We start from the raw sequence: 60,948 nt of genomic DNA on the forward strand, positions 1-60,948 counted from the left end.
TATTACTTTGTTTATATTTTATATGCTAATGATAAGATTATTATTTTAACGCTAATTATGAAATTCATTATTATTGTTATTATTATTATTACTACATAATATATTTGATTTAATTTAGAAACCCAAGATATTAATTCAGTCCATAATTACTCCTAAAAAACATTTGGGCTAAGGCCTAATTCGGCCAGCCCAACTCAAACCACCAGTCCAATTCGTGACCAGCCCATACCCGTCAAATGTACCCGACTCGGCCCATTTCTTCATTTGACACCCTAATCCCCTAAACCTATTTTTTCATTCAAAAGACCTTAAAAACATCAGCAGCGCCACACCTCTTTGTTTTCTTTCTGATCTCTCTCCTTCTCCCCTTCATTTTTGGCTAACCTCAGTTTCTCTTTAAGCTGTGGACAAAAATTGTCTTTCCATTCCCATGAAAATCTGCACTGCTCAGTGCCTTGTCCATTTCTGGACGAATGTGGACACGAAAATGCTCAAAGACCAGAGAAGATCTGTCTTTTTTTGAGCAAAGATCTGAGGCAAACCACGCGGAAAACCTCAACGTTCAGATTCGTACGAGTTTGGACTCGACTTTGAATTTTGTTTCAAATTCCCGCCCAAACGAAACCCTAGATTTTCAATTTATACATATAAATAGCGTCTTAGGAGTTCAACCGTGGGGAGAGGACTGGGTCTCAATCCAAAAGAAAAACAACGGAGATACAGCCACAGATCATCCTAAACTACCCTATTTTTCTGTTTGAACTTTGTCTAATCTAAGTGATTTCGGGTTCGTTCATGTTCGAGCGTAGAATCCGTGTTATATCCCGTATTTTTGAACCTCGGAGTATCTGCTGGGGTGGGGCCCACACACCGAGATTTTTTTTGGAACATCTGAAAAGTCATATGAAACACATATGTAAAGTTAAACACAACTCATGAAGTACCCTTGGACCAAATCAAAGTGGAAACCCTCCAAACGAATATTTTTAAGAAAACGTTTTCGGGTGACCTGACTTTGGGGGGCAAAAACTGTATTATAAGTTTGGAATTTCGAAAATATCTTGAAATAGAAGTTGTAGATAATTGAATTAGCTTTCAATCCATAGGTCATGGGTTCCCAGGTGACGTCGGTACAAGGAGTTATGAACGTTTTAAGGTCGAAAGGTCAGTGGGCTAGGCCCAACTCGGGACCAACCGAGTTGGCCCAAAAAAATAAAATAAAAATTTAGGCCCAATGTTTAAGGGGTGGCCGGCCAAGTGAGGCCCAACCCATGGCTTTAATGAATATTTCCATGTGCTAATTAATTATAAAGGGATCACTATCCCTTAGAAGGTTCAAGAGACTTAGAAGAGAAAGAAGAGCAAAACAAGAGCAAAGAAAAGAAGGCATTTCGGGTTTGGTGTGGAAAATTCACCACCAAAAATCTTGTGTTAAAAATTTATATTTTGTGGTTTCCTTACTAAGTTGAGTCCCCTCTTCAACTTGGTGTAGTTGGTTTGGAGAAAGGAGGCCTTGGTTCACCAAAGTGATCACAAATTCAAGTAAAGAAGACTAGAGGAAAAGGTAAGAATTTATCCTTTATTCTTGTGTTATGGAGTTTTGTTTGGGTTGTAGTATATAGAAATGTGTTGATTGTATGGAGAAATGGAAGTTTGCAAAGTGGGTGTGTGGTATATATGTGTAGCCATGTGTATTTGTATATTGTATAGCCAAAAATGTATAGAATTCATGTTGTATTCTAGTTGTGAATGTGATGGAATTTATGTTGAGAATGAAAGTGGAATAAATTTGATTGAATGGAGAAAAATAGCATATGGCCGTGTGGTATATTTGACTTGGGAATAAAATGGATTAAGTTTGTTTAGAGTATTGGAGTGTTGTTGTAATGCTTGATATGTAAATGAAGTTAGAATGATATAAGTTTGTATTAAATTGGAATGTAGAAACTTATGTCGTTTTAGTATGGTTTTTCCGACATTAAGGAAATGAAGTTGTTTGGTTGTTAGTTGTGATGACCATTGATGAATTTGGAAGTTGGAAACTTGTTATGAAGTTGTATGCCAAAGATTTGATGTTTTGCATAAGTTATGATTTTGGCGGAAGATTGTATATCATGTATATCGAGTGTATATCTTAAGGAAAACGATATGAAATGTTTCTAGAACTATATGGTGATGATCATGATGGTTGCTGAATATGAAATTATTGATCTTAGTCGAAAGTTGGGTTGAATTGAAGATTATGTCAACTTGTGAGAAAAATGACTAGTTGAAGGATATTTGTGTTTTTAATGTTCATTGTTGATATTGTTGTTGACGTTTGGGTTGTTGTTGATGATTTATAGCCGAGTTGAATTCTCGGGGTGTCATATGTATAGGGTAAGTGCTGCCGAAATTTCGGTAGCCAAATATGCTTAAAGTTGAAATAATGGCATTAATAATTCACAATTGGTAAACTTGACCAATTGCAGTTTTTCGACGAAACGGGAAGTGAGTTTGGAAAGGCTTAAGGAGCGCGAAAGGTATGTAAAGCAACCCCAATTCTTCCCTTGGCATGCCCCTAGTGTGTTAGGGTCGGATCCGGGCCTCGAAGGACCTCTTGGCCCTCGGAATCCGCAAGACAAAATTTCAGTTTTTCCTTCAGTAGAATTGAACCATTTTGATACGCTTTTTCTGAAATTATGCAATTTTGCTCTAAATTATTCAGAAAGTCATAGAATGTTTGTATAACCTATTTAGGTGATACTATATGCTTAGAGGGCACAATTTGAGCCCGCCGCCTTGTTTGTCCCAAGGCGGGCCCGCTATTTACGGTTTTGCCCCTAATATGCTAAAGCTTCCTTTTTAAGCGATTTTTGAAAGAAATGTTTTAATTACCCTACTAATTGCTTAACGAATATTATTTTAAATATTCTGTTAAATATTATAAATTATTTTGACACTCGGAATGACTTCGGGAAAGTTATACTTCTGTAATTTATTATGATATCCGAAATACATTTATTATGATTCCGTCCGACCCCATTGGATTTGTTTGTCTTTGATACGCTTCATCGAGTCTTTGAAAACATTTATTATATTTTTAAATTGCATTAGTCTCTCACTACTCCATTCGTGGATGTCCCAATGTTTCCCACACTGAGCCCGGGCCAGGATATGTTGCCAAGCGTAATTCTCTGCATTGTTCGCCGCGTCCCGATGTGAGGGGGCAGGTATACGCGTACATGGGTCTGTGGAGTATGATGTGCCATGTCCGCCTATTCTGATCTGATCTGTATGGCCATTTTGATATGACATTATATGATACGGGGCCACGCCCCTTTTTCTGATTCCTCTGTATAGTGGCACCAGCGTCGGGAGGGTGGCCACATTCTGTCTGCCGAGTCCCGTGTCAGGGACCGGAGATGATATGATATGACATATGTTTCTGTACGCATTCTGTCTGTTTTGGAAATATGCATTTGACACTCTGGATTCTGTACTCATTTTCTGTAACCATTATGATTTGACTTCTGTGATTCCGCTTTACATATTCAGTACATATTTCGTACTGACCCCCTTTCTTCGGGGGCTGCGTTTTCATGCCGCGCAGGTACTGACGACAGGTTCGCTGATCCACACGTTTAGGATCCTATTTCTGCTATTTGGGGCGCTCTCTTCTACAGAGCCCATCTTTTGGTACAGTCTGTCACTGCTATCTGGATATGTACTTTGTTCAGGGTATGACGGGGCCCTGTCCCGTCTTATGATTATGATATGTTCTGTAGAGGTCTGTGGATACATCTGTGTGGGTTCTGTACATATGTTTGGGATATTCTGTTCTGTGATGGCCTTATCGGCCTATGTGTGCCAAGTTTGCTTTTCTGCTAAATTCTGTAGCGACCACTAATATTATTATTATATTATTATTCTGTTAATATGCTAATTTGGGGTATCGGGTACGTATAGGTGCCCAGCTCGGGCACTGGTCGCGGCCCACGGGGTTGGGTCGTGACAATCCGGGCCTGACAGCTCTGTTCACTGCACCAACAAAAGGTCAGTGTGTTCTTTTTCTATTTCGAATCTAAAGTTCTGATGTATTCGTGTCCTATTGTGCTTTGAGGCTGTTGGATGTTTTTTCAGAATTTTTGTGTGTTAAGTATCATGAAATTTTGAATGTTTGTTTTCTGATTAGTGATGATGTTTGAATATAAATTATAAATTTGTACCTAGTGGATTGATTTATGCAGTCGACGTTATTTAGGTTATGATGTCTGGTCTGCGTATGGTTAAATTTGTTTATCGACTTCATTACTCTCTTCTCTCATCGAGTCCCTGAAAGTGTGGCTTTACATGTGGAAATGATCAATCATGCCCTGTTTTGCCAAAAATCAGTTCGTATGTGCCATCACGTGCCAATATTCGATTTAGACTATTCTATTTTCAAAGGGAAATAAATCTGTGGTTTGAGTACCTGCTTGAAAGACCCAAAATGGTATGGCCTTTCTTTGTAAATTGAACATGGCATGTTTGTTTAAATGATTTCAATCCCTTGACAAATGATTTAGCTCAAACATGATGCTTAATTTAAATATCGAATCTGGTCCATACAGAAAGACGAAAGAATATGCAAATAGATTTCACGAACTTGTAGTCAGAAATGTTGTATGTAAGTAACATTGTCCATCTTGTTGTTAGAACGCACTAAAGTAGGACAAAGGGAATATTATTTATCTGCTGCGAGCTTCCCTCTGTGATTAGATTCCTACCTTATTCGAGTTTGGGAATCAGTTAGCACTTGATAATCTTTTAATGGCTAGACTAACTATATGTGTCTGATATGTCTTCTAAAACTATCTCATTTAGTTTGAGATTCCTCTTGTTTGATTCCAATTCGAAAGAGAATCTTGTTTTGATTCAGATTTAGGTTACTCTCTATAAATAATTAGCTACGCCAAGTAATCACTAAATGTTCCTTTAAACAAATAGGTTTCCAGATTCTTGTGTTTAAAGTTACTACCTGTCTTCCTTGGACTTACATGCTGCTGTGAATTGAATGATAATTTTGCTCTACTTCGTTTATTAGTTTTTTTTGGTGTTATAAAAGACTCATATCACTGTACTAATCCCTTTCTTTTCATTTTTATGCATGATCATATCGCATACGAGTCCAAGGGACTCGTCATATTCCGTATTCGGTGTTGGGCTAAGGCCTAATGAAACTCTCTTCTCGAGTCTGCCCATCCTCAGCAATCTATATGAAATTACCGGGCCGAGGCCCATAACAGTGTCAGAACAGCAGCAGTCCAAAATGGGCTGAGCCCATTTAAATCATTTAATTCCTCTATTTTATTTTATTTTATTTTGTGCATTTAATTTGTAATTACACGACTAACACTTTACTTGTTCTATTTGCTTAGACAGGGTGAACCTTAGCAGAATTAGTAGGTTAGTATGATGGGTAGTTAATTTAAAAGAGAAACCGACAATTAGCCTCATAGATTTCATTCCTCTTTTTATGTTAAAATGATTTATAGTCTATTGTATTTATTTTTAGAATAATAGATTTTCAAAATAGCATGATTATATTTTGAGTTAAAAGAATCATGATTCACTCTTACTATCTCAGAAGATTTAAGACGTCACTAATACGCAAATATGGACTCAAGTGTACTCTATAAACAATTTTCAAGATTTACCCAATTATACATATTTTTAGCCGAAATTAGTTAAATAAAGTTAATAAAGAAAGAGAAAGAAAACTCACTTCTTTGCATCCTACTTATAAAGATAAGTTTAGATTTTCTACATCACCATATCCATATGACATAGTTTTATCCAAAGGTTCAGATTTGCTAAGTCTTCTCTTAAAAGCTGTTACTTATATGCAAACTATTATATTTTCTACGAGTCCTATATTAAATAGCGTTCTTATATATTTATCTATAACTTTGGCAATACTTATAAATTATTTCTTAAATGATACATTTATATTTTAGCCTTAATTAATTAACTCTAAGTCCGGTCTTAACCATTATTAATGGATCTTAGAGGATGCCTAATACCTTCCCTCTAGATTAGTTGAACTCTTACCTAGAATCTTAAGTTTCGTCTTAACTTTAGAAAATAACTTTAATGAAATTTAGGTGTCCTAATTCACCATAAATAATTAGGTGGCGACTCCCTAACTTTAATTAACGCCGGAATTACCGGAATGTTATGAACTATTTTGACTTAGGTTAAAATAGGGTATAACAAGGGTAATATTAAACTAGTAATAATGAAGTAACGATACTTTAAATAATTGCAGTAATAGTAATAATGTAGTGGTGAATAGAAAGTATTTAGTTTATCAATAAAATTAGAAGCCAAAAAAAAAAAAATTAGAATGAAGGAGGGACAAAATTGGGTGTCAACATATTCTATAGAAAATAATTTGAAGTATAACATAATTTGAAGCATCCTGAAAGCTTCAAATTCGAATGATGTTCAAAGTATACTTGATGGGTGAGGTTAAAGTTGATTAAACAAGTATTAAGAGTTACTTCGACAAAAATATATTGCATAAAAAAATGAATTAACTTGTATTCTACTGTACTAATTCTGTCATAAGAAAAATTCCGAAAGCCACACTAAAATATTAGCTCCACATTGTGCTAAACAGCAAGAGGATTTAACAGAGTCCCCATGAACAAAACAACGCCAGTAACATCATCTTTCACAAGGAACAAGAAGGGATGATCGGCGATAAAGTCTATCCGCTTGCCATTTACAGGAAAAGCAGTAACAGCTGCAGCTTCCGTACCCTCCTCATTCACTTCGATAAACGACTTGTGAAAAACTTCTGCAACTGGCAGAGGGTAATTTTCGTCCACCATCTCAGTGAGACCGCCTTTAAAAGGTAATGTGAGGCCGAGTCCTTTTAGAACCCCAGAAGCTTCAATCCCGAAAGATATTTTTAACTTAGGGATAAGAAACTTGCGCACTTCAACTTTATGAAAGAGAACGTGTTGATCTAAGAATCCAGGTTCCGAAGTAATTTTCTCTAGTAAAGCTGGTAATCCGTCACGGGCATTTGGGAGAAACATATACATGCTGAGAGATCGCTTCTCCTCGCCCTGTTTATAAGGAAGCCTTAACACTTTGAAACCATCAAAGGCCTTCACGAATTGCCATTCTTTGCTGGTCATTAAGGGTGCTTGAACAGATCCTCCATTGAGGAGATAGAACTCATGTTCTTTTGTATCTGAAGCATTCAACTTCTCAGTCCATGCTCCTTTGAAATATAGTGCATTCGCCAAGATCAAACTTGTCCCGCTATTGACTGCACCAGGAGGAAGAATCAGTTTGATGAGACCATTCGTTTTCTCTTCAGCCCACTTATTGACTTCAGCAGGAACCTCAGCAGTCTTAATTAAAAGGAAAAAAAAAAACGGAGAACATAACATCAGCAGGCTACTAACAGAAAATAGTTGAAATTAAAAGAAACAAAAAAAGATGTCCTATATGCACATTAGATTCGCCTGCTCAATTGACCTTAGTCTGTCTAGATCAGTACCTGCATTTATTCGTATCCTTTTGGAAAAGCATAATAAAAGTTTATACTTTGTGCTTGTTACTTCAATTTTATTGTATCGTTTAAATCCATTGTTTCATAAGAATGAAAACTGTCAATTTATGTAAGGAGCAATTACGTTTTATCAAAATAATACAGTAATGCAATACAATTGAAATGGTATGCAAAGACCATCCAAAACTGTGAATATTATAATGTGCTTACTAACTTGAAAAATTCTGTATACCAACATGCTCATAATATTTTTTAGCATATATGCAAAATGGTTTATCAAAGTTAGAAAATCTGTGCGATTTTTGTCCAACTGTCAGTTTTTTATTTATTTGCTGTACATAATTTCTCACTTGGTAATAAAAATTCTTTATTTATCAGAAAAATGGTTTTATACATTATATCACGTAACATGTATGAATTTTTTTCTAATGACTGAAGGATTATAACTAACTTTGTGCCTGAAATCAACAGAAGCCGCAGCAGCCTTATAAACATTGTCCATAATTTGTTTGAAAGAATGCTTAAAAGACAGAGATTGGTCAATCCAAGCTCCATTAGCAACGGACAGACGAGGACCTCCCATGGGACTACCATCGGCTAAGACGTCGGCGACGACTCGAGTATAAACAGAGTTAAGTTCTTCAACAGAGCTGAATTTGAGAAAAGACAAGAGTTGGTCCAATGTGGAACCACTAGAGCCAGAGCGGGGAAAACACCATGTTTTTGTTGTTGGACTCATTGCTGCAGAATAGATGCTTTGCAAGAATCAACGAAACATCACTCTGCTTTTGAAGCGATTCCTGAAGTTCAATATTGTCAAAATAAGAAAAATCTGGGGAATTGTAATTGGGATTGAAGATCGAAGAGAAGGAACTCGTCATTTTTGGGTTTAGAGAGTGGTATTTAGGATGGTTGATGCATGGGAATCGAGAAGAAGAAGAGGAATAATGGGAGGATTTCGTGGAAAATCTACGAGCAAGAAGCCGAAAAGCCATTGCTGCTCAAGATTGAACGTTATTTTCTTGCTCGTAGGTTTTCCACAGCAATGGCTTTATATTTGAAAATCTACGGTTGCGATAGGCTGCAAATTTATATTTCTTGTTAAACCAAAAGGAGAAAAAAAGTAGGAAATAAAGGGGAGAAAAAATTAGGGTTAACTACTATTTCTTGTTAAACAAGAAAGTGAAAAAAAAAGGAGGAAAAAACCAGGGGGTAACTAAACCAAACACTCATGTACGATGACTCAAATATGGATAAAATCCTATATTTTAAAATCAAATACTTACACCTCTTTACTATAACAATTTGCACTTACACCCCTATGATGTACATTTGTAACTAAATATATGTGTATATATATATATATATATATATATATATATATATATATATATATATATATATAAAAGCATGAATATAAATGTTCGTTGATCAAAATATTTTTTAAATATTGAACGACTTTTATACCCTTATTATTACTCCTAACATTACTATTTACTAATCCTATTCCAATTGAATTAACTCTCTTATTATTATTACTAACTTTAATATGTATCCAATTTATATGATACTAACTAATCCTACTTATACTATATCCCTTACTATTACTCCTATTCTATCGTACTAACTAGCTTTTCTAAACATTAATAATAATGACCAAAAATGTAAAACTTTTATATAGAGAGTATGTCACGACCCAACCCCGTAGGCCGTGACTAGTGCCCGAGGTGGACACTCGAACATATTTACTAACCAAACTCTACTGGCGTTTAGCATATTAAGGACTTTCATGCATACCAGACAACATATCACGTAAATCGTTACTTATAATATCACATACAAACCGGTCAGATTATCATAGTGTAGGGAAATGCCGGATGTAAACCATATTAACATAATTGGACAAAAACGACCCATGACCCACAAACATGTCTACAGGCCTCTAAGAATGACAACAACATCATATGGCGGGACAGGGCCCCGCCGTACCCTGAAATAGTCATCTATATATGTATGTACAATAGAAGGATCTGTACCAAAAATATGGGCTCCGGGACAAGGGAGCACTCCAAAGTAGCAGGATAGATGTCCTAAGCTGGCGGGTCACCGCAACGAACGTCTGTACCTGCGGGCATGAAATGCAGCCCCCGAAGAAAGGGGGTCAGTACGGAATATGTACTGAGTATGTAAGGCATGAAATGTAATTAGTTAGATCACAACTGCAACAGAGATTACAGGAAACAAGTATGATAATCAAGAAATCGTTGTACCTGAGCATTACGAAACCAAAAACATGCGTACCACTATCATATACCGTACCCAGCCCATTATGGGACGCGGTGGATAAAATCATGTCATCATATCAGCATACTATCATGTCATCATGCATATATACATATATATGTACCGTACCCGGCCCTCTAGTGAGGGACTCGGTGAATGAAGTCATACCGTACCCGGCCCATCATGGGACTCGGTGTCATAATCATGTCATCATATACATATACCGTACCCGGCCCATCATGGGACTCGGTGCCATAATCATGTCATCATATACATATACCGTACCTGGCCCTCTAGTGAGGGGCTCGGTGAACAATGCAGTGAACTAGGCACGAATACATACTCGGCCCGGGACTCGGTGAAAACACAGTGAGGCATGCACGAGCAGAGTAGTGAGGAACTATATGCACATATGTCAATTTCTTTTAAGACTCGGGAGGTACGTACACAAATCGACACTTGAGGGTCATGAACGCGTTTCAAGTCAATCCGGGTTAGTATGAGAAAGTTATGGACACTCTTACTATAGAACCTCTACGAACGTTTCAAAGCAATCTGAGACTGTATACAAAAGTTAGAGACATTAATACTTACAGAACCCTTTTAGGGACATGAACTCTTTATGCTTTACTCGTTATTCAAACATACAATAAGCTCAACTATGCTGGGTATGCTCATGTCAAAAAGTGAATAAGAATCGTAAACAAGCTCGGAATCAAGAATAGAGTTACCCCAAGATACGTATCATACCTTACTTAGCTCTAGGACATGCCAAAAGAAAGAAAGGGTAAGCCTTAATTACATACCTCGCCCGCTTCCTAAGTTAGCCCGAACTTAAGTCCCGACTTTTGCAAGATCTACAACAATATTAGTAGATATCCAACATTAGCCATAGGCACTTGGAAATCCAGTCCTAAACTAACACTTCATTTACAGAAATTTCGGCAGCATTTCCCCTGTAATTACAACCAACCCCGAGAATTCAACTCGGCCAAATCATCAACAACAATCCCAACAATCATGCCAACAACATCAATAATCAATTCAAAGCGCATTCTAACGCTAGTAACTCTTTTCTACATAATTCGACGGCATTCCATTTACATTCACTTCAACTACATACAATCAAGCTAATACTAATGCTCGCACACTCAAACACTAATCCGAAACCATTCAAACAAGACTCAAGAACACTTCAAACAATTCGCACAATATTCAAAATAATCTAACCAATATGCCATCCTACCCGAAAACTTCCAAGTCCACTAGGAACAACCACAACACATTTCCTTCTTCCAAATTCATGAACTACGCCAACAATTCACACACTAACAACATTATTTTCCATAAATACAAGAAGACTACATTCAAATCACATTGGCTTCTAAAACAGCCCACAACAATTTCAACTTCAATTTGAATCATTAAACTCTCATTTTTATCATAAAATCCATGACGACAACAACCAAAATACTAGAAAAATTAGTTCATTCCTTGCCATACAAAGAAGCCCACATTCGGCCACCACCCCAACACACAAGTTTCATGGTTTTCATCCATTTCCATACACTACAACATGTACAAAACATTCATAACATATGAAAAAGAGGATTAAACCTTACCTTTCTTCACTACACTTCTCAACTTGGCTAGGGTGGTAATAGTGCACAAATAAGTGTTTTGCTTGCTCCAACAACTATCCCACGTTAAAGAGGACCTTCCAATTGATTGAATTGCTAGAAAAAAATATTTTTTTGTGATCAATTTTTCCAAGGTGTTGCTCGGCTACACCATGGCCGAATGGCTCTCTTTGCTTTTCTCCAAGTTTCTTGAATTTTCTAAGTGTGGAAGATGAAGAATATGACTTAATAAGTCATCTATTATACACATATATAATTCATCTATGTGGGCCAAGGCCCACACCACCTTACACGGCCACTTGGGCTCTTTTTTTTTTTTTGTTCAAGAATTTTAAGTTTCCATAATTCACTTTTAACCCCAAACTTTCCTTAATATTTCCATGAGCCACCTTGTGAATTTCCCTTTTTACCCCTAGCCTTTCTTAATATTTCCACATCAATAATTTTCATAAACAACTTGTGTATTAAACAAGATCAAAATATAGCCTTGCCCTTAACTTCTCGCACTTATCTTGAAATGTCCGACTGTACGAAATGTGGGATATAGCAGAGTATTATTTGTTTTTCTTCTTTGCTTTTAATGATTTTGAGTTTAGTGAATTTATAAACTATAGAGGTTAATAATCTATGTCTATTATTATAAAAGCATAAATATAAATGTTGGTTGACCAAAATATCTTTCAAATATTGAACGACTTCTATACCCTTAATGAGCCTTAATCCTATTTCTTTTGGACATAATTCTTATTAAACCTAAAACTATAAAATCCATTCTTTTGGGACAATCTTATTAATTACTACTAGGGAGTAGGAATTACTACTAGGAAGTAGGAACTAAGTATTTCATTAAGTAGATAATTAGGAACTTATCTTATTCTATTTAACCACATCTATTAAAATGTATATATACTCCTTTGCTAATTCTAAAGTCGGGCCTAAACGAATTTACATATTCTTCTAATTGCTAGGCCAAATATGAATTTGCGTAAATTGCTAACTTCATTCAAGTTTAAACTTTGGAGTACTTAACATATCGTATACTGCCAGCTGCCTATTTTTAAAGTTCAAATACATAAAGAATTCTAGATGGACAAGAACTTTGAAGTACCCATTATATCTATAGTTACGTGTGTTTCAAATTGATGCCTATTTTTAAAGTTCAAATACATAAAGAATTCTAGATGGACAAGAACTTTGAAGTACCCCTTGTATCTATAGTTACGTGTGTTTCAAATTGATGATTATTGCAGTTCTTTATTTTATTGAAGTAACCTATATCTTTTTTCATTCTTTTAAATTATCCTCCTGCTTTGCTCTTTCTTGCTCTGAATTCCTCTTTCCTAATAATTCTCTCACATTATGTTTATGTTAACTCTTAGATATCATTGTAATTAAATTATAGTTGTACGCAAGATTGAAAGAGAATTGTATATGTACTGTCTTGAAATTAATGGGTGCATATAAAGTAGGTATCAATTAATTTTCACTTTAATAGTTTTGCTGGAATGCTCAAGAGTCGGACGATTTTGTTATTCAGGATTAAAAAGTTCCACAAGATTATTAATAAGTTTTAATTTGAAATTGGGATGTATTGACTACACCCAAAATCGGAAGCGCAGTACCCATAAATGAGATTTTTCTCTTCAAAAGTGAAGAAGAGTTGATAAGCTCAGATAACCATGTTGAGAACATATTGAGTGAAAAAACAAAAGCTCAATAATTACTTCGCAATTAATAGTTTGCAGAGTGCCTAGACCACTCTTTTCTTGAAGAAATTGATTTATAAAGTATAGAGATTTTTTTTTTTCACTCGGTATTTGTTGACACCCAATTTTGTCTCTCCTTTATTCCAATTCATTTTCTTAAGCTTCTAATATTTATTAATAAACTAAATATCTTATTTTTACTATCACTACATTATTATTATTATTATTATTATTATTATTATTATTATTATTATTATTATTACGGAAAAGGGCCAAAATTACCCCTGAACTTTGAGAAATAGTTTATTCATACCCTTCGCTATACTATTGGGCCAATTATACCCTTACCGTTATACTATGGTTCAAATTTACCCCTAATCTAAACGACTGCCACATGTCCTAATCCTAGACGCCCAACCCATTCCCCCCCCCCCCCCCCCCCCCCAATAATTTTTTACCCTGGAGGAAATTATTTCATCCAACCCGTTAACAATGAACATGAGTTGAAGTTTACTACTTCCTCTGGCTCATATTTTAGAGTTTTTGCACACTTTATAGAATTGACTTTGATAAATTCCTATACACAATCAGATATGGTTGCAACAAGTATTCATGATGCGAATAAGTTCTATCAAGGAACTTTTATGTACTTGTGATCTCAAATTACCTGGAGTTTGTGCCTTGGCTTCAAAGTTTTCAGCATCTGACGGAACTAGAAAAACCAAAACCAAAAGCAGGGATTAATCTTGAAAAGGCATGGATATAACGGGTTGGATGAAATAATTTCATCCGGGTCGAGTTGGATTTATTTGGGTGGGGTAAAAAATTATTGGGAGGGAAATGGGTTGGGGGTCTAGGATTAGGACACGTGGCAGTCCATTTAGATTAGGGGTAAATTTGGCCCATAGTATAACGATAAGGGCATAATTGACCCAATAGTATAACGGTAAAGACATAATTGGCCCAATAGTATAACGAAGGGTATGAATAAACTATTTTTCAAAGTTCAGGGGTAATTTTGGCCCTTTTCCGTTATTATTATTATTATTATTATTATTATTATTATTATTATTATTATTATTATTATTATTATTGAAGTATTATTATTTATTAATGCCTCGTACATCGCTACTTACTAATTACATATTAATCAAAAGATATGACCTGGATAATATATTTACTATCTTATTACCTTACTTATATTGTATCTACTAATAATAAGATTATCATGTTAAATCACACCTTATTAATGTTAATTGCTAAATTATTATTATTATCACACACACACACAGAGCAATATGTTCCTCCGGTATATGCAGTGGAAACACAAGCCTTTACCAACCCAGTAACGGTCAGGTTCCAACCCGAGGTGGATCAATATGAGGAAATGGAAAAGGATGCAAAAGCAAGGGCGGATGATATATTGTTAAAAGAGATCCACAGTCTCAAAGAAGCAATGAGAAACCTTCAAGTTGCTAGGGGAAGCAAGAGTGTAGAATATGAAGATCTGTGTGTTCAGCCTGACGTTGATTTGCCCGTAGGCTACAAGCCGTAGAAATTTGATACATTTAATGGAATAGGCGACCCTCATACGCATTTAAGGGCTTATTGTGACAAACTGGTTGGAGTAGGTAGAGATCAGAATATAAGGATGAAGCTATTCATAAGAAGCTTATTCGGTGAGGCTCTTACTTGGTATACGCAACAAGATGTCCGTAAATGGCGTGGTTGGAGTGATATGACACAAGACTTTATGGACCAGTTCAGTTTCAACACCGATATCACACAAGATAGAGTCTACATGACCAAGGTAACCAAGAAGTCAACGGAGTCGTTCCGTGAGTATGCGCTACGTTGGAGGTCAGAAGCAGCCAGGGTTCAACCCCCGATGAGTGATAGAGAAATGACTGCCACCTTCATTGAATGCCAAGCTGGTATATACTATGAGAAAATGATAGGCATGATGGGACAAAAGTTCACAGAAGTTGTCAGAATGGGAGAAGCCTTAGAAGAAGCAATCAAATCGGGAAAAATTCAGGATCTCACTGCCTTGCAAGCTGCAAACAAAGCTATTCAATTTGGTTCTATCAGCGGGACCAAAAAGAAAAAAGAAGATGTAGCTGCAGTCATGAATATACAAGGACGTAAGCCAAGCCAAGCCATTACATACCTTAACCATCCACAACAACCTTTCTATCCTTACCAATATGCTGAACCCTACCAAGCTCCAATGACTCCTTACCCTGTCTACAACGCCCAAGCAAACTACTACCAACCCCGAGCACCTCCCTATCCAAACCCACGTCCATATCAATCTGTTCAAGCTCCAACTTACCAAAATCGACCACATGCTACACCTAAAGCCCGTTCAAACCCTAAAATAAAAAATACTCGTTGTTATACCCCATTTTAACCGGAGTCAAAATAGTTTACAACATCCCGGTAATTCCGGGGTTGATTAAAGTTAGAGAGTCATCACCTAATTATTTATGGTGAATTAGGGCACCTAAGGTTAATTAAAGTAATTATCTAAAGTAGATTTTATTTTAAAGTCTACGAAACCAAAAAGATCTAGGTAAGGGTTCAATTAGTCTAAAGGGAAGGTATTAGGCATCCTTTAAGACCCATTAACAATGGTTAACCGACCGGACTTATGTTGATTAATTAAGGCTAAAATGCAAATACAATATTTTAAATATTTAAGAAAATATCTTGTAAGTGTTGCTAAGGTTTTAAAGAAAAATATAATAATGTTATTAAAAAATAAGACTTGTAGAAATATATAATAATTTGCATGAAAGAAGGCTCTAAATGCTATTCAAAAGTGAGGCTTATGAAAGACTATTAGTTCAATATAGACTATGCAAAGGTTGTTTTAGCAAGTACATGTTTCAAGTGTTGAAAAAGAGCTAAAGTGAAGAAGTTATCCACTGAATTAGTTTGCCTTTTTATCTCTCAAAATAAACTAACGTTAGTGTAAAATTTGTGATGTTTTGAAGAAAACTTATGTTATGTTAATGGTTTTGAAGTTGGACTTAATTCTTTAGCAAACTCGATTGGTTCAATTCTACATTTAAAAGTTAGTCGCATGCTAATCTTAAGTCATTATATCAAGCATCAAGAATATCAAACACACATCCAAAGAAATCATTCAAAACACACATTCAAACGAAATAATAAACAGAGTAAAGAGTTGAGAATTTAAAGAAAAAAGGAAAGAGAAAAGGGAATCGCCATGGGTGAGCCTCAAGCGGATTTCATCGTTTTCATGTTGTAGGATGAGATTAAGGGATAAGGACACGTGTCGACTCCATGCACAGGTAATGTATTAATGCCGGGTCTCAATTTGAAAACTCCGTTTTGAGCGAGTCCCGAATTGGGACCCCATTTTCTCCGATGTGTACATGTGAGAGAAAGAAAAAATAAAGATTAGTAAGACAATTCAACTTTTAGATGATAATGAGTAAGGAAGATATGGCCAACTAAAGTCACACGTCTATGCTATTTAGGTCGCAAGTTATGCAAACGCTGAGTAGGACTTTTATCTTGCAATTGATGATTCTTGAACCAACCCAAAAAGGCTAAAATACATATCCTTAGCATAAAAGAATCCTCGAGTCGGTTAGATATTATTTCTTCCACGCATGAAGAATGAAATGTAAACCAAGGCATAATATGATATTTCAAAAAGAAAACTCCTACACCTAACTCCTGTCAACAGAGTATATATAAGGACTAAAAAATATACTTTTGGACGTAAAGGTATGGAGCAGAATCATGGGATAAAAGACAAAGTAAACGTCTTAACAGAAGATCTAAAGAAAGAGGTTTCATATAATAATTATCCAATATGTCTTTTGATGATTCCAGTAGTACTCTGTTATGGTACACAGCGGGGAAAAATCTGGAAAAAAAGGGGTACTGATCTTATATTCCTAAATATTTCACGAAGCAATTTAGGGACAGGAAGACAACAACCCAACACTCCATAGAATATTTACTAAGCATGGCAATCTATTAACAAACTTAATAATTTTTAACTAAACAGAGGACTGCTCACAGTTAGTGTATTAACAGCTCCAAACGAACAGCAGAAAGACTTCCACGAGTGCAGCAGTTTTGATTCATTTTAAGATCTTAGAACAATGTTGGATAACGAACTTCATGCTTAAAACTAGACTGCACTAGACTTAACTTAGAAAACGAAGAAAAATAATTGTCCTTTTCATCTTTTAAGAAGCAGATTTCTGTGGGAGAGAGAGACGAGAAGAAACCCAATGCATATGATCAATCACGGCAGCCTAACACAAACTGCAATAAATCAGAGAAATCTAGGATATGGGGGGGGGGGGGGGGGGGGTGGCTGAACTCACAAAGATAAGCTGTAGACATGGAAGTAAGACACTAAACGCTTCTGAAAGTACTAACTAATCTAGAGGTCTAGGTTCAGACTGTAATCTACATATATGAGCAAGCATGAGTCGAGGTAAAATAACAAGAAGGGTCTATAACAAGTAAACTGGTGTATGGTTCCAGATGCACAAGATAGAAAATAATGATCAAAGGCAAATCCTGTACAGCATCAAGCAGACTCGGGTAACATATAAGCAGGCAGGATACAGTATAGCAATCAAATTAAATCAGTTTCACACATAGGTTCTAATATGTACAAGAAAGCTTAACATACTAGTCCATTTTTCAGTATGAACGTTTATAGTATCATGACAGTGCTGCGCGCCAACATAAACATGAACAACAATAATCGAACACAGATTCCTAACTAGCCTACTTGACTTTAACGACAGCATTTGAGCTAAACATGATCATTTAACCAACGCATCATATAAACTAATATCTTATCGCATACTTGCTAATTGACAAATAAATCACGAATAGATATGTTGGTCTACTGACTACAACACCGAAAGAACATCCTAATACCACCACTTAACTAAAATATGAACCAAAACAGTAAGTAATCGACCAGAAACTAACTAAATAATTAAGGGAGGAAAAATCACCTTTGTCGGGTGCAGTGAACTGGGGCGTCGGGTCTCCGATACACACTCGAACACCAACCAGCTCCGAACTTGAGTATCGTTCGGACTCGAGTCAGTAACAGGGGTAAAAAGGGAATAAAGTAATTTAATATTTTGAATCAACTATCCGAAAGTGCCAAGATTGAAGAGTATTGATGTTTTTTTTTTAGACAAGGATATCAGCAGCTCAAAAGAACTCCTTCAAATGGGTAATGACACGAACATTTACAGTAGAATGTTTAGGGTTTTCTCTGATTCGAATTGGGCGGGACTTTTAGTGCATAGCCGTTTGAAACCCCGAATCAAATCTTTAGAGTTGATCTCCTTTTTTCAGAAATCTCAGAGGCGTTTTTGGTCATTTATGTTGACTCGACCGTTGAAGATAGGAGAAAGAGAATACTTGTATAGAAATGGCAAGACCAGAATCTGCCATGGCTGAAAGCACAATTATTTCTCATTTGGAAGAGGAAAGAGGTGAAATAGCGGAGAGTATTGCACGAAAATGGGGGGGCAAGGATCTGCCACGGTGAAAGATGGTCAAGGTTTTGCCACAAAGGGGAGAGGGATGAGAGTGGAGAGAGTGCGGCGTGAAGAGAGAGAGAGAGAAGAGAAAGAAGCGACATCTGTTTTGTTTAGGGTTGATGAGGTGAAAATGATGAAGTGGGCCGGGTCGGAGTGGAAGGAATGGGCTAGATCGGGTGAAAGGGTAGTGGGCTGGTCAGTTCGGGTAGTTTAGGGGGTAATGGGCGGGACTGTTGGGCCATTTATTTGGCTGGTCTAAAAGAGTTTTGTGGGCTGATTTGGGCTCAAATGTTGGTCCGAAAATATGGGTTCTTCTTTCTTTATTTTAATTATTTTTGGGCTTCTAATTTAACAACTAGCACAATATATATTATGTGAAGACAAATAATAATTAGTATGTAGAAAGTAAAGGATTTAATAAAGTAAAATTAATTTAACGATTACAAATCCTAACATGAAACGATGCCGAACCATTTAAAATTTATGATAAAGTAATAATAGTAATGTTGATAGTAGAATAGTGAAGATGAAAGTAACGATATCAATAGTAGTGAAAATAAAATACTTAGCTAGTTAATAAATTTAGAAGCCTAAGAAAATAAATTGGAAAGGAGGGACGAAATTGGGTGTCAACACCTGTAACTACACTCGATTTGCCGAACCCTTGGCTCAATTATTTGAAAGACTAAAAGCAGAAGGCGTGATACAACCAATTGAAGGAAAAATTCCCGATCCTATTCCGAGATGGTTTGATGGTTCCAAGCATTGTGCATATCATTCTGGAGTTGCTAGGCACGATACTGAGGATTGTTATGGTCTCAAAAAAAAATCGAAGCCTTGATTAAGGAAGGAGCGATCCAACTTACTGGAGCTCTGCCCAATGTGGACAACAACCCTTTACCTACTCACGAAAATGACAATGTGAACATGATAAGTGTTGAGGAAGATGGGGATTTGAAAGGAACCATTATGCCAGTTGGAAAGGTGGAAAAGGGAACGTCATCAACCTTTGTCGCTCCCGTGGAAACAGTCCAAAGACAAGAACCAAGGAAGGTTACTACTCGCAACACCGAGACACCGACCATCTGGGGTGCCGAACCAGGAGAGACTTTGAAGAATTAGACTTCTAATCCGTCCTTGGTTCACCGGGAGTCTTGGTAGATTGAACATGTAGTGAACTTTTGAAATAACATGATTTTAAAAATTGAGGCCTGAATCGTGCCCAAAACTTTTGTTGCTTTGCCTCATCTTTTGGATGCTTAATTGCAAAATCTATGAATGCATTTCTGATTTTCCTTAACTATCTATTATTTGTTATTTTCTATTTTATTTAGTATATAAATTATCAAATCTGACAATTTTATGACTGTGACACATAATGAAACGAATGAATAAAGTTTATGTGCCGAACACGATTATGAAGAACGGGAAGACAACATACATCTCGAGAGAATAACAAAGAAATTAGAGGACGAGACAAGATTCCACTTGGAAGAATTTGAAATAGCCGATGGATAATGACACAAGCATAAAGCCTATCAATTCAAGAAGAAATCAAAGGACGACATTAGATTAGATTGTTAGCTTGTAACCTTCCCATTTATGTTACGAACTATGCTAACCTGATTCCCTCTGCGGGATACGTAGGCAGCCCATATAGGGTTCCGTTGCATTATAGCAAAAAAAAAATCCTCATTCTTTTTATGTAACGGAACTACGCTTGACCTGATTCCCATGACGGGATACGTAGGCAATCCATATCGGGTTCGGTATCACTTTACTCTATACTTTATCAATTACTTTATCATCCACTTTACCTACTTTAACCACTTTACCCTGAACTTTACAGGAATCAATATTAAGTCCCCGAAGACAACCGGAGACGTCATTTGGCTATACAGTCTCATGTGCATAAGCTAAATGGCTACACTCTTATCATTCACTTTACCTACTTTTAACGACTTTATCCTGAACTTTACAGGAATTATCATCAAGTCCCCGAAGACAACCGGAGACGTCATTTGGCTATACAGCCTCATCTGCATAAGCCAAAATGGCTACACTCTTACTTTACTCTATACTTTATCATTGACTTTACCAACTTTAACGACTTTACCTCGAATTTTACCGACATCATTTACCATCGAGTCCCCAGAAACAATTGGAGACATCATTCATCATTCAAGTCCCTGAAGACAACTAGAGACAACATTTGGCCACACGGCCTCATCATCTCATAAGCCACGCGGGTTCATCCTCATTATCACACTCATATTCATTATCATTTTTACACTCTCTATGCATTTTGTACTTTTAACTTTATGCCCGACTTTACTGATGATTTTAACATGAATTTCAAGTAATCTTTTTCTTGAGACATTACAACATACCGTTCGTTGAGGAAACCACATCAAGATTATAAATACATTATTTTAACTCGTCACAACTTCATTTTCATAGCCATACGGCTTCACATTTATCTCAATTTATATTCTACTTTTACATTTTACTTTATGTACTTCATTTCCTAATTATTTACTTTAAGTTTTGACAGGAAATACAGTCTACGCGAGACGTAACACAACGTGGAACTCTCTCTTATGCAGTGAACTGGGGCAAAATTTGCTGAAGAGGAATATCAAACTCGTTAGCAAAGGTCATGGATCTACTCTCAAACTCCACCCACATCCAAAAAAAAGTGATACGCGGGTTTTTCCAAACTTTTCTTTCATATACACCATTAAATCTAAATTCAATCAACTCTTTCATAATCCTACCCCTTCCTATATCCCAGTTGTTGACACCCAATTTTGTCCCGTCTTTCTTCCAAAAAACATCTATTGACGTTTCTAATATGTTTGATAGCTTAATAAATAATTAGTTATACTTTACTACAATTATTAGCTTTTTATTAATATCATCGTCTCATTATCCTACTATAGTCATTAGCTATTATCATTTTTTTATTACCGTTACTACTACCACTACTACTCTATTACTATTATTATTACTACTACTACTACTATTACGCATCGCAGTCATTTTTGTGCAATTAAATAATAGCATTTACTTCCTGTTAAACTTTAAAATATTATCGCACGGCTATCACGATATCGTATAATTTTATTTGAGTAGTAATAAATATATTTTATAGTAAGTAATATTTTAGCACACGTTAATATATAGTTAATTGAAGAAGGTCTTTTATTTAAATTTAGAAGCCCAAATTGGTTCTTTCGTCGGCTAAATTTTGAGCCCAAATCCGAACCCAATCAACAACAAATATTTTTTCAGACCAGCCCAAACAATAATTGACCCAGCCTATATTTTTAAACTCAGAAACCCGACCAGCCCACATTTTTAATTCATTAGTCCACTAATTCTTTTAACCCGATGACCCGACCCGACTCGTCCAACAAAAGATGAAGCCATTAGGGTTATGCTTCGTTTCCTTCACGCCGCACCCCCCTGCCCTTCTCTTTCTCCCCCTTCCTCCATTTTTGGTTACACTCCACTTCTCTTTAGCCGTGAACAATCTTTCCTATTCCATTTCCACGCAAAAATTATCTCTACGTTTGCTTTACCTGAGCGTTCTGTCGTTGACAGGGAAAGACTTTCCATTTCTTGCTTCAAGCGCGCGTTGATCCTCAAAGACCATAAATGGTCGAACCATTTGCAGATAATATCCAAGTCAAACCACGTGAAATCTGTTCGAAAACACTTTCAACACTCAGATTTAAACGGGTCCATTTTGACTCGTTTGTGAAAACCCTAGATGATGAAATCCGGCCCAAAAAACTTCGAATCTGAAAAACCCTATCTGGTATCCTATAAATATTGGCATTCGAGAATCCAAAAGGGAGTTCTTTTTAGCCGCCTCAATCCCCCTGAAAATATTAATCTTCATCAGTCTCACTATTTCTTGATATTGATCTGAAATACCAAACATTTTTATTGTCTTTTGCTCTATTTCTGTTTCGAATCCGAGTGCATGCAAACTCGGAGATTGTAGTGTTCGAGTGTAGATCCAAGACCCCGCACCCTGGTTCGCTGCAGTTGAAAAAGGTAAACAACTCTTCTTTAATTAGTTTAATTTCAGTTTTAGTAGTTTAATAAGTGTTTAAGTGTTCATATATGTTTGTTGTTTCAGTTGGTTTAATTTTAGTTTAGTAGCTTAGTAGCGTTATGCATGTTCCTGTTTTAGTTAGTTTAGTTTCGGTTTAGTAGTTAATAATATTTATATGTTCATGTATTAGTTTGGTTTAGTTTTCAGTTTAGTAGTTAACAGTATCTATATGTTTATGTCTTAATTTAGTTTAGTTTAATTTCAGTTTTATTAGTATTTATATGTTCATATGAGTAATCTGTTAATGTGTTTAATTTCCCCATGATTAGTTAGCCTGAAGTGGTTTGTTTAGGTTTTACGTTTGATTAGCCATATGCCAATTAGCCTAGTTGTTTAACTATGTTCGGTATGTTCAATGTTGATTAGTCATGAGTTAGTTGAAATCTAAACTGCTTAGTTGTGTCATACATGTTCAATCTTGGTCAGCCATGCGTAATTCAACCTACAGTTTACCTAATCATGCCTTTACATTGCTTTGCTTTCTGTTCACATGTTTTAAGTCCATTAAGTGCAATATGTTTAATTCTGGATCACATTAGTTGATGTATAGACTTATATGTTCAAAGAATGGTGACCTGGGTTCTAGTTTTGTTTCTTTTTTTTATTAGTGTAGGTCTGTTTAGGCTAGAGTAACTCATGAAGCCTACTAACACTTGTTTTGCTCAGTTTTGATTAGTTTCTGTCATCTATGATTCGAATAAAATAAATTTAGTCTGATTAGCCTATTATTGGTCTAGTCTATGGATCCTGCTTGTTTTTTTTAAATGATTATTGAGTGCTTGAGAGTTTATACTAGTTTTGCTAGTTGGATCTTAGTTGCATATTGATTTATGAATCTGCAAAAGCATGCTAGTTTGAGTCTAAATGATATCAAGAATCTTATTTAGTCTTGTCCAGTTTACACATATCACTTTAAATTGATTCGTTTATGGATGATTAGCATGATGAATTATCTGCAAACTTAGGATACGTTTGATTGCAAGTCTCTTACTTAAAAGTGGTTTAATGACTGTAACATCGTAGTTAACTGAAATTAAGGCTCATTCGTTGACTAAGTATCCAGAGAATGGCATAATAAGCATGTTTAGGAAGGAGTTTGGAACTGTTTAGTATGAGAATTTAATGCATGTGTCTGGGATGTCTTAATTGTGGTGAAAGATGATCATTTAGGCTTGAATGTGGTATACTTTCTCTGCATCTGTCTTCCTTCCCTTTGTGACTTGTTGATACTTGGCTGGACTTGATGTTTGTCTCACTAGAATAACTTAGATACTTTAGGTATATAGTCATGTTAAGTTTCATTTATGTGTCACTGCATCCTATTAGTATCCGAATTTTGAATATTGTGTATATCACTTGTATTTTGTCTTTTAAACTGCTTCTGTGTCCTTTCTAAATGTGTCCTGTCATCTTCAGTGTAGGTCCTTAATAAACTAGAAATTGATTTGAACTGATGCTTTTTTAAAAAACTTGAATTTTCCCCAGTGATAGTGGTGTTCCTTTAAGTGTATAAGCTGCTGAAATAAGAAAAAGAGATCATTATCTTGTTGTTGAGTTTGCTGATTCACTGCCGGTATATTTGTTAGATGCTGGTATATTTGTTAGCTGCTGCTGGTGTCTTGGATCGTATTAAAAAAACAGTGAAGGAATAAAGGGTTCAGATCTGTATGAATGCTGTGATGATTTGTGCTTGTTTAAATTCGTATATGTTTGTGCATTGTAAGTATATTGTGTTTGATTATGTATATGTATGTATATGACCTGTATACCTTAGCCAATACATTTATGGGGAGGTTAGTTGGTCATTATGGATTAAGCTTGAACCCTCCCCGGTGTTAGCCATGCCTGGGATTCCTGGAAATCCCTTGGAACTTGTGCAACATCGGGAAGACGGGGGCAAAAGCTTTCCAATATTAACCTTCTAAGTATCCTTATGAATGTGTATATACGAAGTATACTTAAATATACATAATGTATACATAAATGACTTGTTTGTCTCGAGTGGTGAAATTGCTCTATTAAGTTGGCATGTCAAGGTTTTGCTCTTGTTTATTATTTACGTGATGTTTTTATTTTGTTTCGGCTATTTGCTTTCTTTTTTATTTGAAGAACAAGTCTTATAAATCCCCACTTTACTAATCCTTTTTCTTTTGTTTTTATGCATGATCCTCTCGTACGAATCCAAGGGGCTCGTCTTCTTCCTGCATTCGGTGTTGGGCTAAAGCCCAACGTGATATTCCTTATCGAGTCAATCCTTCATCAGCCGTGTAGTAAAAGGGATTTTGGGCCAAAGCCCATATGGCGGAACCAGACTGCAATGGCCTAAAATGGGCCAGATCCATTTAATTATATTTGTCCCTCTACTTTATTTTGTGTATTTGATTTATATTGCATGACTAACATTTTACCTGGTTTTTGTTTTCTTATCTTAGATGAATCTAGTGGAATACATGGGGATAGTTTAGTGATAATGGGTAGTTAGAGTTTGAGTTTGCCTTCGAAATAACGTATTTAAAGGTTTGATAATTTAGCCTATTTCGTCAGTTCAAGATTTCTGTTAATTACTCTTTTACACGTTTAAAATGGGTTGAGTGATCCAATTAAGAATTAAGTCCGATTTCAAAATTATCCACCTACTTCAAATTATAGCCTAACGTTATTTTATAAGCCCCTTTTTAAGTTTTATGGTTAATTCTATGTAAAAGCATTAAATGATCATTTCTAGTAGTGGTTGAAGATGAATCTTTTCCCAAATTTAATTTAAATCCTTATTTTCCAAACAAGGCCAAATTTTTCATAAAAGAGGATAGTTATATTTTTTTTAAACTACTTTTCACGTAATAGTAGGGAGCTAATTTGTTGCCTTCTTGATCTTATTTTGTCCCTTAATAAATTTAAGCAGTTAAAATCAATTGATACGCAATCATTGAATTGTTTCAAATGCATATTAGTATATTGACTAATCCCACACATTTTTTTAATATAATATGGCTAAAGTCTTTTTCTATAAATTACTATCTTATTTAAATTTAAATAGCAGTCTTATATTTTCCATTTTGAAATCTTGATAATATTTACAAACTATTTTCCTAAACATTTAAAATGCTATATTTGTATTTTTTTAGTCTTAATTAAATAAACTAAGTTTGACCGGTTAATCGTAGTTAGCGAATCTTAAAGGATGCCTAACCCCTTCCCTTTAGGATAACCAAGAACCCTTACCTAGAATCACACTAATTAAGTAGACCATTAACGGAGGTTTAGTTTAGCTTTACCTTAGTTAATAATCAGATGTCCTAATTCATCGTTAAAATAATTAGGTGGCGACTCCTTAAGTCAAATAATTTGGGAATCACCAATATGTTGTACTCCGATTTGACCCATTAAAAATGGGGTATAACACCAGTGTCCCCGTAACTCAACACTGGGGCAATTTTTGAGAATTCGTATCGTGTCTAGTAGAGTCCTACTTATGAGTGTGTTATGCACCACATTTATAATTAGGATGTTATAAACATACATACCATTCTCGAACATTGTTGTCATCTATCTTTACTCCTCGAGTGTACAAATCACAACTCATCCAATATCTTTTCAAAATCATAATTTTCCAACATTCCTTCTATCCCATAATTTTCCAACATCCCTTCAATCCATAAACATTTTCTAACATCCCTTCTACCCCATAACCTTCAAAATATTTCCTACACATAGACCTTCTTTATACAGATATTTTTCTAATTTGCCCATGGTTGTATTTGTCGGTCGGGACAAAATTGCCTATTATGTCAACTTCATTGCCTGAAAATTCTTACATCGTCTCCGGTCAACGAGGGGCAAGCTGCTGACACCCAATTTTGTCCCTCCTTTATTCCAATTCATTTTCTTAAGCTTCTAATATTTATTAATAAACGAAATATCTTATTTTTACTATCACTACATTATTATTATTATTATTATTATTATTATTATTATTATTATTGAAGTATTATTATTTATTAATGCCTCGTACATTGCTACATACTAATTACATATTAATCAAAAGATATAACCTGGATAATATATTTACTATCTTATTACCTTACTTATATTGCATCTACTAGTCATAAGATTATCATGTTAAATCACACCTTATTAATGCTAATTGCTAAATTATTATTATCACACACACACACACAGTAATTTGTAATACAAAAAAGCCTAAAAGAAATTAATTAGAAGAGGGAAATACCTAACAAATTCGGCTAGTGGAAGCCCATTCTAGTGGCCCAACTAATAACCAAATGAGCAACCAACTTATCTAATTAATCACCAATGCTTCAGCCAAACAAATGGCCCAAACTACCAAGCCTAACCAAATGACCCAAACGAAATTCCTACCAGCCCAAATACATAACCCAATCCTAAACCTAATTCCCATCTCAAAGAACAGCTCTTTCTCCCCTCTATGTTCCCTTTCTTCTCTTGGAAAAAGTCCAATTAATCTCAGCCTTTTCAGAAAATTATTTTTCCACTTTGGTGTAAAACATTTGAATTCTCTCTTTCCTCTTTGATTTCTCTCATCAAAAGTCAAAGATCATTGATGAGTATCTCTGCAAAAAATCACAAGAATCTTTGAAATCCTACATGAAGACAAACACAGGGTGAAGCTTTTTCATCCTTGCTTGCTGTCACTCCTGCCATGGCCAACGACTATTTGAAACTTTATTTTGATTTCCCGCTCAAGAGGCCACAAACCCTAGCCTCTTTCTCCTATAAAGATAACCTTATGTATTCAGCAAAAAGGGGGAACTTTTTTAGCCGTCACCCAACTCGAAAATACACTATCATCTTCCAAAACTTGCTTTCTTTTTTTGGTGAACTTTAGCCGCGAAAAAGGTATTCGACTCACCCAACTCTAGTTTCGAATTCGTTCTTGAGAAGGAGAGTTAGATTCGAGGCCCCGATGTCCTAGTTCACTGCACCACAAAAAGGTTAGATCTAGACCTTATTCTATTTTCAGTTTGTTAGTACGTTTTATGTGGAAAAAAATAGACATGTCTTAGACTCTGCCACTGGTTTATATCCAAATATGTTTTTTGTGAAAAGTTCATGAAATAAATCATGTCAAGGCTATTTCTGGAGTTTCGGAATATAAAGTTTCATTTGATAATATTTTAGCTTTCAGCCATTTTAGGAATCATGCTTTGTGAAACTATTCTTAGGTAAATATCTTGTTATTCTAGCTAGATGAATAATTTTCTGTGTTTTAGTATGATGTGTTAGCAACATGGTTAAGGCTCCCATCCGCCTTGTATATATTTTAACTCACTTTATTTTGGTTTGAGTAATTGTATATGCTAAAATAAATGTTGCTGCTACCTTGTCTTCCTGTTGTATTAGGAACTCTGATTTTGAAAGATATTTCTGTAAATTGACTGCTAATTTGAATAGAAAATGAATGATACCATGACTTAAGATCTTTACATGTACTTTATAGGAAATTGATTCATGAAATTCTATACTTGTATTATGTGTAAATGCTAAAATGTTGCTTTCTCTATGATAGTAGGAATTATATTGAATATGAGAATATCTCTGATTATTTCATTTTTCCTATGGCCATTAGAAAACATGCTCTTTTGATTTCTGATTTTAAGTAAAATGAGAACATCTTTAATCTAATTAAATGCATTGCTTGGACAAACGTATTTTGGGATGATTATTAGTATGTTTGCCTTGCTTTCTTTCATTATGTGAAAATATGCTAAGTTTACAGAATATGGATGGTTTGAATGTGGCGGAGTGGTTCCATTTTTACTTATATATGTCCTCTGCATTTGATATAAGAATCAGATTTCCTCTCCCCACTCTCACTGTTACTTTTCTTTATTTGACATGTATATCGGAGACGAAGAGTTTCACCTTGAGACTCGACACAGCGCTTGCGAAGTCATGCTCTACCGAATGAAATGTCATTTTATACTTTGGATCACCGGTCGGCTACGCTTCAGATGGTACTGAAGGTCATTTGACATACAGATAGAGTTGGGTTTCCACAATAGGGTGATATACAGAAGACCTAGTTAGTTGGGCAAATGCCTAGCCCTATATGTTGCCTAATTATCTCCATACAGACCTATGTGCAAATGCCTAGCCCTATATGTTGACCTATGTTGCGATTTACAATTCTCGAGATACAATTGTGGTGACAACGCATTGACAGAAAAGTGATTTTGTTATGGCAAATTTTGTTGAAAAATTGTTACTTAAGAATTTTTAGATCACCATTCCAAAAAATACTTCCAAATGAAATAGGCGATTCAGATTATTTTAAAAGGCGATTGACATACACGAGTAGGCTAATTCATCTCTTTTAAAAGAAGTATATATTATGAGAAAGACCAAAAAAGTTTAGTCAAATCTCAAAAAATCGTGTTAGGATGGGGAGTCCGGAATAATACGGAATTAGACAAAGTAGTCAATTAAAGACAATAGCAAGGATAATAGGAGACAAAGATTTAACATGGTTCAGTCAACTTGACCTACATCCACAACCAAAAGAGGAGCAAATTTACCAACACCAACTGATACAAAAGAGAGTACAAAATTAGAGTAATTAAACACTTTAATATCCCAAAATCCGGAAGAGAATAACCTCACAAGATCACTCCAAAGAAGGGTTCACACAAGTGTTTCCCAACACACAACTCTCTTACAATAATACTCTAAAAGAAGAGAAGAAGACAAAGAGAAAGAGAAGCTCTTCTATTTATAGCAAGAAATACTTGGTCTCCAAGTTTGTGATGCCACGGGTAATGTCATGAATAAATGTATCCACCACACGTATTAAAACTTGGTGCCCAAGTTCATTGCTAATAGACTTATGCTTATATCAAAATGATGGTCATATTACAAATCTCCACCTTGACCTAATTTTGAGTGGTATAGTAATTTTGCTCCGCCTTCTTTAAAACGCCCTAAGGGGCAAATTTCACAATTTCATTATGTCAGAATCAGACGGATCTCCGTCTGATATCGAAATAGTAGCAACACTTGTAACAATAGATCCCAACAATGTATACAACATCCCAGACTTATGTGCCTTCATAACCACAAGAGCACCTCAGGAGACTTCAAGAACTCCACCTTCACCTGTGTATTTGCACCTAAGAGATTCTAGAGTGCCCAAAGAGATGAGATTTTTCTTCAACTCAGGAACATATCTAAAATAGGGGAGAGTTCTCACCACACCGTCATGCATTTTGATTTGGATTGTACCTTTTCCAACAATTTTGCAGGCAACATTATTGCCCATCAAAACCACTCCACCTTCAATAGAATCATATGTAGAAAACAAGTCCTTGTTTAGACACATATGATGCAAACAACCCGAATCTAAAATTCACTCATCGTTAGAACTAAAATTATTTTCGGCTACTAAGAATATAGCTCCTTCAATCTCATCAGCTGCAACACTTGCTTCAGCAATGCCAGAATCCCCGTGCTCATTTTTCTTTTCTTTTTCTTTTTTCTACTTAAGACACTCAAACTTGATGTGGCCCTTTTTATGACAACAATGGCACACTAAATTGATGTATCTGGACTTTGCATCAGATTTACTCCTAACAAATAAAGCAATCGCCTAATTTCCACTGTCTTTCCCAGCAATATCTCTATCTATCTGAGCTTTAGATTTTAGCATAGATTTGATTTCTCTATAAGAGATAATTTATTTCCCATAAAGTATAGTATCTCTAAAATGCTTAAAGGATTGGGATAGGGAACATGTTAGCAAAACGACTTGATCCACTTCCTCAATCTTAACATCTATATTACTCAAATCCATAAGAATGGAATCAAAAGCGCCAAGATGTGAGAATATGGAAGTACTTTCATCCATGCGAAACGTGTAAAGCTTCTGCTTCAAGTAGAGTCTGTTCTCTACTGTCCTTTTCAAATACATGCCTTTCGACTTTTCCCACATGCCTTTAGCAATGATTTTCGAAGCTCCTTCACGCAATACATCATCAGAGAATTTAGTATAATACTAGATCTCTCCCTTTTATCAAGGCTAGAAAACTTCTCGTCCGTCATTTTTTCTGATTTGTTCTACTTTCCTTGCAGCGCCATATCTGCACCATCCTGAACCAGGATAGCTTCCATTTTTAACAGCCATATACTGAAGTTTACACTTCAGTCAAATTTCTCAACATAAATCTTCATTATCGTCATAATGACTGCTAGAACAAAACCCAGATTAACTAGGCTCTGATACTAATTTGTTAGGATAGGGAGTACGGGATAGTGCAGAATTAGACAAAACAGTCAATTAAAGACAATAACTAGGATAATAGGAGACAAAGATTTAACATGGTTCGGTCAACTTGACCTACATCCACAACCAAAAGAGGAGCAAATTTACCAACACCAACTGATACAAAAGAGAGTACAAAGCAACACAAAGAGAGTATAAAATTAGAGTAATTAAATACTCTAATATCCCAAAACCCCCAAGAGAATAACCTCACAAGATCACTCCAAAGAAGGGTTTACACAAGTGTTTCCCACCACAAATCTCTCTTACAATAATACTCTAAAAGAAGAGAAGAAGACAAAGAGAAAGATAAGCTCTTCAATTGTTTTTTTGGTGTATCTCTTCTATTTATAGCAAGAAGTACTTGACCTCCAAGTTTGTGATGCCATGGTAATGTCATGAACAAATGTATCCACCACCCACATTAAAACATTGTGGCCAAGTTCATTGCTAATAGGCTTATGCGTATATCAAAACGAAGGCCATATTACAAATCGCAATACCAAAAACTGTTTCAAGCACTAAAAATAAATAAAAGCAGCAAAAACTGAACCTCAAAAAACTGCACCATACTCCAAAAACAAATGAAAAATCGCACAAAAATAGTAAAAGCTGCATCCAGATGTGGGTTAATGTTAAATTGCTTTATAAGGAAAATATCTCAGACAGTAGAAAAAATACAAATTGGACAAACCACGTAATAGAAATAGTGATTTTCAACTAACATATTAAAAAGTGGAAAGATTTCAATCAAACATTTGATTCCTTTTGGAATAATACAACACATAATCTCGATGTTTAAAGGATATTGTTTTTGCCAAGTCTTTATTTTATTATATATATTTCATATGTTATATGCTGATAAGTCGCACCAAAGACCGTTGAGTTGATCCTATAATATGTTTATCTCTCATAAAATAAATAATACGTAATTTCAAATAACATTACCTAATATTTATTATGATTGATAGGGGATAACGTGCGAGACACGTTCATAGACGCTAGTTATTATGAAAGCACGAATAATAATGTTGGTTGATCAAAATATCCCTATAATATTGATCTACTATATTTTATTGGGTATTTTGGTAAAAAGAAACTATCTCAGTGTAAGTAGAATTTGAAACAAATATTGCTTCTCAATTTCAATCCTAAGCTTAATCTAATTGATTGAAGACTCTTAGCGTGTAAAATTTTAGTTTCAACATTGACCGTATTTTAATCTACGTAGGTGTTCTTAATTAGTTTTCCTTTTACGTTTTATGTTTGATCTTAAAAATAAAAAGAGTCATTAAAGTAAAGTATTTATTTCAAGCAACGAGTAAAACAAATATAACAATGTTGAATAAAATCTCTAATGTTGAAAAATTTATGCAATGTCTAGGACTTTGAATTCCTGATTAACCAATAACACAATATTACTAATTATGTTGCATAATATATTCGGATGGGTTGGGTCTAATATCTATGTGGACCAATAAATCACCAATACCATCTGTTTAATTAAAGTCATACATATGACATTTTATAATTTCATCAAAATGAGAGACAGTCGGGGTCCAACAAGTGGAAGGAGGGGCATTTTTAATATGAAAAGCAACGTTAAGAGCAATAAGTTTGACAAATTTAAATCATTTTTAATAGGTTAGAAGCATTTTTTACTATTATGTGAACACTGGGCAATAAATTCCTAAAGCAAAGCAAGATATAATTGTCTATTGGTGCCTATGAAAGATTGAGGACACAAATGCACAACGAATAACTGAGGTACGAAATAATGTAGTTTCTTAATTTGGTAGTATTGAGAAAAGAGCATACTTTAGTGAGGACACTTGTTACATTTTTCACTTTTATTCATTGCCCCAAAGTTGACTTGAATTATCCAATTCAACAGCCTTCAACATTATTAATAGCAAGGAAAACTAAGTTTACTCAACAAATCTTGATATGGGTGTCATTAGATTGATAAGTAAAAATGCACAACGAATAACTGAGGTATGGACATAAATGAAAATCAAATCTAGAGGCATCTAAACTTTTAATTACTTTTAAACTCTATATCATATCTAAATACACAAACAGATTAAGCACAAACGAAGTTACATAAGATGCCAGAGATATATTATGTAACAAGGTCTCATCATAAGAATACATAGTTACAGAAAGATCATAAAACTGATTATTTAGATACATAACGCCGCCAAACTTTGTCCTAATAAATGATATATCATTCTTTGCAAATATATTATCTCACCAAGCTAATACAAAGCTTTCTATTATCCATGTGATAATGTGAATTCAGAGATTCAGTTGCCACTTTGGAAACTTTTTCTTCATTGCTTCAGCAGGCTAACCAGCTAGAGGATTCATCACGCTCCCAAGGAACAACACCACACCAGTAGATTCGTCTCTTATAAGGAACAGGAACGGATGGTCAGCAACAAAGTCCATTTCCTTCTCAATAATCAAGGACATCTTCATTATTACTGCAGCTGTAACAGCTGCAGCTTCGGTTCCTTCCTCATTTACCTCAATGAAAGACTTGTGAAAAACTTGTGAAACATAGAGGTTTTCAGATGAAGAGGAATCAACCATCTCAGTGAGACCACCACCGCAGAAAGGCAGCGTTAGGCCAAGTCCCTTTAGAATGTTGGAAGCCTCAAATCCAAAAGTCATTTTAAATTTAGGGATAAGAAACTTGCGAATGCTAACTTTTCTAAACGGAACGTGGTGATGTAAGAATCCGGGTTCTGAACTGATTTTGTCCACTAAAGCTGGTAATCCATCATGTGCATCTGGGAGAATGAAATACATGCAGAAGCGACGCATGTCCGTGCCCTGTTTATAAGGAAGCCTCAATACTTTAAAGCCATTAAACGCTTCTACACACTGCTTCTTCTTGCTAGTCATAAATGGAGCTTGAACAGATCCTCCATTGAGGAGGTGGAATTCTTGGTCTTTAGTTTCTGAAGCATCAAACTTCTCATTCCATTCTCCTTTAAAATATAGGGCGTTGGCCAAGATCAGCCTTGTCATGTTGTTCACCGCATCACGAGGAAGAATCTCTTTGATGAGATCATTTGTCTTCATTTTCGTCCACTGATTGACTTGATCGGCAACCTCAGCAGCCTTAATCAATCGGCAAGACAAACAGAGATGATAGAATTAGCACATATATGCTTCAGCCAATAGTTTCTTTCTCAATATAGCCAACAAAGGGTGCGGGAAAAAATGATGAAATTACTGGCAAGGGGTAAGCAAGAAGTTGGGATAGTATGTACAAATGAGGCCAAACCGAGTTTAATAAATTAAGCGCATACTCTGTTTACAGTTGAGCTTAGAACCATTTAGGCTTATTTAGGCATCCTACTGTGAAGAAGCTTGGTATCAGTAAAATGTCCAACTAGTTGACTACCCTACTATACAGAGATGATAGCGCATACGTATTTTTTTTCTCTGGTCTTGCTTGCTTATCAGATAAAAACTTTTGATATGCACAGTTCTGAACATTGACATTTTCTAAATTATATTACTCGAGGCTAGAATTATCAAATGGCTAAGCAATATGACCTCTGTCCTAATTGTCTTTCAATTTGCACTCCTTTTGAGTCAGATTGCTCAAGCATTCAATCGAATAATCAACTGTCCTAATTACGTTTCAATCTCATGATATTTGAGATTGTTTGTACTCACATAATATGAGAGAATTTGGAGGCTTGTGATGTGAGTAGTAATTTAGGGGTGATGATAGTTCGAAAACCAATTGTTGCCAGTCAGTCAGTGCGAAAAGAAATAGTACTAAGATTTAAATGAAACAAATTAATAAAGGCCTAACCTTGTTCTGAAAATCAACCGACTCTGAAGCAGCCTTGTAAACACTGTCCACAACCTGCTTGAAAGAAGGCTTTAAAGGCAGTGATTGGTCGATCCAAATACCATTAGCAACGGACAAACGCGGACCTCCATTCGGGCTGCCATCAGCGAAGACAACATTGACAATATGTGAATAAAGAGAGTTGAGTTGATCAATAGACTTGGACTTGAGGAAACAGAGGAGCTGGTCCTGAGTTGGTCCCTCAGAGCCAGCAGCAATGAGGCCAAGAACTATTTGAATTGAGAGAGGAGAGAGCACCAGGTTGGTATCACCATTAATCTCTTTGGAGAAAACGTGCTTAGCGAGCATGAAAGAAATGTCCGTCTGGTTGGCGATTGACTCCCTGAGATCCATATTTGTGTGCAAAGAAGAAGAAGAAGATGACATAGTGAATGCAATGATCACAAAGTTGAAAGCTTTACAAGAATTTATATACTATACTGTTACTTAACAGGTGTGTTTTTTTTGGCTTTGACTTGACTCAGTAAAACTTATATCAACAAATGGAGATCGAATAAAGAAATGCATGTTTGTATGACTTATTCTCTGAAAATGAACACGTAGCACTTATATTCCACTACAAAATCAATATTATATCCTCAATATTAATTAATTGCATAATTGATTGGGACGAAGAGAAACTGCTAGATGGAAACAACACCAAAATGACGCGGAGAAGGAACGCAGAGCATGTCCCACCAGGGGTTGACTTCGGAGTTATCAACCTGTTTTTTTTAGAACCACTTAATCGTGACATTTTGCATTGCTATTAAGACTATTGTTATTTTTTATTTTAGTCATTAAGTTGTCTTGATCAGATTAGCTTCCATGTGGATGTTAAGGTATGTAATAACTAAAAAAGAATTGAGTCAAAGATAGAGAAAGTGACACGTTATCTTAAGCATAATTTTTAATGTGCAAATTGTTTAACTTCTTTATGCGTATCGAAAACTCCATCCATTAGACATGTCATTAGGTAATAGTGTAATATTATGACCTAAATGTACGTTGTACATAGAGAAAAAACAATTGCTTATCGATTATTACCTTTTCAATTTCTTCTCAAATGTTCTATGGATACATGTTAAAAGTAAAAGAAAATTTTATGTAGGAAAAGCCAAGTTTAACCAAAATGTAAAGTCTCAAAAAGCCAATTAACATAAGCATAGACGAGTCAATTTTATAAGATGCCAAAGATAAAGTACAAAATCTCATCAAAAGAGTACCCAAATCATGAAACTGGTAATTTAGATACACATAATGCCTCTCAACCAACAGATACATAAGGAAACTGGTTATTTAGATACATAACACCTCTCTCTGTCCACTATAGAACTATCCTTCTTTACAAAGCTTTATATAATTCATGCAATTTGGGCTAATTAACCAGCTAGAGGATTCAACACGCTCCCTATGAACAACACAGCCCCAGTAGCATCGTCTCTTATAAGGAACAAGAATGGATGGTCAGCAACAAAGTCGATTTCCTTCTTAATTATCCGGGACTTGGACACTATTAAACTAGCTGTAACAGCTGCAGCTTCGGTTCCTTCCTCGTTTACCTCAATAAAGGACTTGTGAAAAATCTGCGAAACAAACAACCTCCCAGCTAAAGGGGAATCCACCATCTCAGTGAGGCCACCACCAGAGAAAGGCAAAGTGATGCCAAGTCCCTTTAGAGCATTAGAAGCTTCAAACCCGAAAGTTGTTTTGAATTTAGGGATAAGAAACTTGCGCATTGTTGCCTCTTCAAACGGAAGGTGGCGACTTAAAAATCCTGGTTCCGAACTAATTTTGTCTATCAAAGCTGGTAATCCATCACGGGCATCTGGCAGAACTAAATACATGCAGAAGCAACGCGTATCTCTGCCTTGTTTATAATGAAGTCCCAACACTTTAAAGCCATCAAAGGCTACTGCATATTGTTTATTATTGCTGGTCATGAAGGGTGCTTTAATAGACCCTCCTCTGAGGAGATGGAATTTATGGTCTTTTGTTTCTGAAGCATTGAACTTTTCATTCCATGCTCCTTTAAAATATAGTGCGTTGGCAAAGATGAGTCTTGTCATATTGTTTACTGTGCCATGAGGAAGAATCTCTTTGATGAGATCATTTGTTTTCATTTTAGCCCACTGATTGACTTGATCGGCGACCTCAGTAGGCTTAATCAATTAGCAAGACAAACAGATTTACGACAGAATTAGCATTATTCTTTAACCAACAAAAGGGGAATTTGCAGCAAAAAAAATGATGACAGTACTTGCAAGGGGTAAGTGAGAATTTGACTGCTTTACGTATATTTTAAGCACTGATAGGGCATAGATTTGCATATTTCGGCCAATCTGAGGTCTCACAAAATTAAGCACGATCACATATCCAGTTGAGCTTAGAACTATTTAGGCTTCTTTAGACATCCTACAGTGAATCATCAAAAGGTTAATAATACGGCCTTCTAAAGTCAGATTCCAGTCAATCAGCTATACCTCAATCCAAGTTTACTGTAGTTTAGTATATGTATCATTTGTATCCATTTTATATGACAGTATTTGGAGGGCTTAAGATGTGAGTAGTATTTAGGGTCAGTTAATCCCAACACAAAAGAAACAAGATTTTCATTGAAACAAATTAATAAAGGACTAACCTTGTACTGAAAATCAACAGAACTTGAAGCAGCCTTGTAAACATTATCAACAACCTTTTTGAAAGAACGCTTAAAAGGCAGTGATTGGTCGATCCAAACACCATTAGCAATGGATAAACGTGGACCTCCGTTGTGGCTGCTATCTACAAAGACGATGTTGACAAGATGAGAATACAGAGAATTGAGTTCATCAATGGATTTGGACTTGAGGAAACAGAGCAACTGGTCCCTTGTTGGCCCGTTGGAGCCGGCAGCAATCAGGCAAAGCACAATTTGAATTGAGAGGGGAGAAAACACGAGGTTTACATCGCCTTTAATCTCTTTGGAAAAAACATGCTTAGTGAGCATGAAAGAAACGTCCGCCTGGGTGGTGTTGGATTCCCTCATCCCCATATCCATATTTTGATCATGGAAAGAATAAGGTGAGTGAGAATGAGCTTGAGAGCGAGAGCGAGAGTGAGTGAGTCCCATGACGAGTTTATGGCACCACACATGATATCAAAGTTGAAAGCTTTGCAAGAATTTATACACAATAGTAACTGTTACTCAACATTTGGGGTAATATAAAAAATAAAATTAAAAAAATCAACATGTTGGGGTTTGGTATTTGAATCAATTCCATAAAACCCATATGGAGAAAATGCATGATCATAAGAGTGTCAAATATAGTCCAAAAGATGATGGCCCGCCCAATGTCACGACCCAGCCCCGTGGGCCGCGATTGGTGCCCTACTTGGGCACCCATACGGACATACAAACTAAATCATCATAGCAAAGCTTAATACGGATTTCATATTCATCATTTTTTTTTTAAACAGAGTTGAGAACGAATATTATCTTGCGCGATTGCGCGTACAAAACATTATATCAGAATCAGAAGAGGCGGCGGAATATACATCGCCGAACATATGCACATATATCAAAAAGCCGACAAGGCTATCAAATGTGTCAAAAGCCGACAAGGCTGTCAAATACGTCAAAAGCCGACAAGGCTGTCATAGCGAATAGGGTCATATAAACTCATCTGTACAGAAGTAGGCACACACACCCACAAATACGTCTACAAACCTCTAAACAGACAAACCGAAACATATGGCGGGACAGGGCCCCTCCATACCCCTGAACAAATACATATATACGCGAACAAATATATACCAAAATGTGTGCTCTGAAATGAGAAGAGCACTCCAAACAACAGAAGAGGGTGTCCTAAATGGGTAGATCACCAAACTGTGCGTCTGTACCTGCGGGCATGAAACGCAGCCCCCCGAAAAAAGGGGGGTCAGTACGGAATATGTACTGAGTATGCTAAGCAGAATATACAGAAAACAAACCTGAGACATAAACGAAGCAGAAGTGCCGAACATAAGTACAAATCCAATCATATCAAAATGTTTAGTTTAAAAATATAAATCATGCATAGGGTACAGAGGAATATGGTCGCCCGCCCGTCGATGGCGCCATAACACAGCATAACACCAGAAAGTCTCAAATCTCCGTATCCCCGTCACATATCACATCACAACATAACGCCATACACAGCATAACACCAAGTATAGGTGGAACCCGACCCTCTTTTGCGAGTAGCTCGGTGAACCATAAACACAACATAACTCCGGAGTATATCAAAATGCGCACGATAACAGAACCGGCCCGGGACTCGGCGAAGGGAATGACAAAATGCACGAATAGAGTCGTGAGTAGTCATATGCATAAAATCATCCTCATAAATTCAAACATAAGTAAAATGATCATATTTGAAAATCGAAATAATAGTCTTAACAAATCCTTTCAAAAGTTCCCGAATTACATAAACGAAGGTCGCGGGACCCATGGACGGGAATTTACCCAAGTCGGGCCCGCTTATGGAAAACATACTCGTTATACGTAATGCAAACTTTTATAAAAATATATATTGGAGCAATCCGAGCATTTATGTGAAAGATATGGCATTCGGAAATTTCGAAGTTCTTTAAAGTGAAACATTTTTGCGCAAAGTTCGAAAAACGATTTTTCGAATACGTAAAGGTTCATATTTCATCAAATCATACTTAAGAGTGCCAAAGAACATATACGGATCATAACATGCTCGGATTTCGGATTTAGAATTTTCCTTAAGGCTCTAATTTAGCCTATGAAAACTAAGACATGCCAAAAAGAAAGGAAGTTGCCTTACATACCTCGTACGCACTCCAAGATGGTCAATCTAAAGTAAATTCCAATCTACGCCTCGGGCTCCCCAAGGTCTACAAATATGCCAACGAATATCCAATATTAACCATAGGCACTTAAGCCATTTATTCCAACTAACATTAAATTCTACAGAAAATTCGGCAGCATTTCCCCTGTAAATAGGCCATCCCGAGAATTTAACTCGCTCAAAATCAACAACAACCACCACAATAACCAACCTAGTATCATCAATAATCAATCCGAAAGGCAAAACAACATTAGTAGCTCTATTTTACACCATTCGACGACTTTCCAATTATTCAATTTAATGGCTTACTTTAAAGCCATAATATCGTTCGTACATTCGATTATTAACCCAAACCCATACTACAACATTCAAGAACATTCTAAACGATTCACATAATATTTCCAATAATCCAACAACTTCTCCAAGTTGGCCGAAAACAGTCCCAACTGAGAACAGCCCCTTTTTACACATTCCTCATTTTCAATTCATGATTTGTATCGACAATTTACAATATAACGATATCATTTTCATGGATATACAAATTACGCCAAACGCACAATAAGCCTCAAATCAGCCCGTAACAATTCACCAAATCACTTTGGGACATTAAACTTTCATTTCCAAACTAGAAGTCATCACAACAACCATTAAAACGCTAAGCGACATTAGTGTGTTCTTTGGCATATAGCATGACCCATGTTCATCTATCATTACACATATATATATTTCAATGATTTTTATTCTCTTCTCCTCTCTACAACAATCAAATAGGCTACAAACAATTAATCATCAATTCAATTTTTCAACACCCATTTGCACGACTAGACCACCCTTCACACAACCCACTTCCAACATACAATATTTCATGATTTCCATTCATATTAACATACTAAAACTTATGTGTAATGCCAACAATTTTATATACAACTTATGTCTCAAAATAAAATCAAATGGTCAAAAGTCCCGACTTCAAATCCCGGAATGGTCTTGGCCTTACATTATCATAGTTAATCCGGGTTGTCCCAATGTATAAAAATACGGGACGTAACACCCAATCTGCTTAAAATTTTATGGGTTGGGCTCAAGATAATTTTACATTGAGCTAATTTTAGCCCAACCCAATATAGACCATTTTAAAGTGATGTCCAACTTAGCCCAATACCAGCCCAATCTAGCTCATTATTAAGACTTACTTAAATTTGGGTTTATTTCTTGAGATTATTTTATTCTATGTATTCACTTGTATCTTATAAATTTGTGGTGTGTTTCATATGAAGGAAAATATTTTTCATGAAAAAGTTTTCCCCGAAAATATTTGTCACGAAAAATCCGCGAAAATATTTCCCTAGAAAAATGTGTCTCTAGAAAGGAAACCCATTAAAAAAAAACTGGGTCAATTTGGGACCCAGCTAATTTTTAGCCCATTTCAGCCCAAGTAATTTTGGATCAATGTTAGCCCAACCCATTTGTTACCTTAGCCCATTTTGATTGGACCAATTTCAGCCCAATCCACTCATTTGACACCCCTATATGATCACATTAAGCTTCCTCAGAAGATTGCGTTCATATACAAGAAGGAACAGAGGAAGTGAACACATGTAACACTCACTTTCAACAAGTAAGTCAAGATATGTTTATTTATTGATCGGATAATTGATTGAAACACGAAGAGTTGAGATTGAAGCACGTAGCTTGAAAAGTAAGCCAACTTCTTCGTGTGCAAATATAGAATATGGAGAAAGCTCAGAAAGAAGAGGACCAAATATTGTTCGTAGCCTAACAAGAGAATCAATGCATTCTGTCTAACAAGAGAATCAATACATTCTGTTTCCTAATAGTAAATAAGAGTGATATTATGGCATCCGAATTAAGCAAATAGTTACTTATTCTTTTTTATGGTGTATCTGGTATAACATAAATAATTCTTCTTCTTCTTCTTTTTTTTTTCTTCCTCTGAAAATTGTTTTACCTTACAAAATCATTTTCCAATTTTTTTCTATCTGACCTTCCATTTTGTTGAATGTATCAATTCATATAAATGAATTATGTAAAAGAATAGACATGTCCTTTCTCATTATAGGTATAACTTATAAGGAGGTAATGTCAGATGTCTCCTTCCTCCTTGTAATTTAATCTTCTGATGTACCAAAAACGTCGACCTATGAATTAATCTGAATTTGGAACCTAGGTCGTTACAAGAAAAAAGAAAAAGCTAAAAAAAATAAATTAAATTAATCAAAATCGTAAGTCACTCTTGAATACGGTATCAGGTCAAAGTGCATTAAGCAAAATCATTCTTTGTTGCTTGAGTAGGCTAACCAGCAAGAGAATTCAACACGCTCCCGATGAACAACACCCACTCTAGTAGATTCGTCTCTTATAAGGAACAGGAATGGATGATCCGCAACAAAATCTTCTGGCTCCTCAACTATAAAGCAGACCGGTATTGAACGTGCAGCAGTAACAGCTGCAGCTTCGGTTCCTTCTTCATTTACCTCAATGAAGGGCTGCTGAAACATCTCCGAGACAAACAGCTTCTCAGCTTGAGCGGAATCCACCATCTTTTTGAGACCACCACCAGAGAAAGGCAATGTGAGGCCAAGTCCCTTTAGAACATTAGAAACTTCAAACCCAAAAGTTGTTTTGAATTTAGGGATAAGAAACTTGCCTACTCTGACTTCTGTAGATGGAACGTGGCGATTTAAGAATCCAGGTTTCGAACTGATTTTGTCCATTAAAGCTGGTAATCCATCATTTGCATCTGGGAGAATTATATACATGCAGAAGCCGACGCATGTCCATGCACTTTTTATAGTGAAGCCGCAACACTTTATAGCCCTTAAAGACTCTTTATGTATTGCTTCTTGCTGCTAGTCATGAAGGGTGCTCGAATAGACCCTCCATTGAGGAGATGAAATTCATGGTCTTTCGTTTCTAAAGCATTGAATTTCTCATCCCATAGTCCTTTAAAATAAAGGGCATTGGCTAAGATGAGCCTTGTCTCGTTGTCGACTGCGCCGCAAGGAAGAATCTGTTTAATGAGACCATTGTCTTCTCTCTGGCCCACTTATTGACTTCGTCAGCAGCTTCATTAGCATTAATCAAATGTCAAGACAAACAGAGAAACAGAGAGTACAAGAGAATTAGCACATATACATACACTAAAAGCTTACTACCATTCAGCAGATTGATAGATCAAGCCCACCATAATCTGAAATTAGTTGGCATAACTATATGAATTATCTGCATCATTTGCAGTTATTTTCATATCCATGGAACCGACCACAGCAAGAACAATGTCATGAAAGAATTCAATAGCACAAGAGTTGGTTGTTTGGAGGGTTGTTACCAACTCTATTGTTACTTTACATACAATATTTGTTTTGATTGATACTTCAATTTTCTATATTGCATTGTTAAATTTGTTGTTACCAACGGATTGATGTGACCGCGTTGTGAATATAGTAAGTTATTAAACTCATGCAACTCCTAATGAAATTATTCAAAAACAAGATATTAACAATATGAACATCAATAATAAGTACAAGCATAATAAATGTAAGGGCATAATGTAAAAGAGAACAATGTTTATGGTAGAGTATGCATACAGTCAAATCAAACAATAAAGACTTTTTCTTTTGCCCCAACAATAAGATGTTAAACCACAACAGACAATAGGAGTAGTTCTAAAAGTTGTATTAGAAGAACTATACAATACTGTATAAAACAATTATTATGAAACGAGGTGTAACGACCATCCAAACAAGCTGAAGGACTAACCTTGTTCCGAAAATCAACAGATTTTGAAGTAGCCTTGTAAACTTTCTTTACAATCTTCTTAAAAGAAGGCCTAATAGGCGTTGATTGGTCGATCTAAACACCATTAGCAACGGACAAAATCGGACCTCCAAAGGGGCTTCCATCAGCAAAAACGTTAGTGACGATATAATAATACAGAGAATTGAGGAAACAGAGCCGCTGGTCCCTAGTTGGTCCCTTTGAGCCGGCGGCAATTAGGCCAAGAATTATTTGAATTGACAGAGGAGAGAACACCAGGTTCGAATTGCCTTTAATATCTTCCATCAAAATATAATTGGCAACAAAAAAAAAAAAAAAATTGTTGCACGTTGTTGCAATAACAGCCGTTGGGAAAAGTTCATATAACAAAAAAAAAATTGTTGTCAAAAGTACTTTTTGCAACAATAATCAATCTATGGCAACAAAAAAAAAATTGTTGCCAGATGTATTTTTTCTTGTAGTGACGAGTGGAGCTCTGGGAATTAGGATTTGATTTTGTTTTGATTAATGGGTCGGGTTTAATTGGGTGAGCGGGTTAAATTCTTTTAAATGGGTGATCCAATTTAAATTGGAGAAAAAGAAATCTACGTAGGCGCCACCTAGGAAAATAAATGTGGGACATAGAGATTTAACGGATGAAGGGCAAATATGATCCTAAAGTATTGATTGTAGGAGTAAATATATATATATAAAAAAAAAGTATAACGAAGGATAAATATGACATATTTCTAGGAGTACAAGGGCAAATATGACCCTTTCCCGTTAAAAATAGAGCATATATTGTTTTGAGGGGTATTTCCGAAATCAGAATTCACTTTAATGTTAGAGCTTCCCAGACGTTCATTAATTGAATTAATTTACTTTAAATTACTCAATCCAACTTTTCAAATTCTCTTAAACTTTTTTAGCAACCAAGCGGTTGGCAAGAGCTTCATATATAGGATTTTACTGGCATGAGTTTTCAGTTACATTATTCAAGCAATTCTAAGTCTTGACTCATTAAAATAATACTAAATGTAGTATTACGCTTGTAACTAATGATTTTCTTCAACTGATGAATTAATTCATGAACATGACGTTTATTTACAACAATATATAATTGCTGTACTCATTACAACATGAAAGCTTGCACTTTTAAGTGCACAATGATTGTTTCATTAATATTGTAGAGGCCATAAATTACTCAAGCTTAGTTATATTTCTGCATAAGAAAACCAAGGGTCTTATTAATAAACACTTGCCATCCGAGTGGGTTGTTTCTTCATTTTTTCAATTTTTTTAATCTTTATTGGGATGTGTAATTCCATTTTTGTACAAAAATATTATTATGGTGTTATTTGCTTGAAGGGTAAAAAAAATGTTTAATATTTGATGAATAATTTGGTAATTCAACTTTTTACTTTTGAGATTTCCCACTTTTATTATACTATGAGATGATATGATATGATTTAGCGGTTGACATCAATTTCCTTCCAACTATTAGTTGAAGCAAGTGATATTTGAGTGAGAGTGTTAATATTTGTAAAGAAAAACAACTTTCACTCATAAGTAACAAACATATTTCCTCTTTTTTTAGAATTATATCGTTTAAACTATCCAAACTAAATAGGTAAGATGAATTGTGCCAACTTCCGTCACAATACCGTATACTTACCAATCACCGTTAAAGGTTCTTTTGGGCAACTCAAGGTAACACTTCATCACTTGTACGTACACACATAAGACAAACACTGTAATACTCCCTTCGTCTCATAATAGGTGTCATTTTAATAAAAAAAAAATTGTTTCATAATAAGTGTCACCTTAAGATACTAAAACATAAATTGACTAGTTTTTTTTCAATTCTATCCTTAGACAAAAACTAACAAGTAACATCTAAATGATGATTGAAAAAGCCACATAGTAACTTGGTATTGTTGGATTCTCAATGTCAAAAGATTTACTACTTGTGCACAGTGTTTTAAAAGGCGGGGCATTTTACAGATGCCTCAGCGAAGCGTAAGCCTCATGGGTATTTAATTTTTAATATTTCATAAAATAATATAATTACAATAAATACTTTTAAATAGGTAAAGCATAAAAAGAAAAAAAAAGGTATTATGAAATGCAAATCAACTATAACATCTTAACTTTCAAACATTGAAAAAATCACAATTTCTTAAAACAATATTACTATCATATTATTCATTTTATCTCGGTATTATAATTGAAAGATAACTCCTTCATGAATAAAAAGAAAATTATTTTCAAATAGCGAAATAATGGAATATGATAATTTTGATACATAGGACAATAGACCAATGAGAAGTAAAAATGTACAATTCGGTTATGAATTTTTAAAAGAAATATAAAGTAATATTAACCCTCACGATACTTGTTATTTGAGTTATACCCAATCTTCTTATTTCTATAGATGAAAAACTATTAAGTATCATTCATTTGTTAAAGAATTAGGGTCAACGCTTCTAATTAATGAATTTGACATATAATTTGTGTAAGAACTGTTAGACGAGCCCCGAGCGTTGGGCATTAGGTGTGTTTAGGGCGTACAGTTGGGCGCTTGAGGCGTAAGTCTCACAGGAACTAAGCCCCGCACGTGAGCCCCGGGGTATTTTGCCGATGCCCCGCCCCGGGGCCAGCCCTGAAACTGCCTTTTAAACACTGATTAAGAGGAAAAGGTAATTTAATTTATTATATAGGGGCAATTGGTAAATTTTACATTGCTTTATTGGTTTCTTAATATGCATGTTTTTTGCTAAAGTGACACTTATTATGAGACGGAAGGACTAGTAACCAAATAAGTTCTAGGTCTGAAAGACTAGTAAGGTCTGCATGAAAAATGAAAATCATCCACTCAGTTTCATCAACACAATAATGAAAACCTAAACCCTCAAAGTTCTGAAATTATTACCAGCAATTTTAAAAAAGAACTACTCCCATGCCTCTTTTTTGTCCTTAATAATCATCCGAATCCGAATCACTTGATGAAATATCATCTGAATGGTCATTTGATGGATTTAGTACAACTCCAGTGAAAAGCACCAATTTTGAAACCTCTTCCCTTATCATGAACAAGAAAGGGTGATCTGCTACAAATCTTGGAAGAGGTATTATTTCATCATACAGAGAAAATCCCAGGTCATCATCTGACAACACAGTAACAGCTGCTGCCTCAGTGCCCTTCTCATTCACTTCGATAAATGCTTTTTGTAATATCCTGTTTATAAAGAATGGCCCCTTAGGTTTCACGATCTCTGTTATCTCTTTGCATTTTTTACTGAAAGGCAGAGTCAATCCCATTTCCTTCATTGTTTGTTTCACTTGTTTCATTGCAGTGTACGAGAATTTGAACTTTGGGATGTAGAATGCATCGAGTGATTTATACCGAATCCTGAAGTCTTGGGTAAAAAAATTGGGATCAGATTTCACTTTTCCCAATAAGCTAGGCAGCCCCTTTTTTTTATTTGGAAGGAAGATAAACATAGAGAACTCTTTTTTATCGTCTTTTTTTCCAATTTCATATGGAATTTTAGCCACTTGATAGCCTTCAAATGATCCATAGGAATAATCGTAGCAGCCAGTCATGAAGGGAACTGAGATTTTGTCACCGTTGAGTAGATAAAAGTCTTTGTCTATGGTACTTTCTTGATCAAAGTTCCATGTACCTTTAAAATACAGGGCATTTACGAAAAGGACCGTTGTTTTATTATTGATGTGCTTGGGCTCTAGAATTTCCGTGATCAAGCCTTTTGATGCAATGTTAGCCCATAAGTTAACTTCTTCTACTACCATTACCTGCAGCATAATGAATTCATTGTGTTTATTTGCTATGCACAAATCCATGCATAACATTAATATTAAACTAAATTTATTTATGGAATTCAGCATTGTACACGTAATAGCTTGCAGATAAGGTAAAAAGGTTGACATGGGAACCTAAGAGTATGGTATATCTATCAATGAAATCAGTCTTAAAACCATGGGAAAGTACGAGGTTCAAATTGGAGCAGAAGTGATCTTCTCATTTGACTAGGCTTTAGTAGGCAAAGATACCAGATACCTGAACTAGTGGTGGAAGGACACAAGTACCAGAGGAATACTAGAAGTGCACTGAAACCGGATTACTAGTTCCACTTAAGCAAGAGTATTTCTAGCTCTTAATAGTTACTAGTAGTTTGCTGAAATAATGTCTATGATAATTCAGAGACCAAAGAACACGCCTTTGTGGGATTAGTGATATCGATCAATTCTGATCATCGAGAAACATCTTTCAAGTGGTTAAAACAACCAAAGAAAATCAACATGAAGAAGCTGATTTCACAAGGTCTCCAGATAGGGGCAGATGCAGCATTCGGGCACTAGGTTCATCTGAACCTGTTACTTTCGATACGGAATATAAATTTATGTATAAAAATTTACTAAAACTACAATAAATAAAAAGTCTCAACTCATAATTTTAAGAATGAGTTTAATGCTAAGAACCTTAATCCTGGATCCGCCTGTCTACAGAGAGACCAACGAGATCCAGGAATAACAAAAGTATCATTTGTGATTCAGTTCTTCTAAAATTTGGCGAATTTGTTTCAAGAACTATTTCTCAACTAAACACCAATAACAATAATATTTCACTTCTCTTCAAATCTTTTAAGCAAAGGTCACCTAAATTTCGAGTACTTAAATTTAGTCTATCTCCCGCTGTCTCAGTGAAATCAAAAAAATTAGGCAGAAATGTTTGACACTATAACAGCAAGTTCAAGAAAAAAAATTAAACCAGCAACTTCCTGTCCCCTTTTTTCTGTGAAGGGATTAAAAAGATGTACTAATCTAATGAGAAACCCAATAAGCTGAATAACACCTTGTTTAAATGGTTGTTACCTGTTGTATTGTGTTGTGTTGTTAGTTTAAATACAACGTTTGTTTTGATTGTTACTTAAATTTTTATTGTATCATATTGTTAAATCCATAGTTACGTAACGGCAAAACGCCTCATTTTATGTAACGACCGATTTGGTGTGATTGCATCATTACCTTATTATTTTTTCTCATTTTTCATTTGTTTATTATCTAATAATCAACCTTTTTATGATAGCTCTTCTCCATACCCTACTTTGTTGGGTAAGAAAAGGAAATCTAAGGAGAAAGTAAACAGAATAAAGCTAACGACATGAAAGCTACTACAATTCTTTGTATTTCTGATACTTCAAATTAAGCGAACAAGACTGCCCATAAATAGGCTTACAATGAAACTGAAAATATTAAAATCTAGGTTCAGTAACCCACTGATTTGCTAATTATCTGCAGCAATAGCTAAACTTGCTTGAATAAAGGAAACTAACTAGCAAACTCCTAAAGGCTTGGTCAAATATTTTTTAATCACTTCTCAACATATTTTTCTTGTAGGTTTATCCTTCAAATTGCTCATGTCTAACATGGTGTAACCAGAGGGCGGAACCAGGATTCAAAGCTTCTGGGTTCGAGGTTCTAATTCGTTTTAGTTACTGAGTTCTAAATTAACAACTTTTACATATTCAATGAATTTTTCAAGATAAATACTGAGTTTAAATCAAAGTTATTGGGCTCAGCCGAATCCCCGAATACTATGCTAGCTCCGTCCATGTATGTAAGACGGGAAACAATACAATCTATCCAAACATGATATTCATCAAAACAATACAGTACAATTCAATACAATACAACACAATACGATATAGTACAATACATTACGAAACAATAACAACCATCTACACAATATAAAGGAAATTAAGGCTTCAAAAGATTAAACAGAACACTCACCTTGCGTTCAAAATCAACAACTCTAGGCTCAGTTTTATAGAGAGTGGTGGCTAATTGTTTGAAAGAGTCTCTCAGTTTATGCTTATGAGCCACCCACATTCCGTTAAAGAAACTCAAATCAAGACCACCACTATTGCTCTCAAGAACATCAGTCATATTTAAGAACTTTGAATTTAAATCATCGATATCGCTAACACCAAGAAACCGAAGCATCTGATTCAATGTATCTCCCGTTGCGCCGGCTGCTGTCATGCTCAGTACAGCATGAAAAGATAGTGGAGAGAGTAATATGTTAGTATTACAATTTTTAGTTTTTTTAAACTCCTTTTGCATCTCCTTTAGAAGAATACGAGTAGTAACTTGTGCACAATAATCAATCTTCTCTTCGTTTTGTTTTGCCATGGCTTTGTGATTTTGATAAGTATAAACTTGAAAGCTATAATAAAAACCCTAATAACTGCTTATTTCGCTATAAATATCAGTTATTTTGTTGACGTAAAGGCCTATAACGCTTCTTCTTCGGCAAGTTTTACTAATTCATGTCCCACAAATACGCCCAATGGATATATCCAATATATTATTCCTTTCGTCTTATTTTATGTGATGGTAGGTCCAGGGCCGGCTACTCGGTGAAACACAAATATAATAACGTACATATATATTTTTTTTTAAGGCTAAATATATACGGAGGCTCTTAAACTTGTCACAATTTTCCTCTTAGACACTTGAATTAATTTTTATTCCTGTTAAATTGAATTTAAGGGCCTCTATATGTATTCGGCCATTTAAAAAAGAAAGAAGTATTACACTGTTTCATTGAAAGGAAAAAATGGCATTTAAACTTTGATTTGACAAAAAAGTAGGCCTATAGCGTATACACACAAAATTTGTGGAAGAGATGTGACAAGATAATTATTATTTTCTCCTTTTTACCTTTTTCAATCAAAGATTAATACATTTTACTTCCTTTCTTGATTTTTAGCTATGATTCTAAAGAAATTGCATCTGAGATCATGAATATAGAATATGAATTTCATAGTGAACGTGTTATATATAGAAATAAACACTTTGATAAAAATGTTGACAATGAAATCTCAAAGTCTCCTGAAGAATTTTTTAGAGTTGATTACTTCATATACATAGTATACCAAATTATTTTTTCACTTCAAAATAGATTTGAACAATTCGAAGCCTATCAAAATATTTTTGATTTTTCTATTTAGTGGTAAACGGAATATTATGGGGATTAAACGGACATCTGTGCAAAGAGTTATGCCCATTTGACTGAAGCCTGTTCGCTGGAAAATTCGTCTACGTTACGGTGACGTTACGGACCGTAACTCATGTTACGGGCCGTAACTCGTGTTACAGTGAGCCGTAACACAGACGAAATTTCCAGAACCTCACTGGAAATTTCGTTCACGATACGGTCCCAAGATACGGTCCGTCCCTTGTGTTGTGTTACGGACCGTAACAGCGTACCGTAACACAGGGAGAATTTCCAGAAACTTTCTGGAAATTTTCGACAAGGTATGACGCCACGTTACGGTCCATCCCTTGTGTTACGGGACCGTAACATGGGCGTGTTTTGGTCCGCAGTTGAGTTTCGGGTCACCTGACTTCGGGAGGCCATAACCCCATCGTAAGTTGAGAATTTGGGAAAACTCAAAGAATGAAAGTTGTAGATAATTGAAATACCTTTCCAACCATAGGTTGTGGGTTCACAGGCGTCGTCGGGATAGGGAGATATGGACGTTTTAAGACAGAACAGTCCCGACCCGTTTTCAAGTTGGGTCAACCCATTTTCCCCTTGGTATATATAGAAAATAAAACCCTAGCAGCCCACTTTTTCTCCAAAATTCAGATTTTAGAGAGAGGAAGTGAGAGAGAAGGGAATCTAGAGAGAAGAAAGAGAAAATCAACCAATTTTAAGGCCCCAAATCCCAAAGTTCGTGAAGGATAATTTGTAGTACAAGTTGTGGTCATCATTTTAAGCTAAAGATCGGACTTGGGGGTGTTGATTTCGTGGTGACTACCCAAAAGGTAATATTTCTACTCCCTATTCACTTGTAGTTGTGAGTTGATGAATTCTTGGGAGAATAATAATTGGGTTTGTTGAAGATGATTATATGAATTATGCTAGAATTGTTGGATTGTTGACTTGGGATTGTTGTATTCATATGGTTGATGAAAAATGATGTTAATTACATCTAATGGAGATTGTAGAATTAGCTAGAAGTAAAAGAATGGGGATTTGGTGAAGAAAACACCATTAATGAGGGTTATAAAGCTTCACGCCTATTAAGTGTTTGATAAAATGCTTAGATGAACAAAACATGGATATGGTTGCTAATATAGAATCCCTATGACTTGTATTGCTATAGATTGAAGTTGAAGGGATTGAAAGACATTGTGATACGCTCAAAAACGGGAGGTTAAGGTATGTAGAACTTCCATCTACATGTGGGAACCTCTACGTTTTTCCCCATGATCCGTTTCGTAAAATCTATGAAGTTCAAATCCTAGGGCATTAAACCCAACATATTGGTAGCCCGTAATTATGTATGTATGTACACGAGTTTCGTATCTATGTTCGTTATTGTATTCCTAACCTTCCATTATGGATATTAGGAATCCTAACTTAATCCATGAATCATGAATTCTTTCTCATGTGTTCTCATTATGTTCATATGAAACTTGTTACATCCCGTATTTTTGAACGTCGGATTATTTGTAAGCTGAGGTGGGGTCCACACGTCAAGATTTTTTTTTTTTTTTTGGGACATGTGACAAATTATATGAATCACATATGTGAAGTTAAACACAACTCAAGAAGGACCCTTGGGCCAAATCAAAGTGGAAGTCCTCCAAACGAATATTTTTAAGAAAACGTTTTCGGGTGACCTGACTTTGGGGGGCAAAAACGGTATTATATGTTTGGAATTTGGAAAAATACCAAGAAGTAGAAGTTGTAGATAATTGAATTATCTTTCCAACCATAGGTCGTGGGTTCCCAGGTGACGTCGGTACAAGGAGATATGGACGTTTTAAGGTCGAAAGGTCAGTGGGCTAGGCCCAACTCGGGACCAACCGAGTTGGCCCAAAAAAATGAAAAGAAAAATTTAGGCCCAAGGTGAGAGGGTGGCCGGCCATACCTGGTCCAAGCCCACCAAATTAATTAATTTCCATGTGGCAAATTAATTATAAAGGGATCATTATCCCTTAGATGATTCAAGAAACTTAGAAGGAGAAAGAACAAACAAAACAAGAGCAAAAAAAAGGGCCATTTCGGGTTTGGCCATAGAAAATTCACCCCTCCAAATCTTCCTCCAAAAATTATTTTCTTGTGGTATTCCTACTAATTTAAGGGTCCTTTACAACTTGGTGTAATTGTTTTGGAAGAAGGAGCACTTATTTCTTCAAGTTGACAACTTGTTCAAGTGAAGGAGTTGTAGAAAAAGGTAAGAATCAATTCCTTTTTCTTATGTTATGAAGGTTTGTTTATGTTGTGGTATGTGGAAATGAGTAGAAATTATGGAAATAAGGAAGTTTGCAAAGTGGGTATGTATATATATATATGTAGCCATGAGTGTATATATGTTGTATACATATATGAGTTGAATTTTATGTTGTATTCTAGTTGTGGTTATGGTGAAAATTATATTGGGAATGAAAGTTGAATGAATTTTGGTTGAAGTTGGAATGTAGAAGATTATGTCACTTTAGAATGATTTTGTGATATTATGGAAATGAAGTTGTTAAGATGTGAATTATGATTATGGTTGATGAAATTGGAAGATGGAAATATGTTATGAATATGTAGGTTGAAAATTTGAAGTTTTGGGTGAATTATGTTTTGGTGGAAAGTTTGTATATTTTGTATATCTTGTGAATATTTCGTAGAAATGATATGAAATATTTCCAAATTATATTGTGATGATCTAGATTAATGATGAATGTGAAACCATTGGGATTAGTTTGGAAATTGAAGTTGAAATGAAGGTTATGACATTATGTTGGAAAGATAGCTAGTTAAGTTATATTGTGTTTATAGTGATTGTTGTTGTTGTTGATGTTGTTGTTGGGTTGTTGTTGATTGTTTTGGCCGAGTTAAATTCTCGGGGATGCTATATGTATAGGGGAGATGCTGCCCAAATTTCTGTAGGCAATTATGAATAAAGATTGAATACTTAAAGATTGGAAATTGAGAATTGGTAAATGTGACCAATTGCAGATTTTGGGCGAAACGGGAATTGAATTTGGAAAGGCGTAAAGAGCATATAAGGTATGTAAGGCTATCCCGATTCTTCTTTTGGCATGTCCTAGGTGTACTAGGATCGGATTTGAGCCTCGGAAAGTATTCTGCTCATCGGAATCTGCATTTGAAAATACCCCTTTTTCATTCAATTGAATTGAACCCTATAAGTATGCTTTATTGAAAGAATTGTGCAAACTTCCGCAAATTGTCTAGAAAATTTTGGAATGTCCCTAGAACCTCCGTAGGTGACTTTATAAGCTTAAAATACGTAATTTGAGCCCACCGCTTCGTTTGTCCCGAGGTGGGCCCACTATTTCCAATTTTACCCTTTATGTGTCTATGACTTGTCTTCGAGCGTTTCGTTAGAGATACTCTAACTACTCCTTTATCTACTAAATAAAAACTATTTTAAATATTTCATTAAGTCTTATAAATTGTTTTGAATCTTGAAAACGATCTCGGATAGATTATGCCTCCGTAACCTGTTATGACATCTAAATTTACTTACTATGTTTCCGTCCGATTTCATTGATTTGATTTGACATTCGATATGCCTCATTGAGTCTCTGGAAATATATATATGGTATTTTTAGTGCATTCAGTTTCTCACTACTCCGTTCGTGGATGCCTCAATGTTTCCCCCACTGAGCCCGGGCCAGGATATGTTGTCAAGCGTAATTCTCTGCATTGTTCGCCGCGTCCCGATGTGAGGGGGCAGGTATACGCGTACATGGGTCTGTGGAGTATGATGTGCCATGTCCGCCTATTCTGATCTGATCTGTTATGGCCATTTTGATATGATATTATATGATACGGGGCCACGCCCCTTTTCTGATTCCTCTGTATTGTGGCACCAGTGTCGGGAGGGTGACCACGTTCTGTCTGCCGAGTCCCGTGGCAGGGATCGGATATGATATGACATATGTTTCTGTACACATTTTGTCTGATTTGGAAATATGCATTTGACACTCTGGATTTTGTACCCATTTTCTGTAATCATTATGATTTGACTTCTGTGATTCCGCTTTACATATTCAGTACATATTTCGTACTGACCCCCTTTCTTCGGGGGCTGCGTTTTCATGCCGCGCAGGTACAGACGACAGGTTTGCTGATCCGCACGTTTAGGATCCCATTTCTGCTATTTTGGGGCGCTCTCTTCTACAGAGCCCATCTTTTGGTACAGTCTGTCACTGCTATCTGGATATGTACTTTGTTCAGGGTATGACGGGGCCCTGTCCCGTCTTATGATTATGATATGTTCTGTAGAGGTCTGTGGATACATCTGTGTGGGTTCTGTACATATGTTTGGGATGTTTTGTTTTATGATAGCCTTATCGGCTTCTGTGTGCCAAGTCTGCTCTTCGGCTAAATTCTGTAGCATCCACTAATGTTATTATTATATTATTATTCTGATAATATGCTAATTTGGGTATCGGGTACGTATAGGTGCCCAGATAGGGCACTGGTCGCGGCCCACGGGGTTGGGTCGTGACAAAAGTGGTATCAGAGCGGTTCGTCCTCGGAATGTCCACAGACCGTGTCTAGTAGAGTCTTGTTTATCGGTGTGTTGTGCACCACACCTATAAACAGGAAGCTACAGGACATTTAGGGTGTTTCTTTTTTTGAAATCTTAGATCGTGCGATAGAGCTGTGCTATTAGGATGATTCTGTCCTGATCCGTTGTTGTTTTTCTTTCAGTGATGCCTCCGAAAAAGGCGACGGCTGCCCAGAAGAAAAAGGGCGTGGTAGGAGAGACCAGCCGGGCTCAGAAGGGTACTCGGACCCTTGCTCAGATGATGCGTGATATTGCGTCCCGGCCAGCAGACTCTGCTACGTCTTCATCATCAGAGGAGTCTGGGGCAGCTCCACCAGTAGCTCCAGTGGTTCCAGTACCTGAGCCTCCAGCTCCACAGCCAGGGGCTGAGGATCGGGCTATGAGAGATGCGGTCCAGTTGTTGACCAGACTGGTAGCAGGGCAGGTTCATAAGCACGGACTTGGGGATGGTCGTGCAGACAGACGTGACAGTTCGAGAGCTCGTGAGTTCCTGACCTGTAATCCTCCAGAGTTCTTCGGGACAAAGCCCGAGGAGGATCCTGAGGAGTTTATCAGGAAGATGCGGCGCACGTTACATTTGATTAAGGCATCTGCGACAGAGTCAGTCGAGTTGGCTTCATACCGGTTGTATGATGTAGCAGCAAATTGGTACGAGTCTTGGGAGTTAGCCAGAGGCGTTGGTGCTCCCCCAGCAGTCTGGGATGAGTTTTCTGAGGCTTTTCTTAGCCATTTTCTGCCTCCGGAGTTACGGCGGGCCAGGGCTGACAGATTCTTATTGCTGAGACAGAGGGGCTGCAGTGTTCGAGAGTACAGTATGGAGTTCGACTCATTGGCCCGATATGCACCTGCTGTGGTAGCTACTATGGCTGACAGGATGCACAGGTATATTATGGGGCTGGACCGTTATTTTGTCGACAGTTGCTTGGTATTGGCCGCTCAGCCCGATATGGATATTGCCCGGATTCAGGCGCACGCTCAGGGCATGGAGGACCGGCACAGGGGTCATCAGCCCGATAGGAGTCAGGATCGGAGACAGCCCAAGAGGGCCAAATCATCTGGGTATTTTGAGGAATTTCGGAGTGGGCAGCCTCAGCAGCAGCAGCAGTCTAGCAGGCATTCTTCCCAGCCGGCACAGAGCACACCTCCGCAGTTCTCAGGCAGGAGATTTGATAGCCCAGGGTATTTAGGAGCAAGCCAGAGCTCCGGGGTTTCAGGTTCGCGGGTAGACAGGAGTTCCGGTCAGACGAGGCCACCCAGGCCTCAGTGTTCTTATTGTGGGAGATACCACCCTGGAGAGTGCTACCGTGCTACAGGTGCTTGTTATTCTTGTGGCCGTCAGGGCCATACTGTGAGAGAGTGTCCGTATAAGGGTAATTTGGGAGGTGCAGCGCAGCCTACCAGATCAGTCGCTGGGTCATCGTCTCCTTCGATAGCCATGCGCCCTGCGGGGCAGGGTACGTCGACATCAGCAGGACGCGGCAGAGGTAGTGGCGGGGCTCCCAGTTCAAGCGGTCCTTCGAACCGCATCTATGCCTTGACTAGTCGACAGGACCCGGAGGCGCTACCAAACGCGGATACAGGTATACTAATGTCTTTTTCGAAATATAAGTGTATTGACAGATCTAGCCTCTACTTTGTGATATATTTTCCCCAAAATGCTTACAAGACCCTATAAGATTCATTTAACATTCGAGGACGAATGTTCTAAAGGGGGGGAGGATGTTACATCCCGTATTTTTGAACGTCGGATTATTTGTAAGCTGAGGTGGGGTCCACACGTCAAGATTTTTTTTTTTTTTTTTGGGACATGTGACAAATTATATGAATCACATATGTGAAGTTAAACACAACTCAAGAAGGACCCTTGGGCCAAATCAAAGTGGAAGTCCTCCAAACGAATATTTTTAAGAAAACGTTTTCGGGTGACCTGACTTTGGGGGGCAAAAACGGTATTATATGTTTGGAATTTGGAAAAATACCAAGAAGTAGAAGTTGTAGATAATTGAATTATCTTTCCAACCATAGGTCGTGGGTTCCCAGGTGACGTCGGTACAAGGAGATATGGACGTTTTAAGGTCGAAAGGTCAGTGGGCTAGGCCCAACTCGGGACCAACCGAGTTGGCCCAAAAAAATGAAAAGAAAAATTTAGGCCCAAGGTGAGAGGGTGGCCGGCCATACCTGGTCCAAGCCCACCAAATTAATTAATTTCCATGTGGCAAATTAATTATAAAGGGATCATTATCCCTTAGATGATTCAAGAAACTTAGAAGGAGAAAGAACAAACAAAACAAGAGCAAAAAAAAGGGCCATTTCGGGTTTGGCCATAGAAAATTCACCCCTCCAAATCTTCCTCCAAAAATTATTTTCTTGTGGTATTCCTACTAATTTAAGGGTCCTTTACAACTTGGTGTAATTGTTTTGGAAGAAGGAGCACTTATTTCTTCAAGTTGACAACTTGTTCAAGTGAAGGAGTTGTAGAAAAAGGTAAGAATCAATTCCTTTTTCTTATGTTATGAAGGTTTGTTTATGTTGTGGTATGTGGAAATGAGTAGAAATTATGGAAATAAGGAAGTTTGCAAAGTGGGTATGTATATATATATATGTAGCCATGAGTGTATATATGTTGTATACATATATGAGTTGAATTTTATGTTGTATTCTAGTTGTGGTTATGGTGAAAATTATATTGGGAATGAAAGTTGAATGAATTTTGGTTGAAGTTGGAATGTAGAAGATTATGTCACTTTAGAATGATTTTGTGATATTATGGAAATGAAGTTGTTAAGATGTGAATTATGATTATGGTTGATGAAATTGGAAGATGGAAATATGTTATGAATATGTAGGTTGAAAATTTGAAGTTTTGGGTGAATTATGTTTTGGTGGAAAGTTTGTATATTTTGTATATCTTGTGAATATTTCGTAGAAATGATATGAAATATTTCCAAATTATATTGTGATGATCTAGATTAATGATGAATGTGAAACCATTGGGATTAGTTTGGAAATTGAAGTTGAAATGAAGGTTATGACATTATGTTGGAAAGATAGCTAGTTAAGTTATATTGTGTTTATAGTGATTGTTGTTGTTGTTGATGTTGTTGTTGGGTTGTTGTTGATTGTTTTGGCCGAGTTAAATTCTCGGGGATGCTATATGTATAGGGGAGATGCTGCCCAAATTTCTGTAGGCAATTATGAATAAAGATTGAATACTTAAAGATTGGAAATTGAGAATTGGTAAATGTGACCAATTGCAGATTTTGGGCGAAACGGGAATTGAATTTGGAAAGGCGTAAAGAGCATATAAGGTATGTAAGGCTATCCCGATTCTTCTTTTGGCATGTCCTAGGTGTACTAGGATCGGATTTGAGCCTCGGAAAGTATTCTGCTCATCGGAATCTGCATTTGAAAATACCCCTTTTTCATTCAATTGAATTGAACCCTATAAGTATGCTTTATTGAAAGAATTGTGCAAACTTCCGCAAATTGTCTAGAAAATTTTGGAATGTCCCTAGAACCTCCGTAGGTGACTTTATAAGCTTAAAATACGTAATTTGAGCCCACCGCTTCGTTTGTCCCGAGGTGGGCCCACTATTTCCAATTTTACCCTTTATGTGTCTATGACTTGTCTTCGAGCGTTTCGTTAGAGATACTCTAACTACTCCTTTATCTACTAAATAAAAACTATTTTAAATATTTCATTAAGTCTTATAAATTGTTTTGAATCTTGAAAACGATCTCGGATAGATTATGCCTCCGTAACCCGTTATGACATCTAAATTTACTTACTATGTTTCCGTCCGATTTCATTGATTTGATTTGACATTCGATATGCCTCATTGAGTCTCTGGAAATATATATATGGTATTTTTAGTGCATTTAGTTTCTCACTACTCCGTTCGTGGATGCCTCAATGTTTCCCCCACTGAGCCCGGGCCAGGATATGTTGTCAAGCGTAATTCTCTGCATTGTTCGCCGCGTCCCGATGTGAGGGGGCAGGTATACGCGTACATGGGTCTGTGGAGTATGATGTGCCATGTCCGCCTATTCTGATCTGATCTGTTATGGCCATTTTGATATGATATTATATGATACGGGGCCACGCCCCTTTTCTGATTCCTCTGTATTGTGGCACCAGTGTCGGGAGGGTGACCACGTTCTGTCTGCCGAGTCCCGTGGCAGGGATCGGATATGATATGACATATGTTTCTGTACACATTTTGTCTGATTTGGAAATATGCATTTGACACTCTGGATTTTGTACCCATTTTCTGTAATCATTATGATTTGACTTCTGTGATTCCGCTTTACATATTCAGTACATATTTCGTACTGACCCCCTTTCTTCGGGGGCTGCGTTTTCATGCCGCGCAGGTACAGACGACAGGTTTGCTGATCCGCACGTTTAGGATCCCATTTCTGCTATTTTGGGGCGCTCTCTTCTACAGAGCCCATCTTTTGGTACAGTCTGTCACTGCTATCTGGATATGTACTTTGTTCAGGGTATGACGGGGCCCTGTCCCGTCTTAGGATTATGATATGTTCTGTAGAGGTCTGTGGATACATCTGTGTGGGTTCTGTACATATGTTTGGGATGTTTTGTTTTATGATAGCCTTATCGGCTTCTGTGTGCCAAGTCTGCTCTTCGGCTAAATTCTGTAGCATCCACTAATGTTATTATTATATTATTATTCTGATAATATGCTAATTTGGGTATCGGGTACGTATAGGTGCCCAGATAGGGCACTGGTCGCGGCCCACGGGGTTGGGTCGTGACAAAACTGCATGAGTTATTTTGCAAGTCATAAACATGTTTTCAAGTCAACTACAAATACATGATTATGAACTATTGTATTACTCATAACTCAAGGATATGTTTACAAGATTATTGCATGAACCCATGTTTACAAGTCATTTCGTGAAATCATGATTTCAAGACAAGTACAAGTAAATTCACGAAATTCATGGGCTTTTTAGCCAACTATATTATGTTCATGTTTTTGGGAGTTGCACAAATTACCGAGAAGGCTCAGATAGCCTGAAACTACGGAGCCACCGTAGGACAAGGATCGCTCCGCCCAGATAAGACGATACCTTAATTTTACACTGAATGGATCCATCAGGTACCTTACTACCTCAGGCAAGGTATGAGGGCTCTGCTGGTCCGGCGAGGTACCAGACTCCACGTACCCACGTGGTAAATTACTACCTTATACCCTGGCAAGGTATAGGGGCTCTGCTGGTCCGGCGAGGTACCAGACTCCACGTACCCACGTGGTGATATGATATGATATGATATGTCGGTTTATGAAATGATCTCCCTACTTATCATGTTTTACTCATGTTATGTATACGTATATGTACTCATGCTCATGTTCATGTCCAAGTTTCCAGTTTCAGTTCTTATCATGTTATTCCATGTCCCCTGTTGTTTCTTCCGGTTGCTTTACATACCAGTACATTCAATGTGCTGACGTCCCCTTTTATTGCCCGGAGGCCTGTATTTCACGATGCAGGTACGGAGTTACCGGACGACGCTTCTGATCATTAGAATTTACTCGTACCAGCTTATCGGTGATCCCCATCTCATTCGGGGTTTAAGCATTGTATTTCTCTGTTTAGTTTTGCATGTAAAGGTATGCTGGGGGCCTTGTCCCAGTAATTA

General features: G+C 36.4%; 3 protein-coding genes and 2 pseudogenes across 3 annotated transcripts; all 5 read right to left on the reverse strand.

Annotated features, from left to right (window-relative positions):
• Window positions 1-6,524: 6,524 nt before the first annotated feature.
• Window positions 6,525-8,575, reverse strand: LOC132627921 (serpin-ZX-like; annotated as a pseudogene).
• Window positions 8,576-33,281: 24,706 nt separating this feature from the next.
• LOC132627920 (serpin-ZX-like) lies at window positions 33,282-35,591 on the reverse strand. The gene is made up of 2 exons (XM_060343535.1): window positions 34,997-35,591; window positions 33,282-34,290 (listed from the first exon to the last, which is right to left on the reverse strand). Exons 1-2 carry the CDS (start codon window positions 35,420-35,422, stop codon window positions 33,511-33,513), a joined length of 1,206 nt encoding a protein of 401 aa, XP_060199518.1. The 5' UTR covers window positions 35,423-35,591; the 3' UTR covers window positions 33,282-33,510.
• Window positions 35,592-36,189: 598 nt separating this feature from the next.
• Window positions 36,190-38,296, reverse strand: LOC132627919 (serpin-ZX-like). The gene is made up of 2 exons (XM_060343534.1): window positions 37,677-38,296; window positions 36,190-37,197 (listed from the first exon to the last, which is right to left on the reverse strand). Exons 1-2 carry the CDS (start codon window positions 38,145-38,147, stop codon window positions 36,418-36,420), a joined length of 1,251 nt encoding a protein of 416 aa, XP_060199517.1. The 5' UTR covers window positions 38,148-38,296; the 3' UTR covers window positions 36,190-36,417.
• Window positions 38,297-41,585: 3,289 nt separating this feature from the next.
• Window positions 41,586-44,301, reverse strand: LOC132629120 (serpin-ZX-like; annotated as a pseudogene).
• A 2,091-nt stretch (window positions 44,302-46,392) lies between these two features.
• Window positions 46,393-49,876, reverse strand: LOC132623460 (serpin-ZX-like). The gene is made up of 2 exons (XM_060338218.1): window positions 49,468-49,876; window positions 46,393-47,469 (listed from the first exon to the last, which is right to left on the reverse strand). Exons 1-2 carry the CDS (start codon window positions 49,867-49,869, stop codon window positions 46,630-46,632), a joined length of 1,242 nt encoding a protein of 413 aa, XP_060194201.1. The 5' UTR covers window positions 49,870-49,876; the 3' UTR covers window positions 46,393-46,629.
• Window positions 49,877-60,948: the final 11,072 nt, after the last annotated feature.

The sequence above is a fragment of the Lycium barbarum genome, chromosome 2 (assembly GCF_019175385.1).
Source record: "Lycium barbarum isolate Lr01 chromosome 2, ASM1917538v2, whole genome shotgun sequence".
Lineage (NCBI taxonomy): Eukaryota > Viridiplantae > Streptophyta > Magnoliopsida > Solanales > Solanaceae > Lycium > Lycium barbarum.

Excerpts from the sequence above, each read along its gene's own strand:
- LOC132627920 (XM_060343535.1), bottom strand. The coding sequence starts at position 35,422 with ATGTCATCTTCTTCTTCTTCTTTGCACACAAATATGGATCTCAGGGAG. Across the intron at positions 34,291-34,996 it reads CGGTTGATTTTCAGAACAAG|GCTGCTGAGGTTGCCGATCA; the intron begins GTTAGGCCTTTA and ends CGATTGATTAAG.
- LOC132627919 (XM_060343534.1), bottom strand. The coding sequence starts at position 38,147 with ATGGGACTCACTCACTCTCGCTCTCGCTCTCAAGCTCATTCTCACTCA. Across the intron at positions 37,198-37,676 it reads CTGTTGATTTTCAGTACAAG|CCTACTGAGGTCGCCGATCA; the intron begins GTTAGTCCTTTA and ends TAATTGATTAAG.
- LOC132623460 (XM_060338218.1), bottom strand. The coding sequence starts at position 49,869 with ATGGCAAAACAAAACGAAGAGAAGATTGATTATTGTGCACAAGTTACT. Across the intron at positions 47,470-49,467 it reads TTGTTGATTTTGAACGCAAG|GTAATGGTAGTAGAAGAAGT; the intron begins GTGAGTGTTCTG and ends ATTATGCTGCAG.